Below are 72,089 nucleotides of genomic sequence, written 5' to 3'. Positions count from 1 at the left end.
TATTTCATTGGGACTTTACTATAATTTAGCTACTATAGTCCCAATAGCTGAATTCGTAGAAATTCATCCCAATTGCTGTCCCTTTCACACGTGCAAAAATAATGATACAGCTGTCTTGCTTACACAGTGCACAGTGATACGAAAGTAGTGCCATAGTAATTAGTTGACCTTAGATCAACCTTATGAAATGCAAAATCTCTATCACCCCATTATATTTTACGATATCAATTTCATATCGCATCAATATCGTCTTATATCCCAGAATAGCGACTCCAATACGTCTCCTGGAGCTAAGCCGCTTAAATGGGATTTTGATATTGGCAACACAGCCCGTATAGCTCCTAGAGCGCCAGTATTGAGCGGTCGTCAGATTTCTTGCGGGTATTGTGATCGTTATTAATATTATCCTCATTTTATGTAGCCTTAGTTACAAGTTACAACTGATAACAATAATTATAGCCCCCACAAATAAAGTTAATATACCTTTCCGCTAGGTATATTAACTTTATGCTCCTACACCGCTTTCGGTGACGATGGCCGGTATATTCATTGAAACCAGTAGGCCTATAACTATGAAACTGTTTTCAGACGAGAATGCCGCCTCCCGCTCTAACAACGGAATTTTCACGTTTGTTACAGTAGGACGCGGCATTCTCGTCTGATTGTTTGAGTCTCAAAACAGTTTCATGGTACAAGGCCTGGCCAGATACGCAGGAACTATTTTATAGTGCCCAAGTGTGTGTGCTGAAGAGCAATCTCTATTTTTTACTCTCATAATTCAGTGGGACGGAAGACCGACACGACTCGGAGGTGGTGGGTTTGATTCCCGCGTTGGAAACATAATATTTCCAAATTTGGTTAGAAAAAATGCAGGCCGATCAACTGATTGTCAGAAAAGTAAGATTATCCATTCGTCAGATGCGTATGTAAAAAGTCGGTCCTACGCTTGATCTCTCGCCAGTCGCCAGTCATGTCAGTCGTCCGTTCCACTGGGTTATGAGGGTACAGGAAGGGCAGCTCTTATGTACTATAAAATAACTCCTACATAACTGGCTTAGGTTTTTTTTTATGAAATAAGGGGGCAAACGAGCAAACGGGTCACCTGATAGAAAGCAACTTCCGTCGCCCATGGACACTCGCAGCATCAGAAGAGCTGCAGATGCGTTGCCGGCCTTTTAGAGGGAATAGGGTAATAGGGGAGGGTAGGGATTGGAAGGGAAGGGAATAGGGGGGATAGGGAAGGGAATCGGGCCTCCGGTAAACTCACTCACTCGGCGAAACACAGCGCAAGCGCTGTTTCACGCCGGTTTTCTGTGAGAACGTGGTATTTCTCCGGTCGAGCCGGCCCATTCGTGCCGAAGCATGGCTCCCCCACGTATAATTTAAAATATAATTTAATTAAGGTTTCAATAAAACCGGCCATCATCACCGAATTCAATATGGAAAGTATTAAGTATTATAATTTTGATATCACGTCCTATGCCCTTGTGGGCTGTGATTCCCATAATTTTTTTCCAAGCTTAAAGGTTTTCTACAATCTATAGTTAGTAAAAGGATGGCTTTACCACCTTTGGGATTATCGGAGTTCGACAGTTCAAACGCCATGGTGCGAGGACTTACGGGATTATGGCCAAGTTGGTGGCGTGCGAGGACACGATATCAACTTCCACGGAGCTGGTTAATCCTACTTTGCCAGGTTGTTTTATTTAAGGGCTATTAGTTATAGTGATGATGTGTGATCATAATATATAAAGTGTCTAATGACAGTTCTACATACATAATATATATTTATTTTAATTACCCATATCGCAGCTCTTCAGCCCTTGTTTAAGAGGGAACGCTAACACTGTTTTACCATACAAACGTATTTCCCAATGTACTCCCTGGACAATGCGTCTAGTTGATTTTTTTATACATTATTGGGATCTGTTAAGAGGAGTCCACACCGCCCTTTTTTCCATACAAACGTTGTCCCCTGTTTCCTCCCTGGATAATGCTAGTAGAGTTATAATTTTTTTCCTGAATATCTACGGCCACTAATACAATGTCCCTATGTTTTCTTTTTTTTCATAATTTAATTATTAAATAAGATATGAACGTTCAAAAACCCAAAAAAATGGCCAGATTTTCCGCTGTGTTCAAACGTCCAGAAAACAGATTTGGCTAGATTATACAAAAAAAGCAAAACATAGGAACACAGCTCAAGCCTTTTTTTAATCTTTAATGAAAAAAGTACTCAAATCGGTTAAGTTTTGGAGAAGGAATCAGGGGACAACGAATCGTTGATTTTCTGGATTTTCTGCAGTTGTCTCTATCGCGTTCTGCGGTATAGGCTTGAGGTAAGGGAGACAGCTATAGATATTACACGTACTTTTTTTTTCATTTCTCTAGCCCCTGGTGTATCCTCTTAAATATATGCCTCTACGTTCGATTTTTTCTAAATTTACTAAATAAAAAATATGACCCTTCCAAAATTTGAAAGATCTTTAAGATAAAATAAAAACGTAGGTGCATGAAGATATTGAAAAAAAAAATAGATAGAGCCTATCTATTTTAAAAGAGGAATCAGAGGACTACGCAACCTCGATTTACTGTATATGTCTCTATCACAATACACGTGCCGGCGCAGGGTGAAGCATCTTAACTCTTAACCGTTCTACCTTTTGGGTACGGAACCCTAAATAAAACAAAAATTACGACTATGACGAGCGACGTGTCACAAATAAGACGAGTAACAGACAAACAAATATACACTTATACACTTTTCAAAAATCCACTCGCATCTATCAGAATACTAAAATCTGGAAAAGTAACTCTGTGGAGGTAGTTCTAATTTGGTGTACACCCATGATTCAAAGTACACTACTTATGAGTAGTGTACTTTGGTACACTACTTATGAGTAGTGTACTTTGGTACACTACTTATGAGTAGTGTACTTTGGTACACTACTTATGAGTAGTGTAATTTGGTACACTACTCATAAGTAGTGTACTTTGGTACACTACTCATGAGTAGTGTACTTTGGTACACTACTCATGAGTAGTGTACTTTGGTACACTACTTATGAGTAGTGTACTTTGGTACACTACTTATGAGTAGTGTACTTTGGTACACTACTTATGAGTAGTGTACTTTGGTACACTACTTATGAGTAGTGTACTTTGGTACACTACTTATGAGTAGTGTACTTTGGTACACTACTTATGAGTAGTGTACTTTGAATCGTGTTAGTATAAAATATGTTTTATACTTTGCCTTTCTATTTAAATGTAATTTTTATCTAAGTATTTTTAAATGCTTAATAAATCAATAAATAAAAATAAATAAAATAATAAAATATATATGCAATAGCGCAGTTTAAACAAATGAAAGATTTATTCATATACGTCTTTCCACATAATATTTCGTTCTTTCAAAAATCACCCAAAACCTTTTTTAACCCCCTTTTAACCCCCCCAAGCCTTTTAGCCTCCTAATCAGAATATACATTAATATTCGCGCGCTGTTCCGAAGTCCGCAGGTGCGGGGAACTTACCCTGAATAACTTGGAATCAACGTCTTGGTGTCACTGGCGGGACGCCAGAGGGTCTATTCTGGTGGGCGAAACGATATCGAAGCGGTATTGTAATGATATCATACGTTTGTTACATATTTTGGTTTATAACGTTCGACTCGGTGTATTAATTTTACCGAAAATAAGTAATGCAGATTTAATTTATAATATCAACGTGAACTTGCAACTCTTTTTAAGCATTCGTAGCGATTTACCATTTTGGCCTACCGTGCCCTTTTGAAGAATCACTCTAAGTGCCTATGTCAAAAATAGTAATTTATATTTAAGATTTATCGTCAACCATACTTTATGTTGTAATTCCCCATGAAGAAGAAAAATAAAATCTGTCCTAAGTCCCAACTATATTAAAACTTATTTTATATTTACACATATACATTATACATGTTGATGGCGAACCCCTGTCATTTGTTCAGGTAATGTCAAGTGCAGCTGAGTGATCACGATAAACCAGTGTTTTTTAATCTGCGGTTGGCGAAGCTTCTGTGGTCGCGCAGTATTTTTTTCACACCAGGGGGTCACGTTATAAAAAAAAAACACTGCGATAAACTACGATTTATACGACAAAATCACATGGATTTGGTATCTGTCTGCGTCCTGTGAATCAATTTCTCTAATGATAAATAGGATTTACAGCCACCCAGAATAAGGCCGCAAGATAAGCAAAACTTGTGTCAGCTTGTATAATTCTGACAACTTTAAAATTCGTCCCCCATCCGTCAGACTGACGTGTACTTTATTATGCGACTACCCTCACAATGTTATTCTTAAACAACCGTATATTTATGATGTTTGCGAATGATTTTAATACGCAGGCCGCGTTGGCATACTTTCAAAGAGATTAAAAGATTACTTACAGAATAGGCCTGAAATATGTATGAGCTTTGGTGTCTTTTTGACACTTTCCATGGAGTTTTATGCCTTAAATCTAATATAGCATTATTTTTATTATAGACTTTAAAAGTTTTTTTTGTTTGTTTGGACTGATTTATATCAGGAACTACTGGTGGGTTAATTGAAAAAAATATTTTAATGCTGGATATAGTCCTTTTATCGAGAAGGGTTTATTTAGCTTCTAGCTCGAAACATCACGCTGCAACCAATATGAGCGACGAATCGGTGGAAAATATGGAAGAAACGAAAAAAAAAATCATCTTTGTCGGGAGAACGCTAGTATCAGTTCTATACAATCAGGTTTTTCTTATTTAGAATATTGATGAAATTAAAGCACAGAAAATGGAACATATACACATTCCTCAATACATACATATACAAATAACCCTTCACCGGCCATCCCCTTCCACTAATCACGGGGAAAACTATTTTCACACGTGATTATTTAACAATGGCAAGACCAATTCAATATTGAAGGGTTAAATGCCGAAGGGGGAAATGGCTAAAAGGGGCAAAACGGGGCCGGTAATTGTTGTTTTTGCCCCGGCATGTGGATATTAATTCCACGGATATAATGACAGCACGATGACAAAGTTGTATTTCCGTTTGCCGTACAAATCTATTAGTAGAATTGCTGAATTGTGTGCTACAATTGTGCTAATAGGAATTGGCTCGTCAAGTTTTTTTTATTACAATATTTTAAGTCATCTATGTGATTTTCGTCGGTATCCTTTTTGCATCAACGAAGTTGAAAAAAAAACTAGGCTTTTGCATCCGTTGTGGATGATTTTATTACAGTATTTTCAGAGTGAAGTAACCACACTTCAAAATATACAGTAGTGCCTGGGACAAGATTTAAATGTCCGTATGGTTGCCCGAGCGCATACGGCATTCTCGCAACATAGTCGGCCTAGTCCAGTGGAAAGAACTAGTCAACACGTCTGGGACCAATTATGTGCGGGTTTCCTCACGATGTTTTCCTTCACCGTATGAGCGTCCGTACTATGTACTTGAGATCCGAAAATGTCTTATTGGTACATGCCTCCGCCCGGGATCGAACCTGCACCCTCTATGAGTGCGAACTGCGAACCAAAGGTTCTACCCATTAGGCCACGGACGCTCTCAACGAAGTCAAAATAACGCGACTAAATACCGTAGGTCTGCCATAAGCTTGTCAATCAACAAGTTTTTATGACATACTCGTAGGATTAGACGACGTGATGTACGCTACCTAGCTTTTATACTATTGTATATTATTGTGTGCTCAATAAATAAATTGAATTTGAATCAATTTCTCTGGTTCTTGGAGCTGCGTCGTGATGTTTTGTCCTCATATAAAAGCCGCTTAGCAGACAACAATCCTAACATAATCTTATGTAAAGAACCAAAATAAACACGTCCAAAAAATACAGCCTTTTCTGCTACAGAGGTGTTTATGTAGGAACGTTTTCACTGACATCCCTAATTTAGTACCCTCTAGTTATCTTGGCTATGTCTGACGTCCAGGGGTCTAGGGGGGTCACGGGGGGTTAAGGGGTCGTGGTGGTACAGAGAGGGTCTAAACTTTTTTGATTAATTACATTTCTCGCCGTGGAATATAGCGTTCCAGGTGAACGGAATGATAGAGTTAGGAATGGTTAGAAATGGCTAAATTAGTGTGTACTAGATGATGCCCGCAACTCCGTTGCGTCAATACCTATTCGTTTATCGCGCGGAAACCGTACATTTTCCGGGATAAAAAGTATCATGTGTCCTTTCCCGGGACTCAAAGTATCTCCATGCCAAATTTCAGCAAAATCGGTTCAGCGGTATGGGCGTGAAGAGGTAACAGACAGACAAACAGACAGGCAGACAGACGGACTGACAGACACACTTTTACATTAAAAATATTAGTATGCATGGGTTCTGTCGTAGAAATTATGTAATTAAAGAAATTTATTTACAAGTGACGGAGCCATGTTATTTGGTAGAGTTATATCAAGCCAAGACTTGAGCCTTGAAACTGCCTGCTCTGCATAACCGACAAAATTATGCAAGTTCGCCATCTGTCTATACAACACTGTACATTTACATGTTTTGTTAAATGAGTTACTTGTTAGCAACAAATTCCAATGTTAGCCTATTGAATATTATTTAAAAACGCCAGATTGTTTTTTCCTTTTTATGGTTTTATATTTAGCTCATAGTTGTCTAATAAAAAGTAAATAGCAACTACTTTAAGTCGATAGCCCTGATATATTAAAAAATATATCCCATTGAAGGCAAATATGTTAAAAATTTCTTTACCAAAATTACTTACACCACAATTTTGCCATATCCATCCATCACCTAGGTCTCCGTCAATACTTATTGGGTGACATGTTCGAAATACCTATTTTATTGCGGAAAAGAGGGGAGCGGACATTATGCACCTCCGAAATTTCCATGAGTAAATTAAAAGTATCCGTCTGCACCCCTCTTTTCCGTGATAAGAGGTATACTTAAGTTAATAGAAAAGGCAGTATAAACAGTTTTAAGGACGAGTATTCCTTATTTCCTACCTTACGCAATAAATAAATGATTTTTTTCTTGAAATTCCGTTATCGCGCGGGAACCGTTCATTTTCTAACTCCCAATACACTCTCCTATGTAAATAAAAATAAAAACTCTCCTATGTCCTTCCTAGGACTTAAATTATATCTATACCAAAGAAGAACAGTTGAAGCGTGATGTGCTGACTGATAGACAGAAAGACGGACAGTCACACTTTAGCAATGTATTGTGGGATATGCGTGGAGGCCGCCCGATGATGCCGATGCGGAGTCACCCAGGCCGCGGTACATTGCGGCTAGTGGACGAGGTACCCGATGAGGCGATGCTGGCTGGCGCGGTGCGGAGGGGCGGGGAGTGATGATGATGTAGGAGGCGTGTTCTGTCGAGGGTCACCAATGTGGGATATGCGTGGAGGCCAAAGGAAGATCTTCCGACCGAGCGAGGTGTTATGCTCGGTCAGGCCGGAGCCCACGTGATACATTTCAGCTGTCGTATATATACCGACACACTTAGAAAACTTCGATAGCGCGATGCAGGAATGTTAGGCGAATTGTGGGTACCGCCACAGTAAAATCAGTATGGATTTCTGGTTTCTGCTGGTACAAAATAGTCTTAAAAATGTATCTAAGTAAGGCGTCTTAAGCAGGGCTGATTAAAAAAAATTCAACTCTCAGCTGATTTTTATTATAAAAAAACTTTATAGAAAGTTAAATCTTCTAACGTTGAAATTCTCGTTTATTTTCCAGAACAAAGGAGCTAAATAAGAAGTGCTGGATATCTTTTAATCTTCTGGAGTTTTAAATTGTACCCATCAATCTGCACTTCTTTTGTTTCGTGATTCTCCCGCGTTAAAATAATGTGCACTGCGCTTAAGAGCAATTTTTAAATTGAAAAATGTTGCTATCATTTGTTGACTTGATTTGAAAAAGGAACTTCTTCAGGCTTCAAATGTAAAAAAGTTAAGTTTTTCAAAAGATTGAGATTATGTTTCCTCAATGTTTTAAAACCAGCCTACTAATTTGAAATATCTCGGACAGTATTTTCCGAAAAGCAACATTATCAAATATGCTTTATTTTAACTGGGCTAGGCTGTTAATTATTAATGTAATTAAACTCGATTTTTAAAGAAAAATTAAAGGAGCTTTATAGTAAGTTTGACATAAACAAATCTCTATCCACTCCATTAAAAAAGTATTTATCTATTATTGTTGATGATGATGGCCTGTACATAGCGCTGAAAGAAGTTACTTGCGCAGGAATTATAAAATTTTCCAGGACAAAAACCATCACAATATAATCCTTCGATTTATACGTGGGAGAGCCATGCTTCGGCACGAATGGGCCGGCTCGACCGGAGAAATACCACGTTCTCACAGAAAACCGGCGTGAAACAGCGCTTGCGCTGTGTTTCGCCGAGTGAGTGAGTTTACCGGAGGCCCAATCCCCTACCCTATTCCCTTCCCTGTCCTCCCCTATTCCTTTCCCTTCCCTCTCCTATTACCCTATTCCCTCTTAAAAGGCCGGCAACGCACCTGCAGCTCTTCTGATGCTGCGAGTGTCCATGGGCGACGGATGTTGCTTTCCATCAGGTGACCCGTTTGCTCGTTTGCCCCCTTATTTCATAAAAAAAAAAAATCCTTTCGCAGGACACAAAGTATTTCCATGCCTACCTAAAATAGTAAAGCAATGACATTTGCAATTTTAAATTAAAAATGTTGTTAACAAGCAACAATTTCCGGGAATTCTGCCAATTAGCAATTTGACTTAATATGACAATTATACTAACTATTCAGTTAACAATTCCAATTAGAACTAATTATATAAAGGGAAAAGGGTGCATTACATTACCCTTTGTCATCCAAGGAAGTGTGAATGCGAAGCTTAAATTCTATGGAGATACAAAAATGTAATTGTCGCTTTACTGATTGGATTAAATTGGCCAGTTAAAATTGCTTCATTTACAAAAATCGTATTTCTTATATTAATAAGAAATACGATTTTTGTAAATGAACTGTCCAAAATTCCCGATTGTTTTAATAAACAATCGGGAATTTTGGACAGTTTTTTTTGGGGGGTTGAAGATTTTTTTGGTCGGGTTAGCTATGTAACTTCTAAATTATACTCGTTATTTCTCTTTATTTTCTTGACGTTTAAATTAAAAATGGGGGAAGGGCGTTAGCCTGCGGTAGCCAATGTGTCCTACCTACCTTATAATAATAATAATATCTGGTGATGGGATCCATCGATCGTGGAATAACGAGACACAATAGCTTTTCCATTGTTATCGCGGCCGGATGCGGCCGCTTAGGTCTTCATGAATTAATACATTTAAGGAAAATGCTGTATTTCAGATCTCTTTCAGCTCTTTTTGTTAAACTATTTCCACTTACCCTTTGAAATTTCCTCCATGAAATGTGCATTCCCAAATGAAATGGCCACTTGTGACCCTCGCCTTTGAACCTTGAGATTATCGGACTAGGGCCAATTAAGGGCGAGTACCAAAATAAAGGGAGGAAGTGGACCTCAGAAGTTTTCCCTGGCGGCACATAAAACTACCCTACCTGGGGATTCTAAAAGTCTAGGGGAGTGGTGGCTGAGAGCGTGTTGTGAGCAGAGGAGATGATCCGTACAATGTGTAAAATTTATTAACACTTTGTGGGTTTCAAATTTCAGTGTGTAATAAAATTTTGACTTTCGAATAGAAAGATTATTATTATTTATTGTATAAATCAGTTAGATGATATAAAATTTGAAATACTTATGCAAAAATACTTTACTTCTTTGACTCCTTGACACTTCCTGCACATTGATTAAATTTTTTATGATGAAACACATAATTAAAAAAAAATCATCATAATATTTAATATTATGATGATTTTTTTTAATTATGTGTTTCATCTTAAAAATTTAAATGAAACATTAATAATACTGTGAATTCCTAAATATAAACCAGTTGTAGGAATTATGAATAACGCCAAACATGTAAGCGGAAAATTATACAATTATTTTCCTTTTTACCCATGACGGAGACTACATAATAATATAATATTTGTTATAAAGGTGGAGGGGTTGTTTGTATATTTTTATGTGGCCTCTGCTTGTGGTCCCATCTTTGTCTCCGAGAGACATGACGTGTGTAGGTACAATACTCTGCTACAGTTATCGAGGTAGAGCTGACGCTTCTTTACAGCCTATTTGCAATGAAGGAGTTTTACACTCACATATCCGCTTATTTCCACTTTTATGTAGTTCCCGGCAGTGGTGTGCGGTTAAAATAAGGTAGTATCGATAAAACATATTATCGATATTAGAATACAAGAATGTTATTAGTCCTTGCCAGTTGCCAGCTACTTTTCATACGAAAAACTTAGTGTTAAATTTTAAGAGCAATCAGTTTACACCTAATTGCATAAAAGCATTGACTTTTTATTACCAGTTAGTTTCCAAAATTAAAATATAGTTTATATTGAGTTATATTGTTATTAATATTTTTGATAATGTTATATCAAAATGTGGTATAATAAAATTATAATGTTCTTATTTACTACCTAATATAAAACTACAGACATTGTAAGTTAATATTGTATGAATAGGTTTTCAATTATTATAATTATGACGAAATACATAATTCATAATAATTGATATAATGGAACTTTTCTATCAAATTTTTAAATTATCTTCGATGAGTTGTTGTCCTCACATAAATACTAAGTGATTTTCATGTAGCAAAACTAATGTAGTCTTAAGTTAGTAATTTAGACTGAAAAACATTTTTATAAAATTTTTCTCATTACTAATCCTTGGTTTTGAAGTTTTATTGACAGTTTTCAATGTTTAATGACAACGCTGTTGAACAGAACTCTGATAAACTTCTGTCAAAAGTCCTCAGAAACAGGGGCTGTACCACGAAACCGTTTTGGTCTCAAACAATCGTACGTACGTTTGAGTCTTCAAACAATCGTACGAGAATGCCGCGTCCTACTCTAACAAACGAGAAATGACGTTGTTAGAGCAGGACGCGGCATTCTCATTAGATTGTTTGTAAGTAATATCGACATCTTACCGTTACAAGCACAACACTACGCTCCCGTAACATTTTTACGCAGCATTTTCCGCGATGAGTCAGACGTGTTTATATTTTTTATCGATATTTATTCCGCCATCCCTACGGAATAAGCGAATGTGCTGGAATATTCTAGACTTCATTTTCACACCGAGTGAAGCTTCAAGTTTTAACTTCGAAATATTACGCCTACGGCCCATGACTCTTTCAATTGCTTTAAATTAGTTGTGGAAAGAAAGCAAAAATTAATATAAATAAAATTATTACTTATCTATATATATAAAAATGGATTTTTAATTGTGTTAGTAACGCTAAAACTCGAAAACGACTGAACGGATTGGGCTAATTTTAGTCTTAAAATATTCGTAGAAGTCCAGGGAAGGTTTTAAAGTGACACGAAATTCACCGGGACAGCTAGTCTATAATATTTTAGGAAAAGGAAGGGTTTCTTTATCACTCTTAAGATACTCTCATAGAGGTTTAACAATGACTTAACTATACAATGAAGGTTTTGAAAAAAACTCCATAATCCCACGCTCAATTAGTCCCACGAGAACCGAATATTTTTATCCCGTGATTGGTACTCGATTTTACGGAATGAACGCCATTTTTGTGCGTTTAATATTGACGTTAATTCAAGTGATCATGATAATGAAAAATAAATTATAGATGTACAAATAAACACTGGATAATAAACTCAATTGTTACTAGCATAAGGTTTAAGCTCGTATAATCTATGTCCCCTACCTTGTTTTGTGTACCGTAAAAAATTAAGTGTTCTTGATCAATCAAAATTCGCAATTTGTCGTCGCAGTGTGCGCCTACCTTTATGAGGGAGTTTATAGAAAAACGATAAAAAGAGACAATTTTTGGCACCGTATGTATTTTATGTGTATTGAGAAGTTAGTAAAAGTTTGTAACTTCTGGAATACTGTCAACAAAGTTTACGATAGACTAGTTTGAAAAACGTGGTTCACTTAAATACTTTTATTATGTAAACACACAGTTGACAGTTTGATTATGTCTGCAGTCGTCGCGGTTACTTTAACATGACATATTGACTCAAACTATGTATATTATAAGGTTTGGTAAAATAAATAATCTTAATAATTTATATATTTTGGGCACATGATATTTAAAACTTAAAGTCGTTTACCCTATTAATTCTCAATAATCTTCTATTCTAATTAGTACTCATAAAACCTAGATCTCCACCTAGGAATACTAAAACCTAGATTCAGCTGAAACCTAGGAGCTGTTCGCGTAATAATCGAATCAATCTATATTTTTTGCACGAATAAACCAGAGGGAGTCCAACGTAACCGAGATACGGTACAGACGCGTGAAAAAGTGACTCGAGTTACGATTATAAAAATATATATTAAAAAAATATAAAGGTTGTAATGTAACAAAACACAGGAATAAGAATAAGAATACGTTTATTTTGTCAACACAAATATAAAATACACTAAATAGAAAATAAAATTAAAACGGACTTAAGCTACATCTATACTTAATATTATTATATTATTTATATTATTATATTATATATTATAATTGGGAAGAGTTTGTTTGTTTGTTTGAACGCGCTAATCTCAGGAACTACTGGTCCGATTTGAAAGTTCTTTCAGTGTTAGATAGCCCATTTATCGAGGAAGGCTGTAGGCTATATTTTATCACGCCAGAGACCAGCCATACATATATTTATTACTCTATGATCACGCTTAAACTAATAGGAGCGAACAAATAGAGGAAAGTGTGGAAAAAACGGGGGGAAATTATTTGAAAGGGCTTATTTGAACGCGCTAATCTCAGGAACTACTGGTCCGATTTGAAAAATTATTTCAGTGTTAGATAGCCTAGATAGTATCGCAAAAGGCTATAGGTTATATTTGAGCTCGTTAAGACTAATAGGAGCGAAGAAATAGAGAAAAATTGTGGAAAAATGGGATAAATTATTTGAAATGGCTTATTTGAATGCGCTAATCTCAGGAACTACTGGTCCGACTTGAAAAATTCTTCTTTATTTAAAAAACCTATAGGCTATATTTTATCACGCTAAAACTAATCGAAGCGAGGAAATAGAGGAAAATGTGGGAAAAATGGGAAAAATGGGGGAAATTATTTGAAAAGGCTTATTGGAATGCGCTAATCTCAGGAACTATTGGTCCGATTTGAAAAATTATTTCAGTGTTAGCTAGCCCATTTATCGAGAAAGGTTATAACTTATAGGCTATATTTTATCACGCTATGACTAATAGGAGCGAAGAAGTAGATGAAAATGTGGAAAAAAACGGGGGAAATTATTTGAAAGGGCTTATCTCACGAACTACTGGAGCAATTTTTCTTTTATTTGGCACAGATAAGAAATAGACCACGTGAAGGATCATAGGCTATTTTTTGTGGACTAATTTGTCTGTGAAATATCTAATTTACGCGGGCGAAGCTGCGCGCAACGTTATATTTGCGCGTAAACTATTCAATCTATTTTGATGGAATTTGGTATAGAATACTTTGAGTCTCGGGAAAGGACAGGGAATACTAATTTTGTCCCGGAAAATGTACGGTTCCCGGACAATAAACTTATATTATTATCGCCTAAACTATTCAATCTATTTTGATGAAATTTGGTATTGCAATACTTTCTTCAGTATCGGGAAAGGACAAGGGATACTTTTTATTCCGGAATATATACGATTCCCGCACAATAAACTTTTGTGATTCTCGCCTAAACTATTTAATCTATTTTGATAAAATTTGGCATGTATATATTAGATACTAATTTGAATCTGGGACAATGAATGTTGTTTGTCCCGTAAAAATGTGTGGTTCCCACACAATATACTTTTCTGATTTGCGCGTAAATGACTCAATCGATGTACGGGAACAACTATAAACTAAAGTCCACGCGGACGAAATCGCGGGCAACAGCTAGTTAATTATAATATTATTATAGAATATGTTATGTGATGTCAAAATTGGCCCCAGCTCAGCTATATATAATATATAATAATATAAGCTATATATAATGTTACGTGCTAGGGTTCGAAGGATTTGGAGAGAAAGACCTGCTGACTCTCTTGAAGACTTTATTCACTAAGTCCAGGTCACACAAGCACACACTAGGTCACAACACTTAGCACCGAGTCCAAAACACTAAGCACTATCACTGTCCTAGGTCGTAGCCAAGTCGCAGGTTTCACTGGTTCACTCACTATTGATCACTTGTGTTCACTCCGAAGTCACCTTGATGATAGCTCGAAACGAACTGAATTGCCGGGCCGTCTACCTGCGACTTTTTATATGGCGAGACTAATTCCAGAAAGTTCCCGATTCACGTAAACAAGTAAGCAAGTATGGGAACTTTCTAGGAGGCTCGTGCATGTACCACCTAGCGCCATCTAGTTTCGAGTAGGGGATTTATGTGTAGTGTGTCCCCTGATCAGTTTCGCTGGTTTGCCGCTAGATGGCACCACATGTCCGTATACCGTGTACCGTAACAATAGTAATATAACGCAGCAAACAATAGTGATAATACTTTAGGACAGCCTTTCCCAAAGTGGGCGAAAGCGCCCGCTTGTGAGCGTTGAAGTAAAGGTCTGAAGGGGGGCGGTGTGGGACCCAGAAAAAAATTGGGGCGTTGTCAAGAGGCTTGGGGGGTGATTTATTTCATCTGGATGCATTTTAAATTGAAACAATGGGGGCGCTATAAGTACATAATGTGTTCTTAAAACGGGCGGTAGACAAAATAAGTTTGGAAACCTCTGCTTTAGGAAGTGTTTGTGTCCCTTGTAGAGTTCACTGTGAAAGAAACAGCGCTGAAAGAGTCATTTTTTCCTTTTTTGTATGGTCAAACTCATAACGCTGCCCGTCACTTGCGCATTCAAATTACACAGAAAATTTGCTCTTTCAGCGCTGCTATTTTCACAGTGAACTCTATGGAAGGAACACAAACACACTCTAAATTATTATCACTTTGTTTTGTTACACCCTGTATATTTGTTGAAAGGTTGTAACTTGTCAGCGACATCCAATGATTTGATCGGTTTAATATATTTTTGCATTTTAATTTCCAATGCACAAATTCTTATAAGAGTTTTTTTATAGACTTTTTTTCAGTTTCTTACTTTAATATGATTATAGTCATAATATGACATAATATGTTATCTGCTACATGGCATTAAATACGATCCAAAGAATTTTCAGACACCCAACTTTTAATTCTTTAATTTTTTAGCACTTTTCCACTCGTCAGTACAAAGGGGAAGCCAGACGTCAGATATCGATTATTTGAGAGTGAACGCGGAGACCGACTATGCGATTCCTCCTGTCCGATTTGTATGTCTTATTACTGTAGACATAGAGTTCACTTTAGCGTGACCAAACTAACCAGACTATACAAACCAGATAGACTGAGATCCAAGACAATATATTTTGAACTTTAAGTTTCAAGAATTAAGGTATGTTTTAGCGTGGCATGGGGAATCAATCAAAATGGTTTTGGTGGTTTTCAGGAGGTCTCCAGGATGCAATTTTGAAGCGGTTATGGCGTTTGTCAGTTTTATTCACATTTTACAGTCACGTATTTGTGGTTTTACGGAAAATTATTCATTTTTGATCATATTATTTCGTAATTAATATGGTTTCGGTGAAGGTGAGAGGTTTCATGAAACGCATTACGCATTTGTTTTATAGTGCCAAAGTGTTTGCACTAAAGCAGCGGTTCTCAAACTTAGTTATTTGGTAGCAGAACCTTTTTGAGAAGTAACATTTTTAACGGACCCCCATAAAAAATAGACACACAGTTTTATACGCGGGAGAGCCATGCTTCGGCACGAATGGGCCGGCTCGACCGGAGAAATACCACGTTCTCACAGAAAACCGGCATAAAACAGCGCTTGCGCTGTGTTTCGCCGAGTCAGTGAGTTTACCGGAGGCTCAATCCCATACCCTATTCCCTTCCCTACCCTCTCCTATTACCCTATTCCTTTTTATAAGGCCGGCAACGCACCTGCAGCTCTTCTGATGCTGCGAGTGTCCATGGGCGACGGAAGTTGCTTTCCATCAGGTGACCCGTTTGCTTGTTTGCCCCCTTATTTTATAAAAAAAACACACAGTCAAACAGATACGTCAAACTTAATAAAACTAATATTGCGAAAGTGTGAGAGTCTCTCTCTGTTACGTCTGCACGCCCAAATCGGTGAACCGATTTTGATGAAATTTGATATGCAGATACCTTGAGTCCCGGGAAAGGACATAGATAGTTTTAATTCCAGAAAAATGTATTGTTCCTAAGGGATAAATGAATTTTAGCGCAACGGAGTTGCAGGCGCCATCTTCTTTATTAAGTACAAGTTACTTTATTACGTTACTTTAAGCATTAAAGTCCTATAGTTGGGGAGGACAAGAGGGTATTTTTGGAGTGGCTCGAGCGTGTCAGATTAAGCTTGCATAGGCTTCCGACATACGTGTCTAGATATCATGGTGTAGAAATCACATTTCTCACGTGGTGGGTAATTTTTTTTTTATAATGAAATGTCGTCGGATCCGTCAGATTAAGATAGGGGATGTTTAGTATACCCCAAAGAAGCTTCCATGTAAATCACTGACGATTCAAAGGTTAGGTAAGCCTGTAGGGACATTTCAAAATATAAAAAAATAAAGCTTCATGTTTCCTTAACTAGGCTTCGCAGATATTTTATTTTGTTCTTAACTAAATGATTTAGTCCTTGTTGTCTAAAATATATTTACAATTTACCTAAATAAGCAATTTTCTGAATATATTGTATTTTTTAAAACTTTAAAATGGCTGCAGTTTCTGAACCCACCGCTAAAATAATTAAAAAAACGCTCTTATTATTTTTTTATCAGCTTTACCTAATGTACAAAACCTACTAGGTCCCCATGACGCTCGAGTGTCTACAAAAATAGCACCCTCCCCTCCTCTACAGTAAAAAATTACTACCTACATAAAATATAGTAGGTATATACCTAGGACTTGAAGTATACCCACTCAAAGTACATAAGGTCTATATTCCCGTAATGACAATCAGATTTCACCCGTGAATGAAGCAATCAGTATGAATTGGCCAAATATTGATAAGTTTAATGAAATTGGTCTCGCCGCGCGCCGGCCTGTCGCACGGAGTTTAATGAATAGTCGGAAAATTAAAACATGAGTGGACGAAGTGGGGTAACTGACAATTTTAAAAATGAAAACGATTTGAATTAAAAAAAAAAAAGTGCACAACGAACGTATTACTTACAAAACCCGTGACTTCTGTCGCTTCTAAGCTCTACTGATTCTACGTCATAACCGCCACGCCTTATCACAAACAAAGCTTAAAGGCTGATTTACATTGATACAGTAGCTGGCGCCAGCATTACTGGATTCCGTCGCTGCACTGGCTTTGGCACTTGATCGCATCGTTTACACGCGTCCAGTAGTCAGTACTCCTTTTTGGGAACAAATATAATGACCACCAAAAATGCACTGATACCCTAAACTTGTTTACCAAAAAAAGATAATTAACACCAAAAAATAAAGTCTAAAATTGCAATACTACCAGCTATTTTAGTCATGACAACACTTCAAATTGTAATCGAACACCAAATATAGTAAATGATCGCCAAATAAAGTAAATGATCACCAAATATAGTAAATGACCACCAAATATAGTAAATGATCACCAAATATAGTAAATGATCACTATAGATAGTAAATGATCACCAAATATAGTAAATGATCACCAAATCCTCGTGAGCAAATCAATGCGATATTTTTGTCCAAATAAATCACTACGATTGACAAAACATGTAACAAGCATATTATTAACAAAATAGTCGGCCAAGTGTGAGTCGGACATGGAGGGTTCCGTACCGTTATAAAACAAAATTAGACCTAAAATTGTGTATGGGAGGCCCCCTTAAATAATAATTTTATTTTGTTTTAGTACTTGCAACAGATATACACAATCTGTGAAATTTTTAGAAGTCTAGCTGGAGTGGTTCTTGAGATACAGCCTAGGCCCTAGAGATAGACAGACGGACGGACAGACGGACAGACATAGAAGTCTCAGTAATAGAGTCCCGCTTTTAGGGTTCCGTACCCAAAGGGTACAAGCGGGACTCTTTTACTAAGATTTCGATGTCTGTCTGTCCGTCTATATGTTTTCTTCTCTTTACTAGGATATTTGCTAAATAAAAATATATTTGGTCATAATTTTACATTAAAATACTAACGTATAATGTTGGTGATCGTTTACTACTTTTGGTTTAAGTAACAATTATTTATTTGGAGTCATTTTGCATAAATAGGATAGCGAGATAATAAATCTTTGGTGATCATTTTACATTAAAATGCTAGTATAATGTTGGTGATCATTTACTAATTTTGGTGATCATTTTACTTTAAAATGATAGTATAATGTTAGTGATCATTTACTAATTTTGGTGATCATTTACTTATTTTGGTGATCATTGACTATTTTTGGTTTTAAGATGTTAAATCTTTGGTTATCATTTTACATTAAAATGGTGGTCTGTATTTTGGTGATCGTTTACTATTTTTGTCTGTGAAATGTTACTATTTCTGGTGATCAGTTAATTATAAGTCCTCCTTTTTTGCGGTGACAACACGTTTGCATCCTCGAAAATGAGTGTTTCACAAAAACGTTTCTTAGCCTTAACGTCATCTACAGCTAACCCTTCAATATTCATGGCAGTACAAATATTCTGCAATGCAGTAGACCGCATATTTTTGTTACGGTAATTTTGGGTTTTTAAATTCCACAAGCACTCTTCCTGTCTATACGGTGTGTAACAAAAATAAGTGATAATACTTAAGGGTGTGTACGTGTTCCTTGTAGAGAGTTCACTGTGAAAGTAGCAGCTCTGAAAGACGAAATTTTTTTTCACTTTTGAATGAGCAAGGGCCTGAGCGTCACGAGTTTTCCCATACAAAAGTGAAAAAAAATTTTGGTCTTTCAGCGCTGCTACTTTCACAGTGAACTCTCTACAAGGAACACGTACACACCCTAAAGTATTATCACTTGTTTTTGTTACACCCTGTATAATTGCACAAACTTAATGAGCTCCTCAACAGACCACTTTTTGGATAACATTTTTGATAGCAATAATATTATGTTGATTGAATAAACTAAACGCGTGGTAACTGTACGATTTACGCGCCAGCGACTGGCGTTCACTGGCACGTAGTGTTTATATTGTTACGTGCTAGGGTTCGAGGATTTGGAGAAAAAGACCTGGTGACTCTCTTGAAGACTTTATTAACACTGCACTAAACACTAGGTCACAACACTTAGCACTAGGTCCAATCACTAAGCACTATCACTGTCCTAGGTCGTAGCCAAGTCGCAGGTTTCACTGGTTCACTCACTATTGATCACTTGTTGTCGCCTCGAAGATCGCTTTGATGAAAGCTCGAAACGAACTGAATTGCCGGGCCTGCCTGCGGCTCTTTTTATATGGCGAGACGAATTCCAGAAAGTTCCCGATTCACGTAAACAAGTAAACAACCGTGGGAATTTTCTAGGAGGCTCGGGAATGTACCACAATAAAACTGCCGTCCTTACGATAAGTGCAGTAAGTTGAATTTAATTTAGACCTTATGGACTCAGTCATAAGGTCTAAATTAAAACACGTAAACACGCTAACAAATAAACGGTAAATACGTAAACAAACATTGGACCTTTCTAGAAGGTTCGAGTATGTACTTGCGCACCTCATGCCATCTAGTATTGAGTAGGGGATTTATGTTGCCTGTGCTCCCTCGGTAAGCTTCGCTGGTTTGTCGATAGATGGCACCACGTGTCCGTATACCATGTACCGTAACAATATAGATCCAGTGCCACTGGTACTGCGCTGCGTACGGGGGGCGTTCACTGGATCCAAAAATAGGCAACCGGTCTATTTCGATCCAGTACTGGATACTGGATGCTGGACTGGATTGAAACATGTTTACATTGATAGGTACATCATACAGTGCTGATCCAGCGACGGAATCCAGTGATGCTGGCGCCAGCTACTGTATCAATGTAAATCAGCCTTAATAAGCTTTGAATCGATTCAAACACAGTTAATTGTTTGATCGTATATTGTTGATAGCTGATTCGGCATACGTTATTCTCCAATATCGCATACGTAGTAGCGGCTTTAGGACGACCGACCGGCGGTTAGGCGTCCTCCCAGGGCGCCGCAAAAATGTCGCGAATAAAAAGGGGCACCGCATGCTTATTTGTCTCGCCTAGAGCACTGGTGGTGCTAAAGCCGGCACTGCCCTAGATATGTCATATCTCAGCAGACTACCAGAGTCCAGACCGAAGTTAAATGAAGAATCCATTTCTCACCAAAATAAAAATTCTAGAACTTCATGAAATGATTCGTGCCTGCCCAGTGCTGTTAGAAGAAGACAACGAGTATATTGACCCCGTTGTTCATAATTTATCTTGCTGGATAATAAAAAAATGAATACGGAAAAGAGATTTTTGAATCTAAAACTTTCTTTAGGCAGCAAAAAGCCAACATCACGCGGTATTCCCAGGCGGTCACCCATCCAAGTACTAACCGCGCCCGACGTTGCTTAACTTCGGTGATCGGACGAGAACCGGTGTATTCAACGTGGTATGGACGTTGGCGACTGAAGATTTGAAATAATTTATCTATTTGGACTAAACTACGAAAATCTACGATAGTATTTTACAGATTTTCTAAATTTAGTAGGTACAGCTAATATTAGTTAAAACTACTCCTTAAAAAATTTTAAGTACTTACTTTCTAGGCTTTCATAACTTGAAATTGTTAAATAATTTACTATTGCAGTAAGTATAATATTTATTGTTATAAAATATAATATATCATGTAAAATTAATTTCAGGATAAGATAATATATAATATGTATTGTCTTATCCTGAAATTAATTTTATTAGAAAAACAATTGAAAATACGCTCAAAATAATTTGAAAAAAGAGACATCTGTTAATGTATTGGAGCACTAAAGCAATACAATATATTAGTTTATGACACTTTTAGTTGTTGCTTAAAACGTGTAATAGATGGCGCTTTCTTAACTTTTGATTACTACACCGACGAAACCAGATAACCAGAAACCAGAGTAATTGTTCAAGTATTTAAGCATAATTATGTACCTTAAAGTATACAGCAACTTTGGATCCTTTTAAATAAATTTTAAATGCGTTCTGAACACTGAATGAAACAATCATGCAAACATTGTTAAACAGAGCCATCTATCGGTTAATTTGAACACTAATTCTGAAGTTACAAGTTGTACCAAGTAAACTGAAACATAGATGGCGCTCATTTGAAGTGCAAGACGCCGAGATTGTGTGCAGTAGCGGTAGCACGGCGACCAGCGGAAATGCGAAAGTCTGGGCAAACTGTGGAAATAAACCTAAGGTGCTGTTCCGATCTTTTTTCGTTCCGAAAAATTCAATTAAAAGGCCACTTTATGACACACTATAGTATATGTCATAAATCATAATGTAGGATATTATTTGAATTTTTAGAACTATAGTCTGTCATAAAGTGGCTTTTTAATTGAATTATTCGGAACTAAAAAAGATCGGAACGACACCTTAAGTTTATCTCCACAGTTTGTGACTATAGTCTGTCATAAAGTGGCATTTTAATTGAATTTTTTGTATTTTTACGTTATAATAAACTCAGTAAGTACTTTAGTCTTTATCTATGCAGTGACGTAACTTTAAACCTATCAATGATAATCAATGATAGTTTATGGGTAAAGTTGTGTAATTGGCTTTAAAATTTGGCATAAAATATATAGTTAAATTTTTTAAAAATTAAATATTATGTGCACACTGCACAGCTGTTTTGATTTAAGGGGCACCAGGGTTTTTTTATAAAAGCTTTTGACCAATTTTGTTGACACCGCGCGCTATACTTAAACTGAAATCCACGCGGACGAAGTTGCGGGCAACAGCTAGTATTATATAAACCTGAAACTTTTACTATTAAACTTTCCTCTAGATCATTAATAATAATTAAGTATTATAAAAGTCAATTACTTAAATATTCAGTAAGTATTTTAAATAAGTAAATGAGTGACAATATATTAGTTATTATTTATTCACATGAGAAAGTGAATTTTATTCTTATCACGAGCTGTGACAGTAACAATGGTACTTATTATTCCTAGTGTGCAACTACAAGCGAAAACCTGAGAGAAATCATAACATTCACTCATATTAAGTCATAACTCATAAGTATAAACTATAAAGGATAGAGGACATGAATTTACTATGACATGAAGCTCAGAGGATGATAAAGTAGGTAAGGTGCATTGAGGTAACTTCGGAAGAAAAAAAAATGGGGATATTCCGAAAATGGCAAATAATTACCAAACAGAAAGTAATTTTGAGCTCTGGCTACATTAACCGAGACGCCAATTTAATCACCTTCCACTTCCTTTCCCTCGAGCCGTCTGCATCCCCGATGGGGTAATTTCGAAAATTTTTCGTTACAAAAATTAGTTTGGTGTCTTCTATGGCTTGTATGCACAATGTTTTTGTATGGGGTAAAATAGAATAAAAATAAATATGTGCCTTAAACGTATTATTACATTAGGTCGTGTTTCGGCTGTTATTCGAAATTACCCCTTGAGTATTCGAAATTACCCATGAAAAGTAGAAATAGGGTTATCAGAATCCGTAAATACTTTTGAATCAAAAAATATACAATTCACATGGAAATATGTTTATTATAACTAAAATGTTACAATTATAGGTAACAATATACAAATTCGTCTTCTAAACTTGAAACAATGACACAATATACTCACTCTTCCAAAAACTTTACGAGATTGCTCCAATGCACCTTACTAGTACAACTCCGTTGGGCCAAAATTCGTTTATCGTATTTGCGCGGGAACCGAAAGTATGTCCTTTCTCTCTGTGTCTCTGTGTCTCCCTAAAAATACAAATTATTTAAACTATTTTAAATAACATAATTATTATTTTCAACATTGCCTATAAAAATATCTCAAGATGATTTACCACAATCAACCTAGGTACAGGTACAGGTTTAATTGCCTTTAAAAGTTTAAATATCTCAATTAACGCCATACCGTTAACACAGAAATAACTAAAAATCATTGTAATAAAAGAAGGAAGGACAGAGTATTCATGATACCTAAGACAAATTCTGCAATGGCCCAACACCAACAATACTTCTCAGGACCATTTATGTACAATAATGTCAGCAAAGTTATATAGAGAATTTTAACCTAATGAACACAAGAGACGCCAAGCCTGCGGTAAACAACTGGCTTATCACGCTCAAATATAATGAGACTGAAAATCTACTACACATAATAAAGTAACACACACACATACACACACACACACACGCGCGCACACACACACACACACACACACACACACACACACACACACACACACACACACACACACGCAGACACTCATGCACAAATAATTAATAATTTGATATGATAAAATAATTTTTTTGATATTGATTATTGATTAAATTATTAAAAAATGATGCTAATTATTCCTGCATTGATTAAAAAATGATGCTAATTATTCCTGTATTAATGCATGCATAATTAATGTTTTCATAAATTAGAAATAATTATGTAAGTACCTATATTTAACTTTAGTCACTAAGAATTAATTAATATTATACTTATAATAAATAACTTCATAATATGTATAATAATAATATACTTAAGTAATTTAGATTCTTGGATTGTTAAATAAATCTTCACTGATGTCTTTTCAACTGATATCTTCATGTGGCCTTCATAATTATATAATATCAATTGGCAGGCAACCCCTACAGCACAAGATTTTCTTAGTGTAGGGGCTGCGCAAATTATAAGATATTCAATGTAATAACTTTATAATGTGTTCTTTAAAATGTTATGTAACCACCTTTCTGCGTGCAATAAACAATTTATTTATTATTATTATTATTCTCAAGACAAGAGTCATCCACAAATTACGCGAGGTGTTTAGGGGGAAAAGGGGTCCGAGTTCCGACTTGGTGGAAAGCGGCCCATTTTTCTGACAAACAATTGTCTTTCAATACTAAAAACTTTAAGAAAAAAAATCTAATTTAATTAAGTAAGTACTTAATTTCTTCCATGTAATATTTCTGCTCTCAACACTAAATAACGTGAGAAGACTTGAATCTTTCGTTTGCAGAAGTCGCGTAAAAATTATTATTCGCGGCACGTACTTATACCTACTTCTATTCTTTCTGTCTGTTTGTCTGTCATCTTTCATGCACATTACAGAAATATCTTCATAAGTAAGGGGGTTAGCCTGCTTTAATCGATTCGCTCGTGACAGGCGAATCGACAGGACAATCGAAAGTTTAAGTAAAAGGATAATAGGCATTCACAGCGCACTACCAAAACACTTTTACCGTCTCATCACCATTGCAACGACATAGAGCTTACAATCGCATAGCTCGTTTAGTATACTAAGACTGGCAAGTGTAACATCTATTACCAAGCTATAAAGTGTAAAATTCCATGACACTGTCAGAAATTGCACCGCCTAAGAAATTGCCCAAGTCTCTATAGCAATACGATAAGGTTGAAAGTCCCATGGCGCGGTTAATGGTAGTATAGCATGGCACGACTGCTACCATTTAGCTATGGGAATCTGTGGTGTGTACACGTGTTCATAATACCAACAATTCAACAATAATACTTAGTGTGAATAAGAAATTGTAAGTACCACTTTTACATCATATAAATAATCGTTGCGGTCGATTAAAAGCTTCATTGTCGCAAATTACTTTGAGACAAACGCGTGCGTGGGAACCGTATTTTGGCAATAAAACTCATAAAGTCATATCTAAAAAACCTAACTAGAAGATTTTGTTAGAAAGTATAATGTTGTCCGCAAAGTTCGCGCAGATTTTTTTTTATTGCGAGGGAACAGTACATTTTGCCAGGATTGTGATTTTTTTACGTCACAAAGTCCTATTCTCGATAGACCATACCAAAATGGTTTGGACTAGGGAATGCAAATCTCGCGAGATTGGGGCTCAAGCGAGATCCCGCGGGTTTATGAATACAATCCCGCGAGATCTCGCCAATTTCGAGATCTCGCGAGATTAGCAGTTTGAGGTTTTTTGTTTGCAAATAATCACAATATTTGAATAAATTACGAAAAAAAAAGTAATAAATATGATAAGTATTATAAGATTAACATTCATTTTCACGATTTTTTTCAATAGAATTTTATGCATCAAACATTATTTGATGTATCTGTCTATAATTTTTAAGTAGTTAACTTTGACATACTATCTATCAAATAACAAATTAAAGAAACAGCCAGTCTTCTCTTCTAATGCGCTTTTATAATTTTGGACGTGATGGTAATATCGTGGACGTCCGTGGTAAAACGATAACATAGGGAAGTAAAATATATGGAAATATATAATGAAGACGCTTTTAAATTTCCGTCGACGATAACTTTTTAACGTGCACGTTAGAGGACATTACAATGTTTACACTTCTGAACTGCACAAAACGTCCGCAGTGCATAAAATCAAAAGGGCATTTAACGTACACCCAACGTTTTATCGTGGAAGCCGGCGTCCACGATAACGTGACGTCCAGAATTATAAAAGCGCGCTATCAAACACAAATCTTTTACTAATAAAATAGTTCTTTTATAACTAACAAAACAACGAGAAGTCAAAATTCAGGACCTAGTTGAGAATCACAGTGCACAGTTGCTTAGCTAGCTCCTCTTTGTTTTGACCCCGTGATCGCAACTCCGTCCGTGTCAGTCCGCGCTTCAAACAAGACGTTTTTATGCTCTAGTGCAATCTCGTCAAACTCGCGAGATCTCGCCTTTTTTTCGTCCGAGATCAATCTCGCTAAAAAAGGCCGAGATCTCGCGAGAACGAGATTGCATTCCCTAGTTTGGACACAGCGAGGAATAGGAAGCTAAGTATAATTACTGTACAAATTTTCATGATAAAACTAATGTCCTACTCCTACGTCCTTTTCAGGAGTTAAAATGTTTCCATGCTAAATATAAATTTCGGCGGTTTTAAATATTATGAAAAGACAACAAACATTTAATAAAATTAATAAAGTAACTAAAGTCATATTTTACTATAACGTTTGATAAAGTTGATCATAAATTAATTCGTTATCCTTTATCTGTCTCGTTTCCCATCATTGATAGGAAACGATATAGATAATGATATTTTTATAAATGACTCGATAACGTCCAAAACTCCGTTGAATTAAAATTTATTTATCACGCTGGAACCATACATTTTTCCAACAAAATCTATCCTATGTCCTTGCATGGGACTCAAAGATTCCCATGCCTTTCAGAAAAAATGATTCAGCGAACGTGAAAAAGTAACAGACAGACATAGACACACTTTTTCATTTATGATGTTAGACGGAAGCAAATCGAATCAGGTCGGACTGGTCGCAGGCTGATCTGACCAAACTCAAGCATATTATACGAGAGTAGACTGAATAAGTTCAGCCGCCGGCCATTCTTTTTCGGCGGACTGGGTATATAAGCCGGGGAACGTGAGACTTCCCAGTAGGATCTACCCAATGGTGATTCACTCTTAGCTTAAGGCCATCCCCCGAGCAAACGACCTTGACAACATTTGACGCGTTGCTGAGATCGCACGAAAATCCTATTTTTTTACATATTTCAAAATTGATATAAAAAAAATTAAAACGGGGAATGAGTAGTTAATGAATTTGTCTATGTATTGTAGTGTGTTTCAAATAAACGTAACTTGTAAACACTAGGGAGCTTCAATGTTTCTTTGTTGTTGTCAAAAATGCTTTAATTTTAATAAATTGTTATTATTTTGGAAGCTAATATCATGAGTAGAATAAACAAAAATAGAAAATTGAAAACGGGCAAAGGAATGTAATTGATATACTGAAGATTATTGCTATATTTTTGTTATAATTTTGTAGCTTTCAAATTATGAGTTTATAAGGCTCTAAATACGGTAAATAACGGAATCTCCGTAGGGGAAGGCACTTAAGGCAGAGTTGCGGGTACAATAGTAAATTTAAAATCCATACACAGCAATTTGCGGATTCGTTATAATTTTTGTTGTTTGTATAACTTGTTGTTAACGATTTAACTCTCACGCGTCATTACAGTAATGTAATGTCCGTTTTCTTGTCTCACGGTGTAATAATGTTATGACATTCACAAAAACATCATGCACTAACATAGCCGACGGAGAACATATTAGAAAGGTTATGCAACTTATCTAAAAAGTAATGAGAGAGATCTATATTGTAGAACTATATTTCCTGAGTCCCGATTTATTATGTAGTTTAGTATAAAAATGAAATAAAAAATTATAAAACACAGGCGTAAATGTATTAAAGGGGTCGTGGGACGTCCACTAATTACGCAAGGTATAAAGGGGGGGAAGGGGGTACATCCAAACCTACTTAAAAACTACACATAATATCTATTATTTTTAATAGTTATTGTTGCTAAATCTTACACGAGATTAGGAGTGGCTAAGGGAAGTCGAGACAAATAATAATAAAATAATAAAAAAGTTTTTATTCTTCACACAACATAGGTACTTAGAAGATATTAGGGACATGAAATATTATATTAAGCAAGAATCATCGAATCTCACGATATTATGTTACCAAAGTGAGAAAAGGGGTTAAAATCGTCTTACACAATCTAAGAACGTGCTCCTACTTATATTGTAAAAAGTAATATTAAGACAGACTTTGTAAAATTTTGGTTTACCAGGATACAAAATAGTCAATTATTGTGATCTATAACAAGAAACTACAAGGTAAAACGCGTGGACTATGGTGAAGCTCGTTATTATAGCTTAACAACATAGTAAAATATCATAAAAGTAAACTACTGAGGCACTAAAAAGATTAAAAATGCTTTCAAAAACTAGGTGTTGTCGACAACTATGTTCGTGCTGCGAATATTTTATTCTTAAAAAATTGTCAATGTTGGCTTTTCCTTCTATCGTGATCCAGAAAATACCTCCAAATGTTGTCAAAATCAAAACTTTGGACGTGCGTGCAAAAGTGACAGACAAAACGAAATTCGCGTTTATAATAATATTTGCACGGATTGTTTATTTTAATACCGTTACTAACATTATGTGACTCTCTTCCATTAAACACATTATCATTATTAAGTGCTTTTGGTACTTTCCAACTTCTCAGGAAGTGTTAATAAATTTCGTGAGACATTTTTGACGATTTTTTTGACCCCCTATTCCTCCACTCTGCAGTCTGCACTGCAATCTATAGGAATTGGGAATATGGGTTAGATGCTAGATCTTCCCACGGAACCGGCTGCTATGATCGGTCAGGACTCAAGCCGACGCCCAATACTTTTTTTCGGAATTCAGCTGTCTTATACCACCTCAATTAAAAACATAGTCCACTGCGGGAAGGCAGTAGATAATGAACTATGAACTATTTTATAAAACTTTGCTCCTATTGTCTCTCATGATGAACCAGCGCAAGGTAAAAAGCGGGTTAGTGTAGCAGCTACAGATGTAGGAACTGGTAGAGATGGCTGGAAGGATGGATGGATGGCTAGGTGGCTTTAGGCTTATGTTGGTCGAAGCATACATTTTTAGGGTTCCGTACTCAAAGGCTAAGAACGTGACCGTTTTACTAGGACTTGGCCCACAAAAAGTTCCATACGGAAAATGCAATCTTGCTTATATTACATTATTTGCAATTAACAAAAAATATATTTTTAAACAGAATAGATCTATTCTATGAGATTCTACAGAACAGAACAGAATAGAATAGAATAATATTTATTGCATGAAATGTGGTTATAAAGGTGTAACAATATTATGGTTTATAAGGATACAACATTCTGCCTTGTCAGTGGCGTGCAAAATTATAATATTGCTTATATTACAAAAGTCAAAAATAAAGATATTGAATATCAACATAATAAGTACTGACATTAGATATTTAAGTCATACAAATATAAATTAAATTCATTAAATTATGTTACATCAATTAAAACATACTATAAATTGTTGATAACTAAATTATTATAGTGCTGCCCTGAATTGTGTATTTAATTTAAGTCATTTTTTATAAAGGACTGTACAGTGTGACATTAAATGCATTAATTAAGCTATTGGCGTATCTATCCCATTCTTTCATCTACGCCTACGACACACAACTGCCGATCGCTATCTCCGCAGATAAAACAATAACAATTACTGTACAGTGTACACAGTATACAAACATTATCATCATCATTTTCTTCATCATCCGTAGTAAATTCTAATATTATACACGCATGTGTATGTACTTCTTGTATGTCTGTTACTTGTTCACGCACAAATCCCTGAACCAATTTTCGCAAAAAGGTATGGAGATACTTTCAATTTCGGTAACAGACATAATATGATACTTTTGTCTTGGAAAATGTACGGTTCCCGCGCGATAAAGGAATTTTGTCCTAACAGACTGATACCATCATCTTACAAACTGTACTAAAATTAGGTACAAAATTAAATGTAATTTTTGTTTACTTACCTTAAATTCATACTTACAAACCATAATATTCTAATATTTCTAAAACATTATGTATTTGCAAGTTTTGGCACCAACGGAAAAAGAAAGAGCTATTTCCATAGTGCGAATATCTAACTAAACATTCCATTTTACGCCGTGCGAACTTTCTTCCGCGAGCTAAGGGACCGAACCTATAATATGTACGTGACATTATTGCCCCTTCTATTAGTTAGGTCAAGATCTCCATTCCCTTCATGGTTATATACGCGTGTAAGGGTTCAAATAAAATTACATTTGATCAAACATTGGGTAACAGCCCACAGTTAGCCAACTGCCGAAGACTCTCATTCCTTAAAGAGATTGTGTAGTACGGGAACATTTACTTATTTCACTAAAATATAGTCTTTGCTCTTTATAAATCTATCGATCATCCCCTTATCATAAATGTAAAAAATGTATGTGTGTTTCTTCTTTATGCTCATTGCTCAAACCACTTAACTTAATTTTATATGGAGATATATTTTAATGTCCAATGAAAATAACATGGGATAGTCTGCGATAACATTGTCGTTACCACTGTCTAGTTATAGCGCAAGCTTGACAATACCAATAAGAGTAAAAGCACTAGGAAGTAAGATTTTCTAGACCATCCGTTCTAACGAGTAATCTAGTTTGACTAAAAGACACTTTTCTAACTTTTCTCGAAAGGTTTTTCTTCATATTATCTAGTGTAAAGCAGGACAGGCCCGGGGTGAAAATAAATGTAGACTCTTTTAAAAATATTATAATGAGAATCGCCTCGACTTTCTTACCCTAGCTAATTTTACGTGTGACATATAATTATTTTATGAAAAAATGTAGTATTTAGATATTATATTAGGTACAAAATATTATGATGATTTTAATAATACTACTTTTTACAAAAATATAGTACCTATTGACATAATATATTTTTAATATAATGTAAATACTATCGTTCACGTTGATTTTCCAATTAGTTTTCAGTGAAAATATACTTCTCTCCCCCACATGAGATTCAGTGCAAATTGCCCTTCCCCCCTGACTACCTTGCGTAATTTGTGGACGTCAACCTACAAGTGTTGGTCAACTTATTTCTGCTTAATATTTTAGCGATAGGGAGATAATACACAAGATGCTATGAGTACCTATGTATTTAATCTCATATTTCCATAAATTTTATTTGCATAGATGATAATTCTAAATCTTTCATAATACTTTCACCAATTAAAAGTTATTATATCGGATTAATTGCTGTGGAATATGGTAGTTACGATAATCTGCACGGTAATACCGATTGAGGTAAAAGTGAAACCTTCGATATGGTTTTGTGACCCAGGTAATTTGCTTTTTTGAATGAGCTTTAAGTATGGACTGAACCAAAAGCACAGAATATATATTAGTAGTACCAACAGAAGTCCAACTCGTGAAACCCGTTTAAAAAAATAACAACTCTTGCTGCCATACTATAAAGTTCAAGTTCCGACCGCGCAGTGTTAGGTGCCTACAATTATATTTGCCTACATGTGCGCTCTCTTTCTATCGCGTAAGAGGTACCCTTTCTGACGAAATCAAGATTGTCACCTTTTAAAATATAAAATAATATTCTTTTAATTACTATAGCTACTAATAGCAAACTTTTTTATAGTAATAATCAAATTTTAGTAACCCAACGTATATTTTATAATAGTTTTATATTCGATTATAGTGTAGGAGCTGGTCAGGAATTTTTTACAACTTAAACATAGTAACTTGTGTTTATTTATGTGTAGTATGCGGTTTGTTTGTAACAAATTGGTTTATTTGCTATGCTTGTGTATTTTTTTATCTCTTTCTGTATTTTAAAGTCTTAAATTACTTTATTGAAATATTTCTTTGACTTTTTTCAATTGTTCATATTTATCAGATTAATAATGATTCTGTCACAGCGGTTAAAACAGTACGTAGATATATGCGACGAAAAAAATCTTGCGCGCGCGTCACCGCTCGCTTGTGAGTCCCTTGTGATCTGCCCCTTTAAAGGGGTACTTACAGCTCGATACCTAAAGGCGCGAGTGCCTGCCAAAAGGCGAATTTTTTAAAGTTTTATCTAAATATTATGTCTTAAAAATTAAATAACAGACCGGTGATATTGATAGCAAAGCTATTTTTTTTTCAAAAACTTACAAACATTAGAAAACTCGTTTTCCTCATAGAGCCAAAAACCTTTGAAACCGTTTTCCTAAGGATGTTTACTGGAACCCTATAACCATTTTAATCTATGATTTATTTGATCTTTTGTACTAGAAGTGCATAATCCGGATAAAATGAAGAAAATACGAATTGTATCTCTGCTTTCCCTTTACGGAAGCGATGCAATTTGCCAAACATTCACTATCTTGTCAAAATATTGTTCCCTGTCGATGTAGATGATGACAATAATGGCTTTGATGCTGACGATAACGTTTTCGATGATAAGAAACATTTCGTGACTCCACGCTCTGAAGACGGTCGTGCGCGGCCTGTCCTACTTGCACAAAATAAAGTTATTAAAACTTCATCTGTTTAATAAATCGTAAAATTATGGATATTAATCGTTTTGTTATCCAGCCCCCGTGCAAAGTAAAAGCTTTTTGAAAAGTTTACATTATAAATACATCAAACGACCAACTATGGTTTGTGGTGAAAGTAAAGTTAGAGTCTTAAGAAATGGGGTTTTGATCAGACCTATAGTCTAATCAAAACCCTACTTCGTAGTCTGTGAGATTGAGACTGAAATATCAATCGAGCAATGAATAAGATAATAAAATAATAAATAGGTGCTGTCTTAACTAGTATAATTTAAAATTATAACTAACTAGCTGTTGCCCGCGACTTCGTCCGCGTGGACTTCAGTTTATAGCGCGCGATGTCAACAAAATTGGTGTCAAAAGCTTTTATAAAAAAACCCTGGTACCCCTTAAATCAATACAGCTGTGCAGTGTGCAAACAATAAGTACTTCATTTTTGTATGTTAAACTTTATATATTATGCCAAATTTTAAAGCTTATTTAGCCCCCCAATTACACAACTTTACCCATAAACTATTTATCATTGATAGGTTTAGCCCCAATTTCACCAACGTCTGTTAGTGTTAACAGCTTGTTAAAATATCCTGTCTTCTCTTTCATTCATATGAAAAACGAAACAGCTAACGTGATACTAATTCGAGCATTAACTTTAACAGTCGTTGGTGAAATTTGGTCTTAAGGTTACGTCACTGCCTGCACAGATAAAGTACTGAGTTATTTAATACCGTAGAATAGATATAACAATCGAAAAAAATCGAGACTTAAATGTAAGATGATACCACCTCTTATAGAAAGACTTTTGAGCAAGCGTCAGCGCCATGTAGAAGACGCACGGCGCCATATGAACGCCATTATGAATTTTTTGAACAAATTTACGACCCTTACAACCCTTTTTTCCAGTAAAAAAGTAGCCTGTGTCCTTTCTCAGGCTTTAGACTATCAGTATACAAAATTTCATTACAATCGGTTCGGTAGTTTTGGCGTTTGGCGTGAAAGCGAGACTGACAGACAGACAGACAGACAGAGATACTTTCGCATTCATAATATTAGTACAGATTATGTGCACACTGCACAGCTGTTTTTGGGTATTTTGATTAATTAAGGGCCGCGCTACACCGGAATGGCAGCGGCGAGGCGAGCACTTTCAGCGCTGCCATTCCGGTGTAGCGCGCTGCGCGGCCCTAAGAGGGGTACCACTTACCAGGGTTTTAAAAAGTTTTTAAATTTGACACAAATTTTGTTGACAACGCCCACTATAAACTAAAGTCCACGCGGACGAAGTCGCGGGCAACAGCTAGTTATGAATAAAAAAATAATATATAATAAAGTAGGTATGATTAGTTCTGTTATAATAATGAAGTAAAAAATAAAGCGCCATCTGTTTTCATATATTAGAATTAAAATGTAAAAATATTTTCTGGATGGAATATAGGCCAACACAACACACTCGAACTCCTTAGAAATGCAGTAGGAGTTCTATAAGATCAGATAGATTGATTATTATTATAGCAAGTGATAATATTATTAAACATAATATTCTAACGTATTAAAAACTATAAACAAAAACATAATAACTAATAAGTATGATTAGTTCTATGTTACAACGAAGTAAAAAAAAGCGCCATCTGTTGAATCGTATTAGAACTAAAATGTTCATTGCATCGCGTCGATATATTTCTGGATTTTTTATAATATTATACATAAAATATATTTAAGATTTTTGAAATATTATTTTAATACACATCCAAGACCCAGGAACATTGAAAACTTTTTGTTCCGCCTGCGGGACTCGAACCCAGGACCCCCGGGATGAGCGCTGGCCACGCGCAATGCGAAGTAATTTTCATCGATTTTTTCATGGAAATAAGATATTTTCCCACATCAAAATGTAGCCTATGTCCTTTCTCAGACTCTAGAATAACTGTGTACAAAATTTCATTGCAATCGGTTCAGTAGTTTTGGCGTGAAAGCGAGACAGACAGACAGACAGACAGACAGACAGACAGACAGAGATACTTTCGCATTTATAATATTAGTATAGATTGGTCAAGCAGCTATTAGTTATAATACTTACAGGCGTAATTTATAAAATAAAACCAAAAAGATACTCAGTTAAACTATTAAGCCAATTATCCAATTATATCATTGACAACATTATTTACTCATTACTAGCCGTAGTGCAAAAGGAAAAGTGATAGATCAAGACATAATCTTGAGAGATTTAATAACTTAATATTATATTATTACGAAAGTGAAAAGACATAATCATTTTATTACAGAGTCGGGCAAATGAGAAGAACCATTGTATCGAAGGCCTCGTTAAGATCCGTGATAACCCCTGAGAAAAAAAGGTTAATAGAGATAATACAAAACTTGTCATTGTTGTAGTAAACAAATGATTAAAAGTAGGCCCGAGAGTCGAGCCCTGCGGCGCGCCGGACAAAATGAAGAGTTTGGAAAAAGTTCGGAGTAAAAAATAAGGCCTTTGTTGATAATAACTTAAGTAACGAAAAGAAAATACTTGGGAGAAAATACAACCTGAAGATTTTCAAATTCCGATTGAATATATTGTTCGAAAATTTATGAAAGAGAAAGAGATAATTATTTTAATTTTTGAGTGAACTAAACATTTGAGGATGACAACCTGTCAAGACGGTTTAATAGAATAATACGGAAGAAGACGTAATGCGGAGCAGGAAAGAGAAGAAAACTGACGTGGCGACTGGCTGAAGAAGAGAAGAAAAGGACTTGAAGATGGAAGACCAGACTGTAAAGTGAAGACTGAGGTAAGTGGGACTGTTTTTAAAGAATATTCAAATTCAAATTCTTTCAAATTCAAATTCTTTTAAAGAATATTATAATATGTACTATCAAGGAAATAGAGATTGAAAAAATGGGTGACGTAATTTGGTCAGGCTATGTCAAGTCAAGCCAACCAACAATATATCATGACTAAATATATTATAGACTTCCTATCCGCCATCTATCTATGAATCAACTTCTTTGATGGTACATAGTCTGTTAGACGTATATGTAGTACATAGTCTGTTAGATGTTGACTGCGAGTTCACTTATTACTTATTAGCACAGAATACATATTTGTTTTACCGAGAACCGTATATACGTGGGAGAGCCATGCTTCGGCACGAATGGGCCGGCTCGACCGGAGAAATACCACGTTCTCACAGAAAACCGGCGTGAAACAGCACTTGCGCTGTGTTTCGTCGAGTGAGTGAGTTTACCGGAGGCCCAATCCCCTACCCTATTCCCTTACCTACTCTCCCCTATTCCCTTCCCTTCCTTACTATATTAACCTATTCCCTCTTAAAAGGCCGGCAACGCACTTGCAGCTCTTCTGATGCTGCGAGTGTCCATGGGCGACGGAAGTTGCTTTCCATCAGGTGACCCGTTTTCTCGTTTGCCCCCTTATTTCATAAAAAAAAACCGTTAATTATTCCGTGATAAAAACTATCCTATTTCCTTTGTCGGAGTCAAGCGGGCGAGGACTCAAAATAATTAATATTTAGAACTTTAGGCAGTGATTGATATTAGCTATGTCCACACTGTGCACTTTCATCTTCAATTTTCGTCATCAACTTTCATATTGGCGCATTCAATAATTGAATGCGTCAAAGAAGGTAACGCCAATATTGTCATTTTTGAAGTTTTGGATGTAGTCAGAGGGCATGCGTCACGGGCATGCCTCACGTTCGCTGTTAACTGCGCTATAACGCATGCCCTTGACCAACAGAAAAAGGCACAGTATGACAGTGTGGACAAAGCTAGATACACTCTTTGCAAACCTTCCATTCACCCTAGGAAGCAACACAGAAAAGTATGAAATTATAAGGAAAACAAAATCGTCGAAAATTGTTATTGACAGTTTTCAAAATTATTACAATATTACAATACTAGACGATACCCGCGTCTTCGTTGCGCCAAAACTCGTTTATCGCACGGGAACCGTACATTTTACGCGGTGAAAGGTCATATGTCCTTTCCCAGGTCTCAAGTTATTTTCATACCGAATTTCAATAAAATCGGTTCAGCGCTTTAGTCGTAAAGAGGCAACAAGCAGACAGACATACACCTTTTTGCATTTATAATAGAACCTAAATTAGTCATGTACATACTGCATAATATATACTACGGTATATTTTGCGAGGTATCAATGGCTACCTTGCATACAGTACTTAGATGTAGAGATAGGGCGCTTACGGCGAATCGTGATGGAAAGTGGAGGCAGAACGGTCGCGCTAAATAGCGTTACGGTTAAGGATTTAGGAATTCACTGTGCTGTGGGTTAATGATATGATTATTTTTATTTAAGCAAAAAATAAGTCGTTTTTGGGGCTACTTTTTCTTTTATCTTCTTTTACAAAATTAATTATTGTACCAAAGATATATGATAATACATAATATATATTATCATAGGGAAAGATCTTATAGTTACTGAAATAATATTTTGTATTGCCAACAATTATAAGCCAACTTTGAAGGCGCATAACAAATAAAATACAAATGCTATCAATCAGAAATTTTGGGAACACTTACTTTTTATCGTGATTTCTTTATTTTATTAACAAAATTTGCTAATCTTTAACCTTGTCCCTCATCCCTATTGTTAATACTCAAATTTATATCTATATATATGTTACGCTCAAGGACCGAAATCACTCAATGAGCGAAAAAATGGCTTACAACGCGTTGTGGTCACAGTGAAACAGCCAAATATTTTTTCTTTTACTAAATCACTGCATAACGTGTTTTTCATTATTTTTTGAAAATATCCATAGTTCCATAATATCCGTGCTAATATTAGTACTGTCTGTCTGTCTGGCGCCGGTTATGGATATTTTATAAATAATAATGATAAACACGTTATGCAGTGATTTAGTAAAAGAAAAAATATTTTGTAGTACGCGTGGTAATTTAAATATAATCTTCCATACCTATGGACGATTAATCAATCAAGAACAAATCAAGAAAAACGAATAGCATATCAGCCACGACACGAATTTCGCGTTATGGCATTTTTAATTGGGAATGGCCCCCCTTAAATAAAAATTTAAGGGGGGCCATTCCCAATTTCCCATACGTATGTAGGACTCCTGCGTGGTCTACCCACTAAAACCCCATGGTGCTCCACTCATCGCATCGGTAGAATTGCGGGTAAGATACAACCTAGTACCTATTAATTAATATAATGAATAATGTACATTGGACTATAAATTATAATAATACAGTATGTATGTATGTTTGTTTTTATTTTGTATGCGGATTTTGATAGCAAAATTAAAGATGTCATGAATTTTATGAATCGTGTCTTTGTATTAAGTACTAAATTGTTTAGTTCGCAGTCGGGATTTTTAGTAAGTATTTTAAAATACCGTTTTTACTGCCTTCTTACAAATTTCTGTAGAGTGTAAAGAAATACGATCATAATAATTATTGCCTCTATTCAAAGTGAAGTAAGCCTATCAATCATTTTGTAGAAAATAGAGCTGATAATTTTACGTAGACTTTTAACATTATGTATTTGAAAGTTAGGTATTGACAGGTTGACAGCAGGTTATAATGTTCTTTAATACTTGTTATTAGTAGTATTATTATAAGTTATAACATACGGTACGGTACTATTTAAATATTTTAATAGCTGTACCTAACGTAACAAATGGGTAGGAGTACCCCCTACAAAGGATGGCTTCTTGCAAGGCTACTTCTTCATTATTATAGGACTTACAATTATGTATGTGGATATTGTATATAATATTTAGTTACAAAATTGTAAACTTTATTTTAAAAGATTAATTTTTTCTCACTTGTTTGGTAAAAAAGTGGGCCCCGTGCGAGTTTCTTACGCTGGTTCTTCTCGCCGGGTTAGTTCCCGAACCGGTGGTAGGCATCATGTAGGACATTTTGAAAACATTTATTTTAAATTTATTCAGAAATAAAACAATTTTGAAACAATTTTGATTTTGATTTTGAAAGGGATTGGTGTATATTTTATATTTTGGTGTTTGATTCAGATTTCAGTGTATCTTATATCTTTAAACGAGCAATTCTTGTATATATGTTACGCTCAAAGACCGAAATCGCTCAATGAGCGAAAAAATGGCTCACAACGTGTTGTGGTCACAGTGAAACAGCCACGACGCGTTCTGGCAATCACAAAAAGACCATAACGCGAAATTCGTGTCGTGGCTGATATGCTATTCGTTTTTCTTGATTTGTTCTTGATTGATTAATCGTCCATAGGTATGGAAGATTATATTTAAATTACCACGCGTACTACAAAATATTTTTTCTTTTACTAAACCACTGCATAACGTGTTTATCATTATTATTTATAAAATATCCATAACCGGCGCCAGACAGACAGACAGTACTAATATTAGCACGGATATTATGGAACTATGGATATTTTCAAAAAATAATGAAAAACACGTTATGCAGTGATTTAGTAAAATAAAAAATATTTCGTAGTACGCGTGGTAATTTAAATATAATCTTCAATACCTATGGACGATTAATCAATCAAGAACAAATCAAGAAAAACGAATAGCATATCACGACACGAATTTCGCGTTATGGTCTTTTTGTGATTGCCAGAACGCGTCGTGGCCGTTTTCATTAGAGCCACGACGTGAATTTCGCGTCGTGGCTGTTTCACTGTGACCACAACGCGTTGTGAGCCATTTTTTCGCTCATTGAGCGATTTCGGTCTTTGAGCGTAACATATATATAATTGAAATCTCGGATTCGGCTCCAACGATTTTCATGAAATTTAGTAAATAAGGGGTTTCGGGGGCGATAAATCGATCTAGCTAGGAATATTCTTTTGAAAACCGACTTCCAAGATAAAAACAATAATAACATCCTTATAATATGAACTAAAAAGTATTAAATAATTTTTCCTATCTAATAGTGCCTTTTTCCGAATTCGGCTAAACCTCAACTATTTCTGTACTCAATCTTCATCATTTTGAAGTCGGTACCAGATATAGCTGAATCTTCAGTCTGCCAGAATATTTGAAACTTTTGGAACTGGCACCGACTTCAAAATGATGAAGATTGAGTACAGAAATAGTTGAGGTTTAGCCGAATTCGGAAAAAGGCACTATTAGATAGGAAAACTTATTTAATACTTTTTAGTTCATATTATAAGGATGTTATTATTGTTTTTACCTTGGAAGTCGGTTTTAATTTTTTGTTAAAAATAATAATATCCATTCGACCTGGTCTTAAAGAATGAAAGACCGGTGCACTGTCTTTTCCTCTCACGCAGCTACCGACCGCTCTTGGGTGCTTCGTCGGCAGTCGGCCACGATGTGAGATAGTAAGACGAGAGGAAACAACAGCTTGTCATAACCTCAATAAAGTTATTACTTATATATTATGCGCCTTGCTGGAGAGTGAAAATAAGTAGCAAGCGGTGGAGAATTTTGTACAACAGAATATGGTGTCTGCTAAAGAGGACGTTGAGCGTCTGAGAGAGCGGGAGTGGCTCAATCCCCGAAACAGGCCGAGGCAAAGACCTAGGATCAGAATTATTAATGATCACAACATCCCGTCTAGCTAGAGCACTCAGGCGGCTGCTTGGGGATGCTATCGCCTCCTTGAGCCTCCAAATTGGTTACGATACGCATGGTTTTCCTGGGTATCGCGAACTTAGAAAGAATGACGCAAGCAAGGCCCAAAGAGCCAGGCCCACAACACTGCGTTGCGACGCAAAAAACAACATTGCTTTTCCAGAAATTTTGTTTTAAATGTTACGTCATGATACCATAATTCCGTAAAAAGCAACAGCTTTTTTTGTTAGGTACTTAATTTACAGATTGGAATTCGAAATAATAACGCCATCTATGGTGCAAATATAAAACTGCGCTAGTGTTGATGTTGGGAAAAGTTTTCTTATTTGACGATAGATGTCAGCTATGTTTTTTCAAGCTGTTCAACTTTATTTTGTATTCGAATATAATAAAGCGCCATCTATGTTTAAATAATAAAACTATGATGGAGATGTTGGAAGTAACTAGTTCTTCTTATCAACTATAGGTGTCACTTTCAAGACATTTTTAAAAAGCGGCAGAGCTGCTGCAGTAGGTCGAGAATTTCAAGAATTTCCAATATTTTTTTGTTTACAGGCCAAATTCAAACTCAAGAGACTAGAGTACTAGTACGCTAAACATACTAGAGTATATATCAAAAATCAGGATATAGTACGAATTTTCACTTTAATAACAATAATAATATTAAGTATGATTTTTTTTTAAATTTTACCTGGTTTATTTTAATTTTCCAGGACCATAATAATATTATTATGTATACAATATATAATAATATTGTAGCTGATAGCACTCTAGCAAAAGTTTTGTCGCTGCTTACTTCTGAATACTGAGCGACAAAGGCAAATTCTGGAATAAAAAATAGTTACACTAATAATAATTACTCAATGGCATTTAACATTTTACTTTAATTATTATAATAATTGAACTTTAGTTAAATAAAATTAAATAAAATAAGTACTTTTTCTCCGCTTTTTAATTCTATAAAATTCTTGTACTAAAAATTATACAAAGCTATCGCCAACGTCCATACCACGTTGAATACACCGGTTCTCGTCCGATCACCGAAGTTAAGCAACGTCGGGCGTGGTTAGTACTTGGATGGGTGACCGCCTGGGAATACCGCGTGATGTTGGCTTTTTGCATTTTACTACGTAAAAAATTAAAAAATGTGTACTTTAATAATTAATAATAATATTATAATAAATAAAAAATTAAGGGTGGCTCCCATACAAAAATCACAATTTTTGGCCTATTTTGCTCTATAACGGTATGTGTATTCATGAGCGCGTCCGATTAGTAAAAAAATACAAATAAATAATCGGCCAAGTGCGAGTCGGACTTGCGCACGAAGAGTTCCGTACCACCACAGTGATTTTTGTATGGGAGGCCACCTTAAATTTTTATTTTATTTTAATATTATTATTATATATTAAAGTAAGTACACATAATATAATTAAGGCCTTGGTGAAAATTCCAAGTTATTGATAAAGAGCAAAAAAAAGCTAAAAAATCGCGTTTTATTTATTGATTGAAGAATCAAAGGCCAAATTATCCTCGAAGAAGCTTGGTGTTCTTAACAGAGCGAGACAGTACTTCAGTCCGGACCAACGCCTACAACTCTACAAGGCGCAGGTTCGGCCTCATATGGAATATTGTTCTCATCTCTGGGCAGGGGCGCCAAAATACCAACTGCTCCCTCTGGATCGTATCCAACGAAGGGCTGCTCGAATTGTTGACTGTCATAGTGTTTCAAACAGCTTGGACCCCCTGGAATTACGCCGAGATGTAGCTTCACTCTGCATCCTCTATCGGTTGTATCACGGGGAGTGCTCTGAGGAATTGTTCGGAATCATACCACCTGCAACTTTTCGCTATCGTCCCACGCGAAAAACATACCATCCTCATCACCTTGATGAGTGGCAGTCTTCCACAGTGCGTTTTTCGCGTAACTTTCTGCCGCGCACGGCGCACTGTAAAACTCTGGAATGAACTGTCACCAGCAGTATTTCCGGACCGATACGACCTGCAAACCTTCAAGAAAAGAGCGTATTCCCTCTTAAAAGGCCAGCAACGCACCTGCAGCTCTTGTGATGTTTCGAGTGTCCATGGGCGACGGTAGTTGCTTACTATCAGGTGACCCGTTTGCTCGTTTGCCCCCTTATTTAATAAAAAAAAAAAACAGTCAGTCAGTCACGTAAGTTTTATATATATAAAACTCAAAGGTGACTGACTGACTGATTGACATAGTGATCTATCAACGCACAGCCCAAACCACTGGACGGATCGGGCTGAAATTTGGCATGCAGGTAGATGTTATAACGTAGGCATCCGCTAAGAAAGGATTTTGATAAATTCCAACCCCAAGGGGTTCAAATAGGGGATGAAATTTTGTATATAATAATACTTCTTAACGCGAGCGAACCCGCGGGCAAAAGCTCGTGTTACCTAATTTTAATTATTAGCATTCCATATTCTCTGTCAAAAATAAAAAATACTAGTGACAGAATGACTTCGATATACCTACGGCAATTAGTTTCCGACTTAGATGAATGATTGGTGTCGCGCTCGCGCTACGACCGCGTGGCGCGCGCGAGACCAATCATTTATCTAAGGTTTCCGATTTATAAGCAAACAAGTAGTTGTAAAGTTGGGAACAAATTATCGGACGTTGTCCTCGGACGTTTTCCTCTGATGCGGAATTGTTTGGATTGTTTCTATCTGGTTAATACAAAATACACTAAACTGTGCACATTGTGTGACATAAGTCGCGGACGCGACCTTGAGCGTTCGGACGTCTGAAAAGAATGTGGCTAGCGAGATGTTTTTTCATCCGCGGACACGGCGCGGACGTTCAGTCGTATTTGTTTCATTTTATGCGCACGTGCAGCTTTCCCCCATGTGCAGAAAATAGTAATAGAAATTAACATCAATTTCTGTCAGGTTTTAGCACATGACACATTCAAGTCATTTCAAATTGTTAGCGGGAAGCATGTCAACCATTGAGGTACTATAGATGTCAACTGTCAAGCAGCGACAGTGAGGATGATTATATTTAGCGTTAGCTGCGCTGTGTTGTCCCCCAAAAAAAAGAAAGCACGCTCGGAAAGCTTATGAACTATAAAGAAATATAATATGACAGTAGTCGACAGTACTGATATTATAAACCCAAAACTCTACATTGTATTACATTGAAACTGAAACCGAAACCAAAATTACAATTATTTACTGAAAAGAAAAAGTAAGTAAGTAGAAAAAGTGCCAAATTGGATTAAAATAAATATTATTAATCTTCGACTCGAATATGTTCCCCAGAAACTTTACAGAACTCATATTCCGTTTTTTTATCCGGGTAACGATAATAATAATATCTATGGACTTGTGTGTGGTACCTGTAGTACCAGACATTTTTGTAGATATTTATAAGATCTACATTTACTTAGAACATTGTATAGTTCTATCTTTTATAGTTTAGGCAGCGTACGCAAGTTAGTAAATTTTCTGGTTGTTTCCGAAAAACTGAAATATCTTACGGAACCCTATATTTTCCAAAATAAAAAGTAGCCTATGTTACTCCTAAATAATGTAGCTTTCGAATGGTGAAAAATTTTTTAAAATCGGTCCAGTAGTTTTTGAGCCTATTCATTACAATTAAACAAACAAACAAAGTTTACCTCTTTATAATATTAGTATAGATATGATAATAAAAGCTATATAAGTACGGTTTTAGCTATTAAATATGTTTAAGACAAAGTGTATGACGGTTTTTAATAATCATACTGATTATTACAATAAACTTATGCAAAATTATAAACATTTACGTCTGTATTATCTTTCAAAGGTCGGGCCATCTAGTGTCAAGTAGTATATAATTAACGCTGAAAGCTAAAATGTTCTAGAACTTTTATATTTAAATTACATTTAAAATTATTTGCAATTGAAATGTGATAGTATTTATATTATCAGAACGTCTGTCTGAGTATTTTCGACATTGTAAAACACAATACTTCATCCTTTCCTTGTTAAAAACGCAAAAAACACCAATTTATTGGGAGTCTTGTTACGTGTGCACCTGACAAACGCTGAAAGTGTACTGACTTAAGCCCCGCCCACAATGATGACGTCAGGACATAGTTGAAAATCACAGTGCACAGTTGCTTAGGCCAGCTCCTCTCTATATTAGCTTCATGGGTCAGGTGCATTCTTAAGTATACAAAATTATTTCGTTTAAAGTTATATTAAGTTTAAATTGCCTGGGAAAAATCGTCAACTTTCTAAAAATTGTGTTAATAACTGTTGAAATACTGTTAGACTTGGTCCATATTATTATTATTATACAAGATGTAACAACCTTATAATACTTTAGTATGGGTATTTGTTTATAAAGAGTTCACTTTAAAAGTATCAGCACTGAAAGAGGTTTTTTTGTGATTTGTATGGGCAAGGGCCCCAGCATCAATATTTTCCAATACTCCGGAGGCCCAAAATACCTTATTCCCGCTTAAGAGGCCGGCAATGCACCTGCAGCTCTTCTGATGCTGCGAGTGTCCATAGGCGACGGAAGTTGCTTTCCACCAGGTGACCCGTTTGCTCGTTTGCCCCCTTATTTCATAAAAAAAAATACAAAAGTAAAAAAAGTTATTCTTTCAGCGTAGCTGCTTTCACAGTGAGCTGCTCTATATAGGGAACTCCTACACAGTACACACCACGGAGCTAATACAAATAATTTGTATTAGTGTTACTGTGTGACCTATGTGAATAAATGACTTTGATTTGATTTGATTGAGCTCCGTGCTACACACCGTATTACGTATTATCACCTATTATCACTTAGTTACTGTTAACTAACGCTATAATTCCAACTCACAAAAGCGAAGTTTGCCCAGTTACAATATTCACAAATATTTTTAAGTAACTAAGAACATACAAGTTAAAATTATTGTTATAATAAGTAATTTAATTTTGTTAAAAAAATCGCCTAAGTGCGAGTCGGACTCACGCAAGAAGGGTTCCGTACCGTTATAGAGCAAAATAGGCCAAAAATTGTGTTTTTTGTATGGGATTTTTTTATTATTTTTTAATTATTTTTATTAATTAATATAGAGCACATAATAATATAATCAAATTGAATGTGAAAATTTCAAAAGCCTACCTGTTACCATTATTGATTAATAAAAATCTTAAATATAATATGTATAGTATAAAAGTATTAAATATTATAATATTTCCGTTGTCTGGTACGGTCTGTTACACAAGTCCATCAGTACTTACCACGGGGCCGTGGTCTGAAGCGTCCATAGATAATATTATTATTATTACTTTTAAACGACTTCGAAAAAAGGAGGAGGTTCTATGTTCAGCTGTGGATATTTTTTAATGGCGCATGTTATTCAACAAGTATTATTCCATCGTTTGATTTTTTTATTTATTTTTAAGTTTTCTGACGTGTCACACAAGTACAAAACATTGTGTAAAGTCTGTTTTTACAGTACCTATGGATGTGAATTACTAAGGTTGGGTTGCACCAGAGGCGTGGTTAAAGTTAAAGTTAAGGTTATGGTTATAGTTAAGGCTAAAGGGGTTTGGGTAATATTGGCGTCATTTTCAAATCTCGCGGCCACTCACCAAACCGGCATATTATGAAAGAACATATCAAGGGGAGTAAACTTTATTAATGGGGGACATATAGCTAAACTATATCGGAGCCGAGATATTAGGCATTTTAAGTTCGTATTTTCAACTAAAAGTAAATTCAATCATAACATGAATACTCAGTAAAATACAAAAAAACTGCATTATTTATTAGCTTAAATGCATCCTCGATAAATGGGCTATCCAAAAAAAAAGAATTTTTCAAATCGAACAAGCAGTTCCTGAGATTAGCACTTTCAAACACACAAACACTTAAGCTTCATAATATTAGTATACAAGGTATAACAAAACTAAGTGATAATACTTTGGTGTATGTACTGTGTATGAGTCCCGTGTATTAAGTTTACTGTAAAAGTAGTAGCGCTGAAAGAGAACATTTTTTTTTTCGTTTTTGTATGGGGAAACTCTTTACGCCAGGGCGCTTGCCCATGCAAATCACAAAAAAGTTTCTTAGCAGACAGAAGCATAAAGGTCGTTGTTGACGGCGAATGCTCGGAAACTCAGTCTGTTGATGCTGGTGTCCCTCAGGGCTGTGTGCTATCGCCTACCTTATTCATACTGCATATCAATGACATGTTACAGACCAACGGCATTCATTGCTATGCGGATGATAGTACAGGTGATGCTGTATATACCGGCTCCCCTAATATTTCTCGGCTAAATGTCATTGAGAGTCGAAACGAACATGTGTCTAAAATAGGGAATTCATTGGAGAAAGTCTCTGAATAGGGTAGACGTAACTTAGTCCAATTCAACCCCGCCAAGATACAAGTCTGCGCGTTCACCGCTAAAAAGTCACCAATGGTCGTATATCCTCGTTTTGAAGGCACATCTTTAATCATTTCCCCTAGCATTGAAAGACTTGGCGTTAGCATATCTAGCGAAGTCCAGTTCCAATATAATCTAGAGGGTAAGGCCAAGTTAGCCTCGAAGAAGCTTGGTGTTCTCAACGGAGCGAGACAGTACTTCAGTCCGGACCAACGCCTACACCTCTACAAGGCGCAGGTTTATCTTCCTACTCCTCCTATTTTCTTCTGATTAATTTCGTTGCGGTTCTCAAGACAGTTTTCAAGCATGTCCCTCGGGCTCCCTAAGATCATATCAAAGGGTTTTCGTGGTTGGATACCGCTGTCGATCCCGGCGACACAGGAGATACGGTGGTGGGAATGTGTGGTGGGCCAAAGCCCGTTTAAAAAAAAAGCAGGTTCGGCCACATATGGAATATTGTTCTCATCTCTGGGCAGGAGCGCCAAAATACAAACTGCTCCCTCTGGATCTTATCCAACGAAGGGCCGCTCGAATTGTTGACTGCCATAGTGTTTCAAACAGCTTGTACCCCTTGGAATTACGCCGAGATGTAGCTTCACTCTGCATCCTCTATCGGTTATATCACGGGGAGTGCTCTGAGGAATTGTTCGGAATCATACCACCTGCAACTTTTCGCCATCGTCCCACGCGAAAAATATTCCATCCTCATCACCTTGATGAGTGGCAGTCCGTGCGTTTCTCATGTAACTTTCTGTCGCGCACTGTAAAACTCTGGAACGAACTATCACCAGCAGTATTTCCGGACCTATACGACCTGAAAACCTTCAAGAAGAGAGCGTTATTTTATATTAAAAAAAAAAGAATTATCACTTACTTTTGTTATAACCTGTAGATATAGATACAAGCATAATAATTATTCATTAGGTACATTATCATTTATTTTTAATTTCAGTTATTCGTACATTTTAGAAGAATGACTTAACCATTCAACATACAGTTCGACAAGGCTGTATATGAACGTGGCGAGAAAAGGAACTAACGCTTCTATCATACAAAAACGTCATTTTTGACAGGTCTCCTCATAAGCAGCGCCCATTGACATCATTGACATATTCATATTTGAAAGCCTTGTCGAACTGTACAACTACGAGCCGTCATTTAATGAGTTTTTTAATTTTTTCTCGAATTTCTTAGAGGGCCGTTTTGTTTTTTTTAATATATTTTGTGTAAGTAAATAGTTAATATTCTATAAAACCTTCCTGCAGCAGCTGTACTTCTATAATGAGCCGGGAAGTAGATTAAAAGCTAGACTGAAAATTCTGCCGAACTGTCAAAAATGGCGTTTTTGTATGATGACAGCGTTACTTCCTTTTTTCTCCAATTGCATTTAAAATCTTGTCGAGACTCGAGCTCTATGGTTAAATATGGCGTCTTGATGGCGTCCATTTTTAACTTTAGCCAAAGATTTGACATTTTGCATTAATTGTAGTTAAAGTTATAGTTAAAGTTATAGTTAAAGTTACAGTTATAGTTAAAGTTAGTTGGTGCACTAACTGCCGCACTCAGATACATTTAAGTATTAATTGCTTAACTGTAATTAAATGAAGATTTTGACATAATATATTATCTGTCAAACTCTTCATTAAATTGAAGTTAATAAATATTGTTGATTGGCTAACTTTTTTACAAGCCTATCAAAAGCGCTACCTATAACCTAGCGAATATTATAACTGTTGCCAAAAATCCTCAGAAATCCAGCCTAGGTTTGATAAGAATGCCCCCAGGACACATTTTATGACACAAATTCTTTCATTACGTCACTGTAGAAGACAAACTTTAAAAACATCGGTTTTAATCGTTCCACATAAGCTAAGTAGACCACCTTACCGTTGGGCGATCAGTCTACTCGCTTCTCTTGTGATGTGCGCGCGTGTTTTTTTTACTTAACAAACTAGTTTTCTAACGGTAAGTTAAACTTTAGTTAAGTCAAGCTAAATGCCATTGCATCAAAAAACGATATAAAAAAAGTTAACGTCAAAATTTTAAATTTGGAATATCTTGTTCTTGGTCTTTTCAATTCGAAAAAAGTGCACATTGTCAAAAATCCTTTGGAATCAAATTCAAATTTTTGAATTGTTAATTTTTTTTTGCTTAATGTTTAATTTGTACTCTAAACTCATGTTTTCATTTTGTTTGAACATCTTTTCGACGTTAATTTCAGTAAAGAAGTTAATATTCATGAAAAAGATATCGCATTAATTAAAGGAAAACTTTCGTATTCAAAAGTATATTTATGCGGAATATTAATTAGTATGGTTTTCAATAATTTATAAATATTTAACGGAAAATTCGAGAAGGGACGCCTTTCGTTCGAGAAAGTCCGGGTTTTTCTTGCTGACCGCACGTTGCGAGCTCGGAATTTCTACTTTTTCGCATTTCTTCATTATAACAGTAGAAATACGTTTGTAATAATAAATAATAGATTTTAGGGACATTTTTTAAAATTTCTTCAGTCGATTCTTTTCGTGGAACAAAAATCTTTTTTGGTTGCCATGCTAACTGTAGAGAATATAATATAGAGATTAGAGATTATCTTAGAAGTTAGAATAAGGTTCCAAGGGCCGATTACAAAAAAGTAGAAATTATAGTTAAAGAATCCTGTTATTTGTTACCTATAAGTAATTAATTTTCTCTATTAAAAAAAACAAAACATAACATTATCTAAAGACAACTTCATAATATTTGTTAATGTAAAAATGGGCATCAAACTTGACTCGCTTCTTGATCAACTTTCAGAAATTGCAATAAAGCATAATAAGTATTTATTATTATTAAACACATTGTCAATACATAAATTTCATTGTCACATTATGAACTGGCAACTGGTGAAAGTGTCTGTGGGTGTAGGTATCGGGTTCGCGGGTAAACCCACGAGGGTCACTTTCGTTTCTATTGATAAATTAATAACTCTTTATCAAAATCGATCGAGCCAACCTAACGCAAAAACAGTCCATAATATTATGGCTTCTGTTGCAAGTCCAAAAAAGTCAAAATTCCATACAGATGTTCGTTTTTATTAAAAAAAAATCTGCAATGTTTGGTTTAAAAGGTTTTACTGACGAAAAGACACAACTAAGATTCAAGAAGTCAAACAAAAAGCCTCCCACGGATCACGATCAACTTTATAACCACAAAACTGTCAAAATACACACACAACTGTCAAAACATCAATATGAAACTGTCAAATTAGCCCGTCATAATCATCATCAACCCGTCAGCATGTAACCGTTTTAGGTTATGTGTGTCGCGCGTTGGAATTTAACGGTAAAACTGACCCACGGAACAAAAGGCAATCAACAGAATCACATTGAAATCGGGTTAGTGTACCGGTTTTGATGCTTTTGACTTGGAGTTTGGACCCATAATTTGCTATATTATCCTTTATTTGGTTCCCATAGTTTCGTTTCCTCTTGATAGCCCCAATTATTTTGATAGATAGATCAAAAACCAAAAGTCTTTACAAATATTATTAGTATAAAAATATTAGCTGCTGTTGTTAGTTTTACTGTGTAAACATGCCTAAAATGGGCCCAATATTTTAACCTTTTGCACGCAAACATACAAATATCGCCCCATTTTTTTACATGGGGAAATGCTTCGCGCATCCCTGGTGGATTGGGGATATTGGCCTGGGTATGTGGGACTCCCCTGGCGTCAGTCTACCCACTAAAACATAGGTGGCTCCACTCTTCCCTTAATGCAGAGGCGGGTACTGTAGAACCTATTGCAGCAGAAAAATCACCACTAATAAGTAATACCTAATATTAGTATAGTTCAGTTAACAGAAAGTTTTATACGTGGGAGAGCCATGCTTCGACACGAATGGGCCAGCTCGACCGGAGAAATACCACGTTCTCACAGAAAACCGGCGTGAAACAGCGCTTGCGCTGTGTTTCGCCGAGTGAGTGAGTTTGCCGGAGGCCCAATCCCCTACCCTAATTCCTTCCCTACCCTCCCCTATTCCCTTCCCTTCCCATCCCTACCCTCCCCTATTACCCTATTCCCTCTTAAAAGGCCGGCAACGCACCTGCAGCATTTCTGACGCTGCGATTGTCCATGGGCGACGGAAGTTGCTTTCCATCAGGTGACCCATTTGCTCGTTTGCCCCCTTATTTCATTAAAAAAAAAGTACTTTTAATTACTTTTCGTGATATGAATTTCGTGTAAAGCACTACATGCGTTGGTTTATTGTCGCGATTTAATCATTTAAAACAGTTTCTTTACCCGGCTAGTAGAGAGGCAATTTTAGAGTATTTGTTTGTTTATTTGGCAATATCTAGCCTTGAAATTTGTTTTACATGTGGGGCACTATTCTTTTTATGCAAATGTCCCACTCGCCCGTGATAGCTGCTATAATTATAAATATTGTGTGATAATGAATAATGATTTAAACAGCTATATTCTGGATGCAAGAATCGGGCCCTAATAAGTGTAATTATGTATTCTTAATTAACAGTTAATGAGTAATATAGAGACCTACTTAAATAATATGACGTCGCATATAATTTCCGGTAAAAAACCTTACCCAATACAAAAATCACTGAACCAAAAAAACACACCCCCTATTACATAGTGCAACAATTCTTTGCCAATTGCCATTTGCCATAGTGTTTAGTGTCGTCAATTGCCATGTTGCCAATGGCTCATGTGACAGGTGGAAATCGTTTCATGAAGCACTGATGCATCAAGCGAGTGCCAGTTGTATAACTAAAATTATGGAGCTATATGTAGGGTATCTGAATCTATAAAAAATGAGTTCTCATTTTTGTTAGTGTCGCTAATACTCGAGAACGGCTGAACCGATTTGGCTTATACAGGGTGTAACAAAAATAAGTGATAATACTTTAGGGTGTGTACGTGTTCCCTGTGAAGAGATCACTGTGAAAGTAGCAGCACTGAAAAAGGATTTTTTTTTTCACTTTTGTATGGGCAAGGGCCCGAGCGTCACGAGTTTCCCCATACAAAAGTGAAAAAAAATTTTGGCCTTTCAGCGCTGCTACTTTCACAGTGATCTCTTCACAGGGAAAACATACACACCCTAAAGTATTATCACTTATTTTTGTTACACCCTGTAGAAATATTTGTAGAAGTCCAGGCAAGGTTCATAATAGTGATACGAAGTTCATAGGGTCATCAAGATTGATGAAGATAAAAAAATGATACAAGATATCATAAAATCATTTGAATATACCTCTACATAAAAATAAATGAATACCAGTACAGTTGAAATGTTACTCTTGTAGAGGAAAATTGGGAGGACATTTATGTATCTTGAAGTAGTATAACAATGCAGTGTAGCGTTGCCCGTGCCGTGGCCGCACGATGACATATTTTGATGATGATTTAACTTAAATTTAATGAACAGTTTGTCAGATAAAGTGTGTTGCTTAAGCCAGAATCTTCATTTAATTACATAGTAGTTAATATTCGTGTCTGAGTGTGGCAGTTAGACTCGTCTCAGGCCTTGTACCATGAAACTGTTTTGAGACTCAAATAATCGGACGAGAATGCCGCGATCTACTCTTACAAACGTGAAATGACGTTGTTAGAGCAGGACGCGGCATTCTCGTCCGATTGTTTGAGTCTCAAAAAATTTTCGTAGTAGGCCTACTGAGTTGGGCGTTGCAGTTGCTTTCAAAGACACAGTTAAGAGCTCACCTGACTCTAAAAATCAAACATCGTCCTTCTCTCTTCACACTCACGCCCGTCTTTCATATGCCAGGTGAAAAAGGACGGCGCGGAATAATCGCTGAGTCAGTTTTACTTGAATAAAAGACGAACTATAATGATTATGAAAAAAGTGTTTTGAGCAAATTTAGATTTTATCAATACCTTTTTAGATATTAAAAAATATTAAAGAAAAGACAGCAAACTTCAAAGATCCAAGCAAAAATGTGTCTAAAACAAGGTTTTTTGTAAAAAAGAAACTATCGAGCATTTTTTGAGTAATCGTGTTTTCGTCTTGAGCATTTAATCTTTATGAACCGAAGTTACTTGTGTCAAAAAATCAGTTTTCTAGACCTTACAGATTTTGAGATCTAGGTTAAAGTATGTAGTCAAGTTAGGGTCATATGGGCTCTTAAGTTATTCAACTCTATTATTAAAGTACTATAGTGCAATGTATGCCATGTGAATTTTATACCGAAATACTTGGGATTGTATAATTTTTTGTATGTTAAAATATTGGCTAACAAAACTACCTCCACGCAATATTATTTATATTGGGTTTTGTAAATTTTATTTTATATGTTTTGAAAGAACTATTAACATACAATTGTAATATATTATTAATAATATTGTTTACATAGTAGGAAAATATTTAAATATAATATTATATTGTTCAAAAAACATTTTTATATAAGTACATTTTATAGGCGTAGTATTTACGTAGGCAAAGAAAGAAAGAAAATCATTAAAGATTCCGAAAAAATGTTTTCACTTTAAATGCTTTGTCACTTACTCTCAATCAATTCAGCAAATGAATTGTCAAAACTGTCAAACTGATAAATGTCAAATTAGTACGAATTACTAGACATTAATTGCAAGCAGAATTGCATTTTACGATAAAAAAAAAGAATTATATAATGATTCATATTATGATTCTCCAAAGCAACCATTTTAGCCCCGCTGGATTTTGGTATGCTTAACGTGACGTTGACTTTTGCTCATGGAAGATTGTGCATTTATTACAATTTACAAAATATCAGGTTTTTATGTAACACGAATTGCCAACATGCGGATCTGGGTATTTTGGGACTATGTGTTTCGAAATTGCGTTTTTCTGTGTAATCCATATTAATATTAAAAATACGAAAGTCTGTCTGTCTGTTACCTCTTCACGCCCAAACCGCTGACCCGCTTTTGCTGAAATTTGGTATGATACTTCGAGTCCCGGGAAAGGACATAGGATAGGTACTTTTTATCCCGGAAAAATGTATGAATATGTACGAATTTTGGCGCAACGGAGTTGCGGGCGTCATATAGACTTCTGAATAAAGCAGTTGCAAGAAAATCACCAAACATAATAATATCTGTAAACTTATACCTCTATCTAAAGATCGGTTTATGTGGCTTATTCACAGGATTTTTCAACAACGGTAAATATTTATATTATAGCTTTAGACAATCAAAAGCGCCAATGATTAAATCCTGATAAATAAGCCCAAAAACCAGTAACCTAATAGTCCAAAATCTCTTCTTTTGTAAACTTTTAAAACATAATATTTAATAGGTGCTTTAAGGGATATTATGTATTGCTAAAAATAATAAGTAAAGGTTAATCTTTTGAGACCTTTCATTGGCTGTTAGTACTTTCCCTTAAGGGCGTATTGGGGCACTTTCTCCAACATGCCTACTGCTTAGGTGTGAATTCCACCATCTATACTCATTATACCGCCTAGGCCTAGATCTTTCAACTTAAACGAGGTATATAGTATAAAAATATTTTTTCGGCAACGCCTGCAATTTTTTCTGTGGGATTTAGCACGTGTAGGTTGTTTTATAAAGAAAAAAAAACTAGATTGTTCTTATTTCTGACAGCCGCATTCAGAGAGGAACGTTTTGACGTGGGAGAGCCATGCTTCGGCACGAATGGGCCGGCTCGACCGGAGAAATACCACGTCCTCACAGGAAACCGGCGTGAAACAGCTTCCGCTGTGTTTCGTCGAGTGAGTGAGTTTACCGGAGGCCCAATCCTCTACCCTTTTCCTTTCCCTACCCTCCCCTATTTCCTTCCGTACCCTCCCCTATTCCCTTCCGTACCCTCCCCTATTCCCTTCCCTACCCTCCCGTATTACCCCTTAAAAGGCCGGCAACGCACCTGCGGCTCTTCTGATGCTGCGAGTGTCCATGGGCGGCGGAAGTTTTCCATCAGGTGACCCGTTTGCTCAGAGGAACATTCATTAAGTACTTAAAATATGTAATTAACTTCAAATTTTGACATAAGCCTCATACAATATTATCTGTCAAACTTTTTATTAAATTGAAGCTTAATCACAATTAAATGTGTCTGTACGGCAGTTAGACTTCTTGATTTGACAGCACTTTTTTTTGGTAAAATTGACTTTTCTTCAATAAATTAGAGATAGACATACTTAAACTCAAAATTGAAATAAACTTGGGCCAAATGTACCAATCAATATCATCTACTGCTAGTCCTGTGCTAAATTGTCGTTCTCTTTATTACAACACGAAATTATAATTCAGAATTTTCTTTGGCGTAAGTGGATCTCAGAAGGTGCCTGTATCTATCTATATATATATATATATATATATATATATATATATATATATATATATATATATATATATATATATATATATATATATATATATATAATGAAATTTGGCATACAGGTAGATATTATGACGTAGGCATCCGCTAAGAAAGGATTTTGATCAATTCCACCTCCAAGGGGTTAAAATAGGGGATGAAAGTTTGTATATAATAATACTTCTTAACGCGAGCGAAGCCGCGGGCAAAAGCTCGTTAAGAATATTTTTAATTTGACAATAAGCGAGTGTCACAACTCACAAGACGTGTCAGCTCTTATATCCTAAGATCCGACCGTAAAATCCTGCATGAATCGTTTTTTTCGATCAAATATATTTTAAAATAATCTTTAGAACGTATAGAATGGATCAATGTTGGGTTGCCTTGTTAAAAGTAGCCGCAAGTACCTCTAATTGAGCAAAATGAAATTCAATAGAAAAGTAAGAACTAAGAAGGAATAACATTGAGGAATGACAGGACACGCATAAAAATAAAAAACGCCTGTTAAATAAAAATAGCAATCCTGCGGGTTCTCGCAGCTAGGCATAATAATTGTAGGCCTGAACATTTGTCATATACAAAAGTGATGGCAATCCCAGTTTGCGGCTATCGTGCCACTGGCAACCATGGATATTCATGTACAAAATGCGTAAAACTTTAATTTTGTACCAAAATTGTTAAAAAAATCGATGCTTCAATTTTGATGAAGAACTATGTCTGTGTACGGGCTGGCAACCCTAGGTTGCGGCCGACTTAGAGCTGGCAACCATTTATACCCTATTTTGTCACGTCATTTTCTTTCAAATGATGTAAAATTTACTGAAAAAAAAAAGATAGATGCAAATTCATGCATTTATCTCATGAACATTAAACTTAATTAAAGGTACTTGCGGCTACTTTTGAAAAGGCAACCCAACATTAATCCATTCTATACGTTCTAAAGATTATTTTAAAAATATATTTGATCGAAAAAAACGATTCCTGCAGGATTTTACGGTCGGATCCAATACCATTAATGTTCTTCCAAATGGATGGACCGATTTTGATTTAGTTTTTTCAATGTTCCTGTGTTGTTGCATGTTGTGTGTTGTCCTTAGCTATAAATGCGTTGATTCCAAGCTGTAAAGACATTGTTGTTTAACTTTGTTGACGAGCAACCATTTTCCACAAAACTCATCAGATTTGTCTGTCCGTCCTGTTGTCTGACAAGTTTTTCCGGTAGTCTGTCGGTAGAAACGAGCACGCATTCCAATACGTTGGGGCTGCAGTTATATTATTAACATAATAGTTACGGTCAGCTTGCTCGAACAAGGCATAAGCGGTAGCGGGTAGCGTCTATATCTTAATATAATCTTATAATTAAATAGTAATAACACTAATAGGGTGTTATATATTTTATACTTCAACACCTGATAGGACGCACACTGCACAGGCTCTATAACATAAGTACATGACGCCAGCAACTTCGCTGCGTTAAAATTCGTTTGTCGCACGGGAGCCGTACATTTTTCCGGGATTAAAAGTATCCTATGTCCGTTCTCGGGACTCAAGGTATCGCTACAACAAATTTTAGCAGAATCGGTTAAGTTAAGTAAAGTTTGAGCGTAAAAAGGTAACAAAGAAACGGACTTTCGCATTTAAATTAATAGTATGTATATGATATACTGGTAAGCTAAATTTCAGATAACTCAGGAGGGCAAAACAATGCGTAGACCAGACTTAACTATAGGGTCTAAGTTAATCGTCTTTGATTCTTAGAATAAGGTTAAGATGGATAAAATATAATAGTTTCAAAAAACTAACAAAAAACACCCTTTTTAAAAAAAAATATATTTTAATAAATTAGTCATTTTGTATTTAAGTGTGTAAATATGTTAGTAAATTATGTAAGCGTGTACATCATACTATACGGCCTGGAGAGGGACTGACAGACGGACACACCGTCTTTACCCTTCACTTCCCGTTCCCGTAACCCTCTAAACTTGGATTATTTTGAACAGCATCAGAATAAATCTCTATATTCTTATAACTTAAGCCACAGAGTCAACGTACGGCACTCGCTATAGATGTTACGGTCAAGTACGGTTAATGTACACGTAGTTTAACTGCTCAGTTAACTAACTGCATCTGTTTTAACTGAGATGAAGATTTTAATAATATTATGAACAAGATTCCTTAATATTATTTTTAACTAGATAATGCCCGCAACTCCGTTGCGCCAAAATTCTTTTATCGCGCGGGAACCGTACATTTTTACCGGATGAAAAGTATTCCATATCCTTCCCCGAGACGCAAAGTATCTCCATACTAAATTTCAGCGAAATCTGTTTTTTTTTAATGTAATAAGGGGGCAAACGAGCAGGCGGGTCACCTGATGGAAAGCAACTTCCGTCGCCCATGGACACTCGCAGCATCAGAAGAGCTGCAGGTGCGTTGCCGGCCTTTTAAGAGGGAATAGGGTAACAGGAGAGGTTAGAGAAGGGAATAGGGGAGGGTAGGGAAGGAAATAGGTGAGGGTAGGGAAGGGAAAAGGGTAGGGGATTGGGCCTCCGGTAAACTCACTCACTCACGGTTTTCTTTGAGCCCGTGGTATTTCTCCAGTCGAGCCGGCCCATTCGTCAGTTTGGGCGTGAAGAGCTAACAGATAGACATAATATACACTTTTGCATTTATAACATTAGTACTATGGATTTTCTTATCTTTCTTATCACATTTATAATAATCTTTCCTATCACAGATTTTTCCCTAATAATTTCTAAGCATTAAGTGTAGTGTACTCACTTAAGTGAAATTTAATTAATGGAATAATAAAATCTAAATTAATATTTCTACAACAATTCTCTACCTGATAAAATATTACGAGGAAAACGAAAAAAATATTTTTGGTAGTAACCTCCTTTCGAGTAAAAGTAAAAGGAGATTTTATTTATGTCCTTAATTTGAATATCTATTAATGAACAACTTTCCTATGACTCATTGGTCACAACTCACAATTCATAATATCCATACTAATATAGTAAATGCATGTGTCTGTCTGTCTGTCCGTCTGAGATAGACATAGAGAAGTATGTATATTATGTCTGTCTGTTACCTCTTCACGGCCAAACCACTGAACCTATTTTGCTGAAATTTGGCATAGAGATACTGAGTCCCGGGAAAGGACATATAAAACTTTTTATTCCGCAAAATGTACGGTTCCGGGGAGATAAACGAATTTTGGCGTAACGGAGATGCGGACGTCATCTAGTTGGTCATAAGTCATAACTCATAATACAGTAGTTTTACTTCAGTCATGTTCCCGAACTAAGTATAAGCAATACAATTTTATTTTTGAAATGTGAAGTCGTCTGGGGAATTGACATAAATAACTATTTTTGACATATTATTATGACACTTGACGTGAAGACATTTTCCTTTTTAAATTATTAGAAAAATGGTTAGTGACCCACTAACCATTTTTAATAATTTAAGAAGGTAAATTGAATGAAATGTCTGGGAAATATGTTAGAAAGAAAGCTATTATTTGCTCAAAATGACCGATTTAGCCAAATTGGTTCAATCTTTTGTGTGTTTGAAGTAACAAATTCACCAGACATACATAAGCGTAAATACATACTTATGCGTAATACACACATTCAAAAAATAGCTAATGGTCACTTAAGGAGTGACTTACAGCTTACTACACTATTTACACATTACACACTATAATATTATTACAATACAGTCCATACCATATTCTGTCAAAATCTTTATTAAATGGCTACTCAAATATCTAGATAATATCCGTAAAAAGTATTATATTCCCAATGTATTTACTGTTACAAAATATAGCCTACAATAACAAACATCTTATGTGCTATTTTGTCTTTAAAAGTATCCAATCTTTGACATTCACTATTTGTATGGGTTTCACTATATGCCATACTAACGGTACCATGAAACCTGTCCTTGAAAGTAGGCTGATCGGTCATGGCCGCCGAGGTCATTGAACCCAGGCGATTGAAAACGTAAGTTTGTTATTTTGGGTCAAAATATTAGGTTACGTTTCCGGGTGGTACAATTTTTTGGGACGAAAGTAGATGATTTTTTTTTGCGTTTTTTAAATAAAATAATATTATGATATTTCTATTTTTATATAATAAATGTATATTTTTGTGATTTAGTTAAACATTGGTTTTACTATAATATTACTAATAAATATACTTAGTAAAAACTAATATCTAGTTTTTTTAAGTCCGCATCAAGACAATAAAATTATTAAAAAGTTTAGAGATGTTCCGCCTTGAATTTTTTGGCTCAAAGTATAATGTTTACGAAGTGACGCACGAAGAGGTTTGAATAACGAAAGTTGTAAGTTGTCAATCAGTAAACCACACAAATTAGCATACAGCACATAGACCGCAAAAGTGAATTTCATTGTTTACTATTCAAGTTCAATAAACTTTATACTTTACGGTAACTTTGCCACAAAACAAGAAAATTTACTAAAATTTTACTTTAAAATTTTCCATATTAGTATTTGAAGACGAAGGAGATTTAGAAGAAGAAAGTTCTTCTTTTGATTAAAAAAAGATGGCAGAAAAAACTAATGAATTTTTAAACTTACTATTGTGTTTTGTTTTTGATTTGTTTTATATCTCTTGTAGTCCTTTTATGAATTCCACTTCAAAGCTACTCCAAACTATTACATATTTTCTAACATTATTCTTTGTATCTTTACAGGTAAAGTTCGTGATTTCGACAATGGCGCGAAGAAAAAGTGTGTGCGTTAAGTGGACTGTAGCATTAGTTTTAGTTTTATTTAGTTCTTTTGTGTTCTCTCGACCTCAAGAGCTTCACACAACTTCCGAACTCGAGGAAACAACTGAAAACACAATAAGGTATAGACGTAATGAAATTAATATTAAGTTACCTTTATTTAGTTATAGCGAGACTATTCCTTTTGCAGATAAGGTTAGTATTAATGTAGGTATGGATATTAATAACCAAAAAGATATAAATGAATTAATTAATGATTTCAACGAAACTGAGGACTATAGTAATAATCGTAATAAACGCGAAACACAAATTGATAATATATTTTCCAGTAAAAGCCTAACAAATAGACATCCTAGGGTCAGTAGTGTCAGTAATAAACCAATTATAAAGAAAATCGTAACAAAGTGGACTGATAATGTAAAGAATTTAGATTTATCCCATGATGATATTGGTTCAAAAGAAAATGGCCTCAAAAATAAATATGCCAGCAATGAATACTCCGACGAATATGACAGTAAAGAAGGTAGACCATCAGGTATTATTGTTAATAGACCCAATAAAAATCGTGTTCCAAATAGGTACAATCGACCTCAATCACAATATTCTGACGAACAGTTTTACACGAGTAACCTACAAATGACAGGTGATCATCCATACAGCTATACAAGACCTAGTTACGTATACACTACGGCATCTCCCACACCTATTATAACAAACGTAGGTTATCCAAGACCATGGCAACAAAATAACCTACAAATCATTAAAAAACCCAACAAGCCTCGTCCTACAAAACCCACAAGACCTGATAATAATTACAATCAAAATAATTTATACCATCACTCTCCCTATCCTGGTAATTTTGAAGTAACAACATTCCAACCATCACCAACGTACACAGACCGAATTGTTATAAGGCCAGAAGAATATGCAGCAGATTCAGAGGACTGTCCGACTATTTTCATGACTTTAAACAATACTTTTCAAGGCGAAGGTAAAGAAGCATGTCCTGATCTTCATATTGCAGTTAATACAAATGTTATAAACAAAAATAATGTAGTAGAGTCCGAGGAAAACAATGAAGCAGCTCTGACTGATATATTCGGATTACCATCTGAAGAATCAGGGAGCGAGGAAAATGCTAATGACAATGAGTATAGTGCTTCCGATGAAAATGAGGAAGAATCTGAAAGCGTGTCTATTGAAGGCCTATCCTTACCGATTTATAATTCTGATAACGAGGAGTCGGGAGATAATTTTGGGTCCCCGAGTAATGCTTTATCAGAAATTAAAAGACCTAATCGACCTAGTAAAAAGAAAAATGAACTAATAGATTACGATTCTGTGTTTGACTACATCCAACCTTTAATTGGCGGTTTTAGTTGGCTGGCAGCAATTAATCCCTTTAGTTTTAGCGCTGTTTCGTTTCTTTTGACACCGATTATTCTAGTTGTGGCTGCTGTATCTGGTTTTATCGCTTTATTCTCACCATTTTCGTATGGGAGAGAAGCGCCGCAAACTCCTATAGAGTATCCAAGTTGGCAATTGGAGGATTATTATAAATCTTGGTATTATAATTCTTTAGCAGACAGAAGAAGGTGGCAACAAGACAGTCCTCGTACTTTTTTGGATAATAATAATAACACACTCACACAAAACACTAAATTACTGGATGGTATAAAAGAGTTTTTGAAGGCGATTATCGTGAAAGTTAATGACAAAAACAAAAGCGTAGTCCAAAATAAGAGAAAGAAAAGAGAAACTTGGATGATTCGTGTAAAATAATCAAATGTTTTTTTGATGTTTTAGAAAAGGCACATAGAAGATCAATTTAGGTCAATTCGATGAAAAATAATAACAAAAATGTTTTTTTTTAAGTATATTTTTCTCTAACTATGCACAAACCACATTAGTTTTCTCGATCCCACCTATGACCTAACATATTTGCCTAATTATTAGGTTAGCTATAATTTTAAAACATTACACAATAATAAGAATATAAAGATAAAGTCGTAAATAAAAAAAAAATACAACAAAATATACTTAGTATACTTTGTTGTTTTCCAACAAAAAGTACAAATAATTATAATCAGCAAAATAATTATACATTTAATAACAAACGTTAAAAACAATAATTAATAAATATAAAAGTATTTATAATTATATTATGCATTTCTACTTACATAAAATATACACAAAAATATTATGAATATTTCAAATAATTTAAAAAGACACAAAAATGAAGATTCTATAATATTGAAATGATTTGTCTTGTGATTGAAAAATATGAAAGTATATATTATATTATTTATATTTTAAAGACCAAGAATACCATATAATAATATGTTTCCAGGTATAAAAAATAAATCAGTTGAGATTATTTTTATATTTACTTCATCATAAACACGGCCTTTAATAATATTGTTTAAGTATTATATTTAAGTTACTTTTGTATAATATAATAATAGTTACCTATGAAAATTATTACTTAAATGAAAAATATCATAGATTAATTTATTAATTAATCCTATTAGGATTGTAGTCATTTAAGTTTTTTAATAAGAGCAACTCCTATTATTTATTTTAGTAAGTCACATAATAATTTATTATTTAGTTCATAAATAATATATTAAGGTATACCTTTAAATTGCACCGCTTCCTTTTGAGTTTGCAATAATTTATTTTTTATTTGACATTTATAATTTTTAATAAACTTTATTAAATAATTGTAGTTTTATTTTTAATAAATAAGTTTTCTTTAATCTTAATTTATGTTCTATGTAGATTTATTTTAAAGAAAAATAGCAACTCTAATTTTTAAAGAGAAATCGAGGAAGAAATGTACGTCCTTTTCAATTATTCATCAGTCGTCATGAATGGTAGAAAATAATATTTTTTATTTGACTCGTTGCACATGTTATTACCGAAGAATCTTATATCTTTAAACGAGCAAAATAGCTACTAAATAATAACAATGAATTATTTTAAAGGATACATTTTTGTATTAAAAATTTTTAATAATTATTTAAGTTATTAACCTATTTATTTTTATTGAATGGACTACATTCAATAAAAATAAATAGGTTTGGTTTTATGGAGATTATTAAGATAATTTATTGTTATTTTGATATTAAAAAAATTACCCATTTTGTACATAATATGCAACTGTGTTCTATTTTGCCAGTTACGAATATTTTAAAATATATTATAGTAGGTAATATTGTTTTGCTACTTGGCAGTATTTGTATTAGATTCTTGTACTAATGAGGTTATATTATATTACTTTTCATTTGTATCATATATTATTTCGTACAGCCATATTAAAGTAATATTTTAATTTCTATCTCTTTTAAGAAGAGAAAACAATCATGATTTTCTACACTGAATTTTCCATCAAAAATCTAAAGTTTCTCACTAAAATTTGAAATTTCTCATTCCAGGCATAAAACCAGCAATGATGCAGCACCAAAGACGGCGACAGAACCTGACTCAGTACCATCTACCTCTGATACATCAAGAAATGTCAAGAGCAAGACCCCAGTCATTGGTGAATCAATCAAGATGGTTGCTAACCAGCTCTTAGACAAGCCACAAAACAAAACCTCGGACACACCCGTAGTTCCCGATACCAGAATTCCACCAAAACTAAAAACACAAATTGCACAAAAGCTTAAAGTGAAAACAAGACATGATGATGGCATTGATGGGGAAGAAAATTCACATGCTGGTATCGCGGTACCCGTGAGCGTTGAAGAATTAGAATCTGAAAACATGGAAGCGGCCAGTGAATCATCAACAACTCATGAGGGTATATCGACTTGGATTTTAGTAAGTAACCCAGCAAATAAGGAGAGCACTAGCGGAGCAACAGAACCGACCAAAATTGACGAAAAGAAACAGAAACCTAATGCCTCTAAAAATAAAAATAAAAGGCCGCAAAATAACAAAGTCTCTGCTAAAAGACCCATTATTGGAAGCACTAACAAATCAGATTTAGTTGCGGGTGGGTCAGCAATTAATGAAAATGTGTATAATAAATTGAAGGATACTGTATTATCTAATGTGCAGAAAAATAAAAATAATGCTAAGACGACAACTGTGAGTACTACAACCGCGATGACTTCAGAATCCCCAACAACCACTGTGAAAAAGATAAACAAGAAAAACAAAAATAAACAAAAGCTTACTACAACTACTACTGAAGCTGCGATTGCTAGTGATTCAGCTATTTTACCCATGGAGGCTAAAGAACAAGAAATTGAATTGGAAATAAGTACACCAGCAACAACCACTAAAAAACCAAAACGCTCTTCTACAAGAAAGAAGACTAAAACAAAGAAGCGTAAAACCGCTAAGCCAAAACAAGAGACAACTACTGCGGTTACTACCCAGGTTAAGACTGCAAACAAAACAAAGTCTACAAAATTACATAAAAAACCTAGTGCGACAGATACAGGACCGATCACAACTCAAATCTATAACTACCTTTCAAGAGAAGTCATGCCTTCAGTTGGTGTCGGTGTTATTGGGTTAGCGGGCTTGCTAGGAATAGCTGGATACTTCTTATATCCATTTACTGGTACTCCCGTAAGACGTACATTTGAGGTTGACAAGAAAGACGATATATATAAACACAATGCTGAAGAGTATGCAAATGACGGAAACGGCCAACCCGAAGAGGAAATGTTAGGAACCGTTTTGGCAGGTATGCCAGCCACTACGAAGGAAAAGTACAACCCGTACTCGGCTCAGACGACCCATGTCCAACCCAATCGATATACGGCTAAAAAGGAACAGGATATACGATACCGTCATGTAACTAATAGCTATGGTACAACTAGCAAATATGGCCCGAAATATAATGTTCACTACCAACAAAAAACTGGTTTAGCACATGGTGCCGTTTATCCTGAACCAATAAATTACCACTATCAATACGAAGGCAGACATTCATATTCAACTGAAAAGCCTGTAAATGCAGTTTCCTATTCACCGTATGCAGCAGTTGAACCTATTTATGCTGCGCCTCAAGTTGGATCGTCGGCGTATGGAAGTGACTCCTCCGGCTCTGTAGTATACGGAGTAAAACCTGCAGAAGATGCGGATTTTAAGCCCGTATATCCCTATGATCCCCAGTATCACAGCGAAACCACCACCAGCCCAGTAACGTATTCACCAACTTCAATGTATTTAGGCTCCAATAGCGAAAATGCCCATTCAGAAAACCAAAAGTATGATGATCAAAACGATAACGACGAATCAGTAGACAATAAGTTTGTAGTTGGTAGCGTACCAAAAGAATTTTCAGATTCAGCTACGCCCGCAGTTGTCCCTGAACATGGACCAAGAAATCTGAGGAAGCGCAGAAACATACGTAAAAAGCGAGGTGTGGTAGGTTCCATTGAAGAATTGTTAAAGAATGCGAAAGAAAATAAAGAGAACGAAATTTTTATAAGCAACGAGATAGACGATACTCCTAACAAAGTATTCTTAGCTTCTGATGTTGATGATAAATTCGTAATCAGCCCGAACGATAAAGACGTATACACAGTTTATGCTGCATCAGCGGAACCTAATGATCCATTGTCAGTGATACCGAATACAAACCAAAATGAAGTCGTTGAAAGCGTATCAACTCTACCACTACAAGATAAAATGGAAACTGAGGCACCAAAAGTAACGGAGGACACCACAAAATCTTTTAAAGTTTACGAAGTATTCAATGCTGAAAGCACTCAGAAAAACAGCCCAATCATTGAAGGCGAAGTAGAAACATCAACAGTCTTCAAAAGCATGAATACAGAGACAACAACGGAGCAGAAATTTGAAACGACGTCAACAAACGTTCCACCAACAGTCCCGGAGACCACCAAGAAACCCAGACCTACAGACGGAGATATCATTACATACCCACCATCCACATCATCTGGTGGAGGATTCTTTGACTTCCTCAAGCGTCTTGTTGAATTCAAGTACAGACTTGGTCTGAGCATCCTTCAAACCACTTCAGATAACTTGAACAGATATCTCCGCAGTTTTGAGAACGCGCAGAAAAAGTCCAAGTCTCATTGACTATAAAAGATACTCATATACTATTAAGGCATATTTTAAGAATCACAATTAGGGACATAGACTCAATATAGACTGTACATGACCACAAAGAGCATGTGGAAAGCAAAAGATAAAAGGTTAGAAAAAAAGAAATTTTAGTCTTATGCGTTTAATTCTTTCAATGTATGGAAAAGGCAATTATTGTTTTCGATTTTTATGTAGGTAATCATAAAACTTCTAACAAAACCCGTTTCTTCAAAACTTCTTCAAAACTTCTTTTTATTCTACAGCTAACGACAAAAACGCATTTTTAAGACTATTTTAAAATCTGTTATTACATTTTTTTAGTGGTCTATACTAAAGCATTTATTTTTTATTAACTATTATAGTAAACGATACACATAAGACGTAGACTGAATTTTAAACATTAAAATAAGTTAATTAACAAGTTTAAATTAGTAAAGACACAATATCTTGAAGAAACTATTGCGTCCGTATTTTAAAATGTTTCTATTTTTAATGTATTCACTATAACTTCTTTTATTTAAGAAACAGGGATATTTTATAATGAATTATGTATTTATTATATATCTTCAGAATGTCTTCCTCGTAGTGTAACTGAGGGAAACCTACTGAATTTATATTGTGATAATGTCTTTATACACTTAAAAGTAAGAATAATATATTTACTCTCTAGATGTATTTATGTTTAACTATTAATTTTATATTTTTTATGTAAATACAAAAATAAAAATGTATGACTAACTCGATTTTTATTTAACGTCATACTTTTATAGTAAGTTACATTTAAAAGGCTTATCCGAGTCTGACCTTCCACAAAAAGCTCAATTTCATAGTTTATATTTTTCGCGGTAAGTGGAGGAGAGAGTCTTCCAGTGCCGGACATTTTTGACAGTTGCTTCCCACTGCTAGATACCCTCAAAGTTTACTATTAAGAAAGGTTAAGGGCACTGACCTCCATTATATAAGTACGCTGGACTTACGATAACTTAGGTATCCTTTGAAATGACTGCTGGTTTTTGTGCCTATTTGAAGCGGAATCAGCGCCCCCAATGCGGGGAAGAGAACTAAATTTGACGTAAAAATAAGATTTAAAAGTCGCCATATTGGCGCTGATAGCAGTAGTGGGATTTGGGAGTAGTTGGAACTAATACTAGTTTCTACAATCAATAGCGATTAAGCGGCCATTTGCAAGCTACGTCAGATTTAGTTCTCTTTCCCCGCATTGGGGGCGCTGATTCCGCTTCAAATAGGCACAAAAGCAGGTGGGTATCATAAGTCCAGCGTACTTGTATAATGGAGGTCAGTGGTTAAGGGTATCTGGCAGTTGTCAAAAATGTCCGGCTCTGAAAGACGAGATTCGTCCACTTATCGCGTAGAATATAAGCTACGAAATTGAGCTTTACTGTCTTGGTCAGGTAGACCTTCAGAACTGGATACCTCCTAAAGTAACCGCGACCGAAACTCCATAGTTGCTGGTCGTTTCTACCTCTGTAAAGGCACAGGTAAACTTACAGCTTTACGAAACGAAGGAAGTTCTGGCCATCGTAGGCTCTTACTCTATTATAATTTTTATTCTAGGGATACATCATACAGTGTAGATGGAGGTTTTCAAGGTTTGTTAAAACTTTCTAAAGATATTACTAGATGGCGCTAGGATGTAGTTTGTCGTACTTAATATACCAACTTACTACGAATAACAAAAACTATTTATTATTCGTAGCCTACTTAGACATAATTTTTGAAGTCAAAATGAATAGCACTTTGTCTGAAACTTTTTTGCCAAGTCACTATAATAACTATAAACAAAACCGTTGATACAGTCACTGAATGTTGATTTAAAATTACAAATAACTTGAAAACTTGTGATCTGAAAACTTTTTATGATACAAAGATTGCATATATAGACTTGGCTTTCCTTTTTTTACATAATATTTTCATGTTTCTGTTGAGATTTATTACTATTAATGGAGTAGATTCTTGGAAATCTTGTTATTCTATAATTGTGTCTTGCTCACCGGTGAGCTTATGGGGCTTGATGGGTTGGTTAATGAATTGATACTTACTTACTTGATGGGATAATGAAAACTAGATAATTTATTTATATATAATTTTTATATTAATTTACATACTTACTTATTATAAACTTGTCTTCAAAATTTTTAAATTATAAGCAATGTTGTTGGAATTTTACGTATTAAAAAAAGAGTCAAATGTAAAATTATATTTTGTTCCACCTTTTTACATTACAAAAATACACATTACAAGGCTGAACATACAAAATGATTTTTAGTAGTCAAGTTAAGTGGTGGATAGCCTATTCGTCACGAAGTGGTGAAACAGGCACTTAACGTAACATTAATTATTAGACTCGATACCTCTTACAAAAGCTCCACAACTCAGTCTTCTATCGACAAGGAACTGACAGATTTAAGTCACTTGAACCGCTCATTATTTTTAATGTCTTCCCTTTGATAGTAGTGACCCTACTAAGGGTACTTAATGTTGCTCGAACCGCAGAAGGTCAAAGAATGGGTTCCCCTGAGGGTAATTTGGAGGTCTACTTAGAAACATGTCAGGTACGACGAGGGTCCAACCGACAGCTCGCATTATGAACCAATTTGCGTTACCACCGAAACTCGAATGATACTTGAACTCGAATGAAATTCGAATTGTTTTAACTGAAATAATAATTAAAATAATTTTTTTGAGCTAGATTTATAAATTTAACTGAAATTTATAAATCTAGTTCATAAAATATGATATTATATGTCATCATTTTTTTTTGTAAATAAATTCCAAATAGTTAATAGAATCAGGCGTTACTTTGCGGAAATCCATAGCTTAAAATTTATTTTGTTATTATTTTTAGCAATATTCCACGAAATAAACCTCAACCTTTAAGTGAATGAGATGATCCTCTCCCACACTGCCTATGCGTACACTCGCATGCAAACACCACCACCACACAAGCAATAATGTTGGCAAATCCGCGCAAGGCCCCCGACCCCCTCCCCCCTCCTGACAATGTTAAGCAAAAATGGTGTTGCGTCGCAAGTTTTGAGTTTTAATTCTTCTTCTTTAAGAACAAACTAAGTTACTTATTAAAAATGAAATTAATCTAACCTAAACTAAACATACAGATTTTGAGTGTCGTTTGATTAATATGCGGGAGGCTTTGCCCCTGCACCTGACCAACATACAGGTTGAAAACCTCGACGCGCGTTTTGCCCCAACACCGGAGCATCCTCAGGATGTGGACTCTACGAACAACGTCCGTCAAGTGACTTGTTTCAGTAAGGTAGCAAGTTTATTACGCCGCCGGTTCGTCTTGCCGGATTAGATTCCGAACCTGTGCCGCGGTGGTATAAAATATAAAATATGTAGTTATGACGACCAGATTTTTTTTGTATAAAATTCATATATTATCAAAAAAAGGAATAAAAGTATTTTTGTTTTAAAAATACATTATATTTTATATTGTGCTAGGGTTTGAAGTATAGAATAAGAATAATGTTTTCCGAGTGGTTCCACAGGTTGACGCTAGATGGCACTGTGTGTAACAATATTTAACTTTACGTTACGTTCGAGTTCGTCTTCGAGTTTTGATAGTAACGTAGTTGTATACGGCAAATCGTTTCATGGACGGATGCACTGAGATAAAGGCTACCTGCCTGATGGGATGGCTGTGTCATCTTAATTTCAAAGGCAGTCAATTAGGGGACCAAACGTGATTACGTTCAGCATCACTAGTGACAGTATTGCTAATTGACAAGCTCGTTAATCAATTAAATGATATTGTGACAATAGGACATAAATAATAATATTAATACAACAAAGTTTTTACGATAGAGGTAGCACCAGCGTAGACTCTCAGTTCCGAAGTAATGACATAAATTCGAATAAAGGAAAACCAAGGAACCCTCATAATTTTAGCCCCTCCGTCCGTCAGCTCACCCTTGGTAACTTTAGATAGAAAACGTTTATTTGTGCAAGAAAACATACATAGCTTAGTTACAATAAATAATACATCATAAAATGTTTTCGAGCACAAGCCGACGCAGCTCAGCATATTATGCTGCAAATCAATCGGCGCTGATCTTCCGCTGGGCCGACAGGTGACGTACTTTATAATAAATTGAATAATAATTTGAGCTCAAGACATTATATTTTACATTATAAAGAATTTATATTTTTAAAGTCGTTTACAAGTTTTTCCACCTTTTTTAATTTACACAAGGTGTAACTAAATAAGTTACTACTTTAGATCTTGAGATTGTTTACCTATACTTATGGTGAATCTTATCAGGGCGAGCGAAGCGAGCCCTAGTATATCCCATTTTGTTATTTATGATACACTTTACGGAAAAACTATCACGCCTATTGATTTATGCTTTGACATAGTTAGTAATTTTTATTTACATGTGATGTGTTATCATCAGTCAAGGTTTTTTATATTAAGTATGTAGATGTGTCATGAGTCATCATCAGTCAGTCAAGGTGTGACGACGCGAGCCCTCACAAAGCTCGGCTTTTACTCGTAGCTAGTAATGTAATAATAGATACCTTAAATAGAGTTCATCTATCATATCATATTATAAAACAAAGTCAATTTGTTCCCTTTAATCTTTAAAACTACGCAACGGATTTTGATGATTCTTTCTTTGTTAGATAGCCCATTTATCGAGGAAGGCTATAGGCTATATTTTATCACGCTAAGACTAATAGGAGCAAAGAAATAAAGGAAAATGTGGAAAAAACGGGGAAAATTATTTAAAAGGGCTAACTTGAACTCGCTAATCTCAGGAACTACTGGCATGATTTGAAAAATTCTTTCAGTGTTAGATAGCCCATTTATTAAGGAAGGCTATTTAGGCTATATTTTATCACGCTAAGACTAATAGGAGAATGTGGCAAAAACGGGAGAAATTATTTGAAAGGGCTTATCTCGCGAACTACTGGAGCAATTATTATGTTATTTGGCACAGATAAGAATTAGACCACGTGAAGAATCATAGACTATCGATTTTAATCATGTTTTCAGTGGCTATATATTTGATACCCGTGCAACGCCAGGGCGGTTCGCTAGTTTGTATATATTTTTAAAGAGAACTCTATACAAGAAACACACACCGTAAAGTATTATCACTTAGTTTTGTTACACGCTGTAGTATAGTAAGTAATTAACTTAATATACGACTTTCCCATTTCTCTAATCCTAAGCTACCATCTTTGTTCAACATGGGGACAGGAACAATCGATCCCTTATCCCCTCTAACGATACGGAACAGAATTAAGTCAGCAGTAAACTTTTCGGTTTGCGTCCCTGTGGGCATTCTAATAGCAATTCTGCTTTATGTATTAGAACTAAAACAATATAAACTATTTTAAAGTGAATTTCAGTAGATACCTAGGTTCAGTAGATACCAAGATAGTAGTTACCTAGGTTCCTGTACAAAGATTCACTGCAAAATATTTACATACCAAAAATATAATCGATTACAATAATTTACATACTAAATTGTAGTCGTTCATATTTTTTGGTATGTAAATATTTTGCAGTGAACAGTACACTTTGTACAGGAACCTAGGTAATTACTATCATTAGCTGAATAATAACTCACATGTGGTAAATATTCTCGTATGGGAAATGATCTTGGTATTACGTTTGTATGAGAATTGCGATGGCACCCGGACTCTTAATGTAGAAATATTAAACTAACGTCCACGTATAGGTAACTTAGCCTTATTTCCCTGTTCTGAGGTAAAAGCAGTATATCCAGACTATTATGATAAACCTTCAATAAGACAGCGTTTCCCCCCTTTTTTTTTAATGAAACACAGCGCAAGCGCTGTTTCACGCCGGTTTTCTGTGAGAGCGTGGTATTTCTCCAGTCGAGCCGGCCCATTCGTGCCGAAGCATGACTCTCCCACGTATAATATATATATATATATATATATATATATATATATATATATATATATATATATATATATATATATATATATATATATATATATATATATATATATATATATATATATATATATATATATATATATATATATATATATATATATATATATATATATATTATATATATTTTTTTTTTTTTAAGGCCAGTGACGCATTTGCATCTCTTCTGATCTTGTGTGTGTCCATGGGCGACGGTAGTTATTTTTCAGTGGGTTCAGGTTACTCGTTTGCCCCCTTATTTTATAAAAAAAATCTGATTGAAAATACATAACACGAACGGAGAGTATTACTTGTAAGTAATCCAGCACTTATCAGGAAGTAGTGAAACAGGCCCTTAGTCAATATTACAATATAGTATAGCCATCGTGGCGTAGGAGACTAAGGGCCTGTTTCACCACTTCCTGATAAGTGCTGGATAGGCTATCCACAAATTAACTTGACAAGTAAAGTATGAAAAATCTGTCAGATAAGTTGTGGATAGCCTATCCGGCACTGATCAGGAAGTCTTAAAATTCCCTAAATATTTCAGTCTTTCTACGATAATATATTTGCGCCCCGTTTTCTGGGCATAAATACAATACATTAATTCAATGAACATACATCTTTTTTGGCGCATGTGTAAAACGCTGATACGCTAAATGCTTTAGAACCACGTTGTACACACTCTAGTAATCATGTATTGTTATTCTCCCTCGAATAATACAGTTATATACAGTAGAGTAACTCTGAGTTCTTGAATCGAAAATGTGAAATCGAAAACGGAGAAAAG

The 72,089-nt window shown here is 35.3% G+C and overlaps 1 protein-coding gene and 2 non-coding genes across 3 annotated transcripts; 2 read left to right on the top strand and 1 right to left on the bottom strand.

Moving 5' to 3' along the window:
- Window positions 1-20,598: 20,598 nt before the first annotated feature.
- LOC121735115 lies at window positions 20,599-20,717 on the bottom strand. The gene has a single exon (XR_006036814.1). It is a non-coding gene; the product is annotated as a 5S ribosomal RNA (ribosomal RNA).
- Window positions 20,718-24,760: 4,043 nt separating this feature from the next.
- LOC121734853 lies at window positions 24,761-65,551 on the top strand. The gene is made up of 4 exons (XM_042125481.1): window positions 24,761-24,813; window positions 34,478-34,982; window positions 59,239-59,396; window positions 62,712-65,551. The coding sequence occupies exons 3-4, from the start codon at window positions 59,260-59,262 to the stop codon at window positions 65,341-65,343; spliced, it is 2,769 nt and encodes a 922-aa protein (XP_041981415.1). The 5' UTR covers window positions 24,761-24,813; window positions 34,478-34,982; window positions 59,239-59,259; the 3' UTR covers window positions 65,344-65,551.
- On the top strand, window positions 40,784-40,902 carry LOC121735114. The gene has a single exon (XR_006036813.1). It is a non-coding gene; the product is annotated as a 5S ribosomal RNA (ribosomal RNA).
- Window positions 65,552-72,089: the final 6,538 nt, after the last annotated feature.

The sequence above is a fragment of the Aricia agestis genome, chromosome 16 (assembly GCF_905147365.1).
Source record: "Aricia agestis chromosome 16, ilAriAges1.1, whole genome shotgun sequence".
In the NCBI taxonomy this organism is placed as follows: Eukaryota; Metazoa; Arthropoda; class Insecta; order Lepidoptera; family Lycaenidae; genus Aricia; species Aricia agestis.
The sequence above is the reverse complement of the archived record's forward strand: the minus strand, read 5'-3'. Positions and strand labels throughout refer to the sequence as shown.

Bases quoted from the DNA above. Each gene is read 5' to 3' on its own strand.
- LOC121734853 (XM_042125481.1), top strand. From the start codon at position 59,260: ATGGCGCGAAGAAAAAGTGTGTGCGTTAAGTGGACTGTAGCATTAGTT. The intron at 59,397-62,711 runs GTATAGACGTAA...TTCTCATTCCAG, and splicing joins ACAACTGAAAACACAATAAG to GCATAAAACCAGCAATGATG.